Below are 72,089 nucleotides of genomic sequence, written 5' to 3'. Positions count from 1 at the left end.
AGCCCTAAGCAAATTTTAATCGGCAATGTCGAGTTTCTTTCCGACGAGCTTTCCGGCGAACTTCCAGCGGACTTCCGATACACCCTCGAATTTCTTCCGGCGGACTCCTAGTAGGCTCTCGGTCTTGTGGCGAGTTCAATGAGTCTTTGGCAATTATCCGAACCTTCTCGGTAATCTCCGTGAACCTCCGACGATCTTTCCGGTGGACTTCCGAAAACTTCGGCAAGTCCCCGATTCTTTCTCGGTTGGTTTCGGTAGCACTTCCGACGATTCTTCAGACTTTCGGCGGACTCTCGAACACCCATCAAACTTGACTCCGGTAAACTTGTTTTATGTCTTTATGCTATCATAGTTAATCCTGCACATGTAAAACACACTTTGATCTAGACAATTAATCTTAAGCATCTAATCAAGTTGTTTAGCATGCCATTGGTCCCTCGACGCTTCGTCCGATTATTCGGCGCATCGTCCTCTCCTACGGCCTATTGCCCAATCGGCCAGTTGACTCCATAACTCCGATATCCTTGGTGCAATGTCCGCTCTTCTTGGCCCGATGCCTGAAGCCACAGCTCGAAGCCTTTTGTCGATATGTCGACCGATCCACCAACCCGACGTTCAATCTTCTAACATGTTCCTCCGGCTCAACATGATTTTCCTGCTTTAATTATCTCATCCTGATCGAAGCATTCTGCGTCACTCAAAACGCAGATTAAAACATAAACACATATTGATTGGTTTCATCATCAAAATCTGTGTTTAACAATCTCCCCCTTTTTGATGATGACAACCAATCGACGACGGAGTTAATTTTAACTTCCGGAGTTTAAACAAACTCTCCCTATCAATATACCATATTGATAGAAACTCTTGAATTCAAAAATCCAAGCAACATGTCATGATAAAATCATGACATATAATCAACATACTTTTCCCCCTTTATCATCAACAAAAAGGAGAAGTACCACAATCAAGTGTTTGTGATATACAAGTTCAACTCATTGCATGAAAAACATAATATCCATTTTTATCATCATGTAAGTTTGCTATCATCATGGATATACATGGTAGTATGATAGCAAGTTTACAATATACAAGCTAGCAATTTTGAGATGTTCAAGAAAGTAACTCTTGCTTCTTAAAATATAAGTTTTGCTAGATGTGCAAGTTAACTTTTTACTTCTTGAGATAGGCAAGATAGCACTCCTTAGTGATGTTCAAGATAGCAATTTCTTCTCTTTTAAGAAGTGTAATTTTTGTTTTTTTTCTTGAATTGTGTGAGCTAGCAAATTAGCTTTCTAGTATGTTTTGCTCCCTCTTTGTCATTGTCAAAGAGAAGGGAAGACCCTTTACATTAATTTCTAAATTATGACAAAGGTAAATAACATTGATGAAAATTCAAGTCTTGAATGTCAAAACAATTATTTTCTCATGAATATTTCATCATTGTGTGCATCATTATCACACGTTAAAGTATTACATGCATAATACCAAATCATCATATATATTTTCAAAACATATAAACTCATCATTATATGCATGATTCAAAATCATCATTCATATTATTTCAATCATTGTTTCAATCATCACTATAACTCATCATGCACAAAATGTAAAATCATCTAACATGATACAAACATTTATTTTCAAAATATTTATCACTATTTTCATGTATGATAATAAAGTATTGAGATACCGAATATTAAATCAACATTTTTAAGTATTTATCACTTCATGATTGTTGGTACCAAACATTTATCATTCAAAGCATTCATGATATACATCATATGCAATACATCACATACATCATCATAATAAAAAGCATATGTATCATTCCAAATCATAAATATTTCAAATTATCATGGTATTAATCTGTCAAATTACATCCTGCCATGCATGATCATAACTTTTCCCCATTTTATCATTGTAAACAAGAAAGAATAAGGGAAGAACAAAATAGTGCAAAATATTTCAATTATTTCAAGGTATACAAGCCATAAATCCAATAGCATCATGTCATGAAAAGATAAGACCTCTTGAATTACAAAAGACATGATTCATTTTATCAAATCTCTTCTTTTTATAAATAACAAAAAATGTAGGTGTACAAAGAAGAGATCGTGATTAAAAAAATCTCAAGTAGTAAATCCAAGAAATCAAGATCATAATTTGAATACAAACTCATTCAAATTTAAATCGTCAAATTCATCAAAATCTCAATATTACTTTCAAGAGATTCAAAATGGTATACATAGATTTATCATAATAATCATCAAGATCAATAAGATAGAGAAAAATAATTATCAAGAAAAAAATATTTTTCTCTTTTTAGTTATTTCAATTCATATGATTTTATTTCATTTATGCCAAATAAAAACATGTATCATATTTAAAACCGAAAGTGTAAGATTTATTATGACAAAGATCAATAAGGCACTTTCATTATAGTAAAAATCAATAATCCATAAATTGCAAGATTCATCATGCATAATTTCAAATTATAAAACCATTAAACATGATTTTAAATTAATATGCTCAAGTTTTTTGTATGAAAACATACATCATACTTAAAACCGAAAATGTAACATTTCATCATGATAAAAATCGATAATCCATAAATTACTTAAAAATCACCATGCATAATTTTAAAATTTATTAAGCATGATCATTATACATGACATTAAAACATGGTTTCAAAATGTTTAATATTTTTATTACATAATTTCATCATTATGTATCATTATATTTTCAAATTCGAACATGCACAATTTCAAAACCATACATTTCGTTTTTCATGCATGATATAAATAAATCAATTATCATTATGAGCACATCATATATGATATTTAAGCATTCATGATATATCATTTTGGTAACATGATCATAGCTTTTCAATTGATGGTATTTAAATGTCAAAGTTCATTACATCCTATCATGCATGATCATTAACTTCGCATTTGTATTTCATGCATAATTTCATCTCATCACATTAGAAACATCAAGTAGAATTAATTGGGTGATGAGATAAATATTTCATAAATACACGGAATTGTATAAAAATCATATCATGAGTGTTTCATGCATTCATATCATCACATGAAGAATATCAAAAAGAATTTTGGTGATGAGATGCATAAATAGTGAACATAAATTTTGAATATCAAGAGACATATTATGATTCTTTTTTAATAACTCAAATAATGAAAAGAAAGAATCATAATAGACAATCTTGATTTATAAAATAAATTTTCAAATTATAATTTTTAAAAATCAAGATAAAAATCATGGTTAGATGAAACTCATTCAAATCATCAAAATCATCAAAATAACTTTTAAGATGATCAAATAGATTCATTAAAGTCAATAAGATAGAGAAAATTTTTTTTTAAGAAAAATACTTTTCTCTTTTTAGTTGTTTCATATTTGATTTTATATTAGCATGCTCAAATATTTGTTCTTATGTTAAAACCATACATCAACGTTTAAGATCGAAAAATAAATTTCGTCATGAAAACCACCAAGATCAATAAACCACAAAAATCATCATGTATAACTTTAAAATCTCATGCATAAAATCGTCAAATCATGGTATCAAAATTTTAATATTTTTATTACAACTTTATGCATCATTAAGTATACAATCGTCAAGCATGACACTTACACTATTTCATATAAGCATGCCTATTTCATTTATGTTAAATCAAAACATACATCATTTTTTAAACCGAAAAAGTCATTTTTATTATAATGAAAATCGATAATTCATAAATTACAAAAATCATTATGCATTATTTCAAATCAAACATGATTTCATTTATTTTCAAAATATTCATCATAATAGGACATTCAAGGCAAAGAAATCATTAAACATAAAGCATATTCATCAATTATGGTTTCATTGAGCATAACGTATTTTCAACTAAAATCATTTTATTATTTGTTGTATTCATGCATTTTTCTTTTTAGGTGAATCTATATTTTAATGCTTAGTTTTCCATACAAAAGCCATGCATCATCATTAAGCATGATATTAAACTTCTTAATATTTTCATTAATACATCAAGTATGGTTTCAATCAAAATCGAAAATCATCAAGATACATATTTTTTCTTCTTAAGAAAAACATACATATGATCATTAGATTTAAATCTAATATTTTATTCCATTAACATAAAATATATAATTTTCATTATTATTTTCAAAATTATGATCATGATCATATTTTTGCATTTTCAATTTTTCAAACATGTAATTTTCAAGAAAAATAATTATTCTAAAAAAAGAAAATACATCATGAAAAACATAAAGTAATTTCAAAATAAATTAAGGGGGTTTCGATTACCTCATCATTGAAAGCGGTTAAGGCGTAGTTTGCCACCTCGCCTTTTTTGATTTTCTCCTCGTCTTCGGAGGAGCTCGATTCATCCCAATTTTTATTCTTCTTCTTACATTCAAAGCAAGTAGTTAAATTCTTTTTGCTTTTTAATTTTTGTTTCATTTGTAGTTTAAGTTCACTATCACTTGAGCTTATGTTCAAGTGGTCTTCAAATGTTCTATGTCCCAAATCCTTCCTGTTCTTTGGAAGGTTGTTCTCGAGTTCCCTTTTTACCACATTGTTCATTTCGTAGGTCATTAGAGACCCAACAAGTTCTTCGAGAGGAAATGTTTTAAGGTCCTTGGTATCTTAAATGGCCGTAACTTTTGGATCCCAACTCTTTGGAAGGGATCTTAAAATTTTAATTACTAGTTCAAACTTAGAAAAACCTTTACCAAGAGCTTTGAGTCCATTGATGACATCCGTGAAACGGGTGTACATATCTCCGATGGACTCACTTGGTTTCATCCGAAAAAGTTCATAAGAATGCACAAGAATATTGATTTTGGACTCTTTCACTTGGTTAGTGCCTTCATGAGTGACCTCAAGAGTTCTCCAAATATCAAAAGCCGAATCACAAATCGAAACATGATTAAATTTATTTTTGTCAAGTGCACAAAACAAGGCATTTATAGCCTTTACGTTTAAAGCAAAAACCTTCTTCTCCGATTCATCCCATTCGCTCAACGGAAGAAAAGATTTTTGAAATCCATTTTCGACAATATTCCAAAGCTAAAAATCCATGGAAATAAGGAAGATCCTCATACGAGTCTTCCAATACGTGTAATCTGACCCATTAAACATAGGCCGATGTGTAATAGAGTGACCGTCTTGCATGTCGGAGTAAGCCATTTCTCTTGGGTATTAAACCAAATATGAGAGTAAGCCTCGCAATGATACCAATTGTTAGGATCGGAGTGCACTAAGAGGGGGGGGGGGTGAATTAGTGCAGCAGATTAAAACTCGTAAGTTTGAAATTGATTTCGCAAATGTGTAGAGATTTCGATTCGACGAAGGATGACTTAGCTAAAATAGATCGAGTAAATGTAGTCAAGAGTAGGGAGATGAAAACCGAACTATTTGCAGCTAAGTAAACAAATGGTTCAGAAAATTAAACACTCACACATTCAAGGAACACCACAATGTATAGTGGTTCGGTCAAATGATCTACATCCACTTTCGAAGCCTTCTTTGATGAGGCTCCCAACTTCCACTAGCAAATCACTTTGAAGGAGAAGAACTAAATACCCATCTTACAACCTTCTTACAAGTGGTTCACACTCTTACAGATTTTTCAAAGAGAAAGAGGGAGGTGAACACTTAAGCTATTGAAAATAAGACTTTGCTAGAGCTTTTTCTCACTTTCTAACTTGTCAAAAAGGTGTTATCTGTGCTGAGAATTAAGGGGTATTTATAGGCCCCAAGAGGATTCAAATTTGAGCTCCAAATTTAAATTGCTTTTGGGTTTCCCGATGCTGGCGGTGCCACCGCTTGTTAGTGGCGGTGCCACTGCCTATCAGTGTCTGATATTGACAGTGTACTGGCATGCCACCGCCAGACCTCTCAGGTTCTGGGCGGTGCCACCGCCCAGTCCGGCAGTGTACCGGCGGTGCCACCGCCCAGTCCGGCAGTGTACCGGCGGTGCCACCACTAGTCCTCTCGAGTTTTGGGCGGTGCCACCGCCGGTCCTCTCGAGTTCTGGGTGGTGCTACCGTCGATCCTCTCGAGTTTTGGGCGGTGCCACCATCGGTCCTCTCGAGTTCTGGGTGGTGCCACGGCCTAGTCCAATAGTGTACTAGCGGTGCCACCGCCTAGTCCAACAATGTACTGGTGGTGCCATCGTCGGATCTCTCTGGTTCTGGGCGGTGCCACTGCCCAGCCCAGCGATGCCACCGCTTGGACTATTCCAGCTCACTGGTTGGGCTCCAAACTTGGCCCAAACCAGTCCAAACTCGGCCCAATTGGCCCCTCACTGGGTTATAGGATTAACCCTTAATCTTAACCCAAATTATATGTAAACTACGAAATTAAGACATAGCCCTAAGCAAATTTTAACCGGCAACGTCGAGTTTCCTTCTGGCGAGCTTTTCGGTGAACTTCCAGCGGACTTCCGATACACCCTCAGATTTCTTCCGGCGGACTCCTAGTAGGCTCCCGGTCTTGTGGCGAGTTCAACGAGTCTTTGGAAAGTATCTGAACCTTCTTGGTGATCTCCACGAACCTCTGACGATCTTTCCGGCAGACTTCCGAAACTTCGGCAAGTCCCCGATTCTTTCTCAGTTGGTTCCGGCAGCACTTCCGACGATTCTTCGGACTTTTGGCGGACTCTCGAACACTCATCGAACTTGACTCCGATAAACTTGCTTTATGCCTTCATGCTATCGTAGTTAATCCTGCACATGTAAAACACACTTCGATCTAGACAATTAACCCTAAGCATCTAATCAAGTTGTCCGGCATGTCATTGGTCCCTCGACGCTTCGTCCGATTCTTCGACGCTTCGTCCGATTCTTCGGCGCATCGTCCTCTCCTACGGCCTATTGCCCAATCGGCTAGTTGACTCCATAACTCTGATATCCTTGGTGCAATGTCCGCTCTTCTTGGCCCGATGCCCGAAGTCACAGCTTGAAGCATTCTATTGATACGTCGACCGATCCACTGGCCCGACGTCCAATCTTCTAACATGTTCCTCCGACCCAACATGATTTTCCTGCTTTAATTGTCTCATCCTGATCGAAGCATCCTACGTCACTCAAAACACAGATTAAAACATAAAAACATATTGATTGATTTCATCATCAAAATTCGAGATTCAACAGTACCGCCTAGTCTAGCGGTACCACCACATAGTCTGGTGGTACCACCGTCCAGTCTGACGGTACCACCGCCCAGTCTGACGGTACCATCGCTTGGGAGGCTATGCTGGGCGGTACCACCGCCGAGACTAGCAGTACCACCGCTTGCAGCCTCGCCTCTCGGAGGTTATGTTTGGGCGATACCACTGCCCAGATCGACGGTACCACCGCCTGACACAGTCTCAGAGATTGTGCCACGACAGTGCCACTTCTTGGGTCACTGTTCAAGCCTTTCATTGGGCCCAACTGGTCCCTAATTGGGTTGGCCTAAATCCATTCCCAATTACGTGCTAACTACAAAATCTAAGGCATACTTAAGCTAAACAAGTCCCTAGGTCTTGGTTTCTTCCGGCAAGCTTTCGGTGATCTTCCGACGATCTCCCGGCAATGTTCCAATGAACTTCCGGCAAGCTCCTGGACTTCACGACGATCTTCTTGGCGAGTTCCAACGAGATTCTTCCGGCAAGCTCCTGGACTTCTCGACTGGTTCCTATAAAACTTTCGATGAACGTCTGGACTTTCGACGAACTCTCGAACTCCCAACAAAATCGCATCCTTGACTACTGGACTTCATTTTGTTTCATGCCTTGCTATCGTAGTTAATCCTGCACATGTAAAACACACTTCAATCTAGATAATTATTACTAAGCTTAAATTATGTTGTCCGACATGTCATTGATCCATCGATGTTTCGTCCGATTCTTCGGCGTATTGTCCTCTCTTGCGGCCTATTACCCAATCGGCTAGTTGACTTTGTAACTCCGATATCTTTAGCGTAATATCCGCTCTTCTTGGCCTGATGCCCGAATCCATAACCCAAAGCCTTCTATCGATACATCGACCGATCCTCCGGCCCGATATCCAATCTTCTGACATGTTTTCCTCTAGCCCAATATGATTCTTCCTATTTTAATTGTCTCTTGATCGAAGCATATTGCGTCACTCAAAACGTAAATCAAATCATAAATACTATCAATTGGTTTCATCATCAAAATACGAGATTCAACAACATTTGTTTACCCGACAAATTTATCGTACTAGACCGAAGGTGCATCACATAAAATTTTAAAAATATAATAAAATTTTAATTATTAATAATAAAAATATAATTTTTTAAAAATATATAAGTTAGTCTAATTTACAAATATCTTGATCGATTATTGATAACTGCTTATGCATTGAAAAAAAATGTAAAAAAGAAAAATCAGCAGTACTTATTTATTCTAGAATAGGTTGTTTCTTGGAAACACTTGAGGTAGGTTGTGTCGATGTCACTGCGAGGAAGGAAGTTGGCCTGATGAAGCCACCAAATGCCGTCATTCTTCTCCGAAGCTAGAACGTGACGATGCCACGTGGACGGAGTCACTAGAGGAAGGCACACTCTCGTAAAAAGCTCCGCGTCGGTAAGTGGACGACAGCTTTCTTCCGCTCCTTCCCTTCTCCTTTCGCTGCCGTGTTTAGTCAAACATAAAGCTAATAAAAAAGATGTTTTATGTGGTCTCTGAAACAGCCACGTGAGATGAGAAATTGTTGGGAGACGCAACGTTGGGACGGTAATAATTTTAAACAAAGGTGATTTACTGGATAATCTCTCAATTTTTATAGCTCCTCTATCAAATAAATAAATAAGATTAATTATATATTTTTTAATTAATTATCTTTAATATTTCGTATATTTAAAAGTTATATTGAGATTTCTATAAATTCGTTAATTCAGTCGATGAAAATATTATATATAGTGATAAATTGTAGTCAACATATATTTTAATGATAAATCCTATAATATTTTCATTAATAAGAAGAAACGAGATTAAATATTTTATTTTTATAAATATAAAAATTTTAATATAATTTTTAAAAATATAAAGATCAAAATATTAAAAAAACTAATTATAGAAGATAATATATAATTAGTTTGAATAAATGTGTCATATATCTTTTAGTTCTATTATCCTATTAATGGGTTTTAATTAAGAATCTGCCCAAACTAAAAAAAAAAAAGGATCGATTCCGTATAGTTGAAATTTCTTCCGCTTGGGCTGTTTCTCTCCCCCTTAACTCGTTATTCTTTTTTCTCTCATAATTTTTTTTTTCTCAATTTTCGACCCTCTCATCGAATTCGATCATCGATTATGCCAAGTTCTTTTTCTCCTTTTTCTTGCCGCTGCCCCTTCTCTAGAACACCACGATTCAGACTTGTGCCTACAATGCCCCTCACGGAGCTCCCTCCACTTGTTCGATGAAATGCTTCAAAGAAACCATTGTTGCTCCCTCCACTTACTCAACAAAATGCTTAACTAATTATATCATCTTTACCTTTGCCTTGCATGGTACAAAGTTAAAAGTGATTTCAACAAAATTTATCTTGTTATGAAACACACTTGATCGTAGAATCATTCTTAGAATGTATTAAATTCCATATAAAATTTCCTAATTCCTCCAAAAAAAAAACACTATGCACATCATAAGTGTCTCATGTGAGCAAAATTTCAGTTGCTTTTGAAAAACTATGTCATTGCACTAAAAAAAATTAAAACACACTTAATTACAGAATTCATTTGATGTATAAAACATAATCAAATTTTATAGTAAACATTGATAAATGATCTAAAAATAGCAAAGACGATGGAATGATGATTCCTATTCATTGCAGAATTCATTTGATACATAAAACATATCAAATTTTATGGTAAACATTGATAAATTATCTAAAAATAGCAAAGACGATGGAATGATGATTCCTATTCATTGCAGAATTCATTTGATACATAAAACATATCAAATTTTATAGTAAACATTGATAAATCATCTAAAAATAGCAAAGACAATGGAATAATGATTCATATTCATTGCAGAATTCATTTGATACATAAAACATATCAAATTTTATAGTAAACATTGATAAATCATCTAAAAATAGCAAAGATGATGGAATGATGATTCCTATTCATTGCATAATTCATTTGATACATAAAGCATATCAAATTTTATAGTAAACACTGATAAATCATCTAAAAATAGCAAAGACGATGGAATGATGATTCCTATTACAATTGACTATTAATGTGAAAATTTATATAGTTTGGAAGAAATTCATATTGTTATAAAATACACTTAATTGCATAATTCATTTGATGCATAAAACTTATCAACTTTTATAGTAAACACTAATAAATCATCTAAAAATAGTAAAGACGATGGAATTCCTATTCATTGCAGAATTCATTTGATACATAAAACATATCAAATTTTATAATAAACATTAATAAATCATCTAAAAATAGCAAAGACGATGGAATAATGATTCATATTCATTGCAGAATTTATTTGATACAAAAAACATATCAAATTTTATAGTAAACACTGATAAATCATCTAAAAATAGCAAAGATGATGGAATGATGATTCCTATTCATTGTAGAATTCATTTGATACATAAAACATATCAAATTTTATAGTAAATATTGATAAATCATCTAAAAATAGTAAAGACGATGGAATGATGATTCCTATTCATTGCAGAATTCATTTGATACATAAAACATATCAAATTTTATAGTTAACATTGATAAATCATCTAAAAATAGCAAAGACGATGGAATGATGATTCCTATTCATTGCAGAATTCATTTGATACATAAAACATATCAAATTTTATAGTTAATATTGATAAATCATCTAAAAATAGCAAAGACGATGGAATGATGATTCCTATTCATTGCAGAATTCATTTGATACATAAAGCATATCAAATTTTATAGTAAACACTGATAAATCATCTAAAAATAGCAAAGACGATGGAATGATGATTCCTATTACAATTGACTATTAATGTGAAAATTTATATAGTTTGGAAGCAATTCATATTGTTATAAAATACACTTAATTGCATAATTCATTTGATGCATAAAACTTATCAACTTTTATAGTAAACACTAATAAATCATCTAAAAATAGCAAAGATAATGGAATGATGATTCCTATTACAATTGACTATTAATGTAAAAATTTTATATGGTTTGGAAGAACTTCATATTGTTATAAAATGAACTAAAATATACTTATTACAAAATCCCTGTAAAAATATTTAAATTCCATTGAAAAACTCATAAAATCCTCAAAAAATATAAAAAAGATACTGAAGTGAATGTTACTTTCATATTTGACTGCTGATTTGAAAGTTTCAGTTGATTTAGAGGAACTTCATGTCATTACAGTAAAAAATGAATAAAGATACACTCTATTATAAATTTAACATGAAAATGTACCAAATTCAATAAAATCATCCTAAAATAAAAAAAAAACTATAGTATCATATATTTGAGTGCCATGGTGAAAGCCTATACTATTTACTTTTTATCCTATGATGCTTCTCTGTTAACGAACATTCTTTTTAAAATTTTTATTTTACCCTCTTATTCTAATCAAATAATTTTTAAAAACTTTGATTCTTTGATACGAATTTTACCACTCCACCTATGTCTCCCCTCATTCCTCCTCTCTTCGTATCTACCTCCTCTCTATTCATCCTATCTCCTCTTTCACCTCCTCCTTCCTTACCTCATCTCTTCTCTCCTCTCTCATCTCCTAGTTTTTTAGAGCACCATAAATTTAAGGTGAAGGAGGCAATAGAGAAAGCTAAGGAAGCACTAGGGAACCTCGAGGCACTACAAACGTATCTACTCCGTATCTATTCCAATGCATAGTTGAATTGGAGCTCTCCCTATGAATCCATTCCCTCTCTCTCTCTTTTATCATGTCACCACGATGAAGGCGATGAGACCATAAAGGCCCCCTTCTAAGCTAACCTACTTTAGAACTTGGTGCTCTCATCCTTACTGAAACACCCAATTGTCCCGTCCAGCATTCTATCTACTCTCTCCAAAAGACAAAAAAAAAAAAAAAAAGCTTCAAAGATACAAGGCACCCAAGACATCCACACAAAGCTACACGACATGATCATTGTGGTAGCAAACACTTACTGACGCACTGTAGCCTAAAATCCATGCTTTGCCACCTCAAGTTCGGTGTGTTATTTTTCTAGGTGGTGGGTTTTGCTCATGACTATGTTCATCATATTATTGTTGCCTGAGACAAAGAATATACCTATCTAGAAGCAGGATCAGATATGGAGAGGGTGTAACCGTTCCATTTAAGTTCCTCATCCATTATCATTAATTTTTAGAGAATATATCTATTCTCATTTAGTTCATCATTCATTATCATCAATTTTTTCATTTAGTATGATTTAAATATTTTAATTTTTTATTCATTATTAATGTAACCGTTATTATTAAATTTTTTTTATTTATTATCATTAAAATTTTTTATTATAGTCCAAACATTACAAACTTGAATTAATTTTTGAACATTATGAAGTTGATGGTAATAAAGGAGAACGTCTATATAAATAAGGTTTTTGGTCCCTAGGCTCTCTCTCTCTCAAGTCTTAGATTTCCTACACATGAAAGTTTTAAGTCAAAAAATATCAAAATACTAAAAGAAACCATTACTGCAATTCTCGACAATAATGGTTAAATGTATGCAATTTTTGTTTCCGAATTAATCTCCTTGTGTTTCTATTATACGATGGTTTAGAAACACATTTTGATCTTAAATTTTCTAACAAAGGGCACCCGGTTATGGAAAAGGTTGTAATTGATGAAGAGCAGAAAGACACTGAACTAATCAACATGCCAAATATACTGATGTAAGGGAATCATGGTACTTACTGTGTAGCAAACTCTATTGGCAGTGGAAACATCGTACCTTATCATACTCATCGTACCTCATCATCATTCAAACTCTTTCAACAGACCAATAAAAACAACAAAACCAGCCAACAGATCCAACCACTGGAAAAAGGTCAAATTATGATAAGTCAAATATCAGCAGGTAGATTATCAACTCATTATGAGAAGTCAGATTAATTTACATAAGAGAAAGAATGAATATAGATCAAATGACTCTCATTGTATCTACCGCAGCTTGTGATGATAAGTTGGTATGAGGTTGAGGTGGTACGTTGATAGACTCCAAAGCAATGTTTTCCACTGACGTTGATGATGTTCAATTGGAGGGGATCAGACAGTCTGATTTAGGTTGGGATGCCGGTTGAGGGATATTTCATGAAATTTGGGGAACAAGCAGCACAAGCAGCATAATTTGCTGGTAGTATTCACTGATATGGTGAGGGATCATGCTGGCAAACCTGGCCCTTCAGTTTGGCTGAAATCCCAACCTACTTATAAACTAAGCTCAAAGCATTAATTGCATGAAACAAATTCATATCATTAGCAGTATCGAAGAAAGGCAAGGATCACAGTAGCTAGTGCCTCCTTACAAAATCGAGTTTGAGGCAAAGGTGGAGAGGCTTCTGAACATTTTGATCGAAATAAATCAGGGCTCTGAACCTGCAAATTATAGAAAGGATGGGAATTGATGAGCTACTATTGGAGTATGATCCAAAAACCTCCACTTGCTAGAGTAATTTTAATCAATATTCACATAAGAAGGACATTGATGGATATGAATGATTACCATATTATCATCATCCCTCAAAGAATGTTTATTCTTCTACAACACTTCATGGTCTAAACGAAATTGGAGCTGCTGAGATTTATAGTGCTAACCATCTGTAAAATATAAATACATTGTTGTCAAAAATGATGGATGAGCAAGAACAAAGGCAATTGTTGAGCCCAATCTCCCTTGGAAATAAAGCTAACCTTACTAGGCCACTGATAAAGTAATTAAAAAGGCTTGATCAACGCTTTTTCTTACTAGGATTATTCTGTCAAAAGGATATATTACCAATACTTCCATCTTTGAACATGGGCATTCATCATCTGACTATTGACTACATGGACTAACAGAATTACCTTTTCTTAAACTCCTTTCTTTCATGGTTCAAGAAAAATTGTAAGACAATGATGCTTTCCTCTGGAGATACCAAGAAGTCAACTGTACTCCAATTGAAGATTACTCCCAAATCCAAATAATATCTGCGCAAGGGGAAAATTTTATCAATAGATAATTAATCCAAAACATGTATCAAGATTATCCAATTCTTCTGTTTAGAAAAGTGTTATAAAAAAGAAAATCAAAGTCTCAACTCCATCAAGGCAGTAACCTTAGTTGGTTTGATAAATAATTTCATTCATTTTGTTGAGCTTTCTCTAGAGTTGAGCTCAAGATATGGTACCCAACATCTCAACCAATCAAAGTTGACATTAGTAGTCAACCAAGGATAAATTATTTGGTTAGTTAACCGTTTATTTCAAGGTTCGTCGTGTCGACCTATACCGCCTGGGTATAGGCGGTATGTACTAATCCGATAGGGGATTGGAACGCGGATCGTCCTCTACAAGACAATACCATTATATGACCCCATATCGAGCGATATAAGGTCTGTACAGGTGCTAACGGTCGAAATCCGATCGTTACTGACCTCTATTGATCAATAATAGTCGGATTTCGATGTTACTGATCAAGGCTGAGATTTTCCTATTTCAAATGGTCAAATTTACCATTTGAACCCTAGGAAAGGGTTTTTAAACCCTTTCCTCTCCCCTCTTTCAACTCGTTTCACTCTCTCAAACTCTTTCTCACTCACATCTCTCTCTCATTCTCACATTTTCATTCTCTTAAACTCAATAAAGTTATGATTTATGGATTAGATCAGATTTGGGAAGCTAATTTGGAACGATTAAGAGGAAAAAACACTCTAATCAAGAGGAACTAGAGACACCCAACCGTTATAATCATCTGCTAGCATACAAAGGCAAAGGCAAAGGCAAAGGCAAAGGCAAAGGTAGTAACATCAGCTATACCATTGGAAAGAATCAAGTTGGGCGACGAGACACCTTCGCAATCACATTTGACAACCCACTCAGTCCAGAGACATGGTAGCGACGTGGATAGTAGTGCCTTGACCAATGATGGCAACGATGCTGGGGAGTCGATGGACCCGTCTATACAATTTGAGAGTAGTGTATAGACAGAGTAGTAGTATTTTACACATGACATCCAAGATTTAGATCATTTAACTCGACAAGGTACTAATCGAGTTTATACACGGATGGAAAAGGCAGTGGATGATTTTGAGCAGATGCAATAGAGCCTATACGACATATACACAGAGCAAAGTTCATCGTATTCACACCTGTCGTATAATGGACAATCTTATGACTAACAACAGTATGGTGATAGTTGGTCATACTTCTCCGAGCAATAGAACTGTCACGGACAAAACTGTAAATGAGGTGTTTGAAGTGATAGTCATGTATGTCCGTGTCTTTCGGTTTTGTTCATGCTTTGCACAACATGTAAAAGGCTCCATTTTCTTTGGTTTTAGTGGCCATCTTAGGTTTACAAACAAAGATTGTGTTATGTGGGCACTTGTGGGTATTTCGATCTGTAGTGAACCATTTTGGACCCTTTTTTATGCGACCGTTCAGAGCTTGTGAAGTCTGCTTGTAATTTGCATTGGCTATGAAGTGTTTGTTGAAATGATTGCTTGTGAATGCTAAGTGAGATGCTTTCTCTAACTCGTTTTCTTTTTTGTAGGTCCTATGAGACTATAGGAGATTTCGAGGAGGCTAACCTTTGCGGACGTACACACAATGGTGCTGCACGACTTACGCAAAACTAGCTAAGTACGTGACATATGGTATCAGAGCAGGACAAACACATATAAAAACACTTGGCATGCAAACGTGGGGGACCTAACGGGGCCACGTTGATGGCAGCCAGCACGCGTGACCGTTTGGGGGAAACATGCATAGAGATGTAAGGAAAAGAAGTCGCTCAAAGGAGCGGGCATCTGAGATTGGCATTCAGAGGAATGACCCACCCTTCGCGCAAAAGGCACCACAAGGACAAGCAAGCTAGGAAGAATACGTAGCGCACAAAGGTTGGGATGACTAAGTTCGAGTTACGGCTCGACGTTGGCAACCATACTTGATGGTGCTCAAGGAAAACGAGGCGCTTGGTAAAGGATGAGACCGTGCAAAGTGGAATGGGTTGTTCATCAATCAAAAGAGTTATGCAAAGCTTACAGAGGTGAGGGGAATTGCTAACTCGAAGAATTTGGTACTCATGCAAGGGCTTGTATACAGACTATGGAATGTTCGTGGCCATCCCAAGGCGACTGAAACTCGGTGTCATGGAGCATTGAGACTTTTTCTTTGACATGAGAAGGATACGTCCTGTCACGGACTTAGTTGGTTTTGCCTAAGTCGTGCGGCACCCTTGCGTGTCCGTCTGCAAAGGTCAGCCTCCCCGAAGCCTCCCATGGTCCCTTAAGACCCACAAAAAAGAAAACGGGTTAGAGAAAACGCCTTACTCGGGATCCACAAGCAAACATTTCCGAAAACACTTCATAGACAATGCAAATTACAAACAGACTTTATAAGCTCTGAACAGTTACACAACAAAGGGTCAAAATGGTCCACTATAGACCGAAAATCTCTCACAAGTGTCCACATGACATAACCTTTATTTACAAGCCTAAAGCGGCCACCAACCCAACTACAATTGGACTATTAAGCCTTCGGTCGTCCCTCTACATGCTATGCAAAGCATGAACATACCAAAAGACATGGACATACATAAGCATTACATCAAACATCCTGTTTAGAAGTTTGTCCGTGACATTCTCCCCCACTTATTCCTTTGACGTCCTCGTCGAAGCCTTTGCCGACACTGCAACTCCTTACCTTTGCTGAGTCTTCAATCTTCTGCTCCAGTTGCAATGCGCCTCCTGGCTCCCAACTACTCTCCGCTACTGTTTTTGAGTAGTCGAACCTTTGATCCGCCATGTTGCTTCAATTCGCCAATGACTCTGACTCTAGTGTGGGGTTGGCTGAGTTGTGTTGATCTTTGTTGGTTCCTGCTGATCCTCTAGATGAAGGAAAATACCATCCTTACTCTGCGCTAGTCTCTCAAATGCCCCTTGCTGCTTGAACTAGGTGGATGCTTGTTGGAGCTTTAACGAGCATCACCTTGTAAACTTCTAAAGTTTTGGGTCCTTCCTCCACAAAATTTGCCCATTGACTCTTCTTTCACTTAGTTGTCACTTCCAAGTAGATTCGCATCACTTTCGCTTTCGATTGGCATTTCGTTGGGAAATGAAGCGGACAATCTACTCTCAGTAGCACTGATCACCATTAGTGAGGATTTGATAACTATTGTCTTCTATTATCTTCGAAGGGTCTTTGAACCTGTGCAAAGCTCCTCTACTGGATAAATAAGAGAATTGAGGTACATGGTTTCGCACATTCTCTTAATGGTTGAGAAGGCAATGGTTACTTGACTTCGCTCGCCTCCTCAAGGTTGTCCTCCATGCATCGAGCTGGTTACTGGCCTTCGCCCGCTCTTTGCTCATACTTCTGAAGCACTTGAAGTGTTTGCACTCCTTGCATTGAGTTAGTTACTGTGATTCACCTTCTCAATGCCATCGAACTTCTAGAATGCAGGAAGTTTTCACCCCAACTTGGAGTAATTCTCTAATAGATTTGATCGCCTCTGGGATTGTACCATCTTCTCTATCAACCCTGCCATCTACTCCATTGAGTAACAAAGGTATAGTACCGCGTACTGCCTACTTTGTTCCTTGGTCGTGCACTCTTGCATCACCCGAAGCCCTTCACTTTCGACTATCTTGATGAGAAGCTCGTTGACACCGGTCTTACGAAGTTCCTTGGCCTCTGCCCTTCAGCCTTGTCTCGGTACCTGGAGTTTGCCTCTGCATGCTCCACCTTCTCGGTCCCTTTCACGACCAAGCGCTCTCCTTTCATGAGAGCAAGGGATCAATGACTTTCACAGAAGTCCCGCCTCTGCGGTACTATGGCGCTGCCATGCCCATGGCCCTACTATTCGTCGCCTCGCATCTGCATCCCTTTTCTTCACGATCAATAGATATGTCTCTGTGGCACTCCTCCAAGTCCATCTCCATTCTAACTGATACTTGATTTTGGGTAGCTAAGTCCCTCTGGACTCGTCGTCGCTTCCTTGCTCCTTTCGACCCCCTGCTTCAACACCTTTGTGTTATCCAAGCAGCTCCCTTTGGTCGATGGAAAGACAGACTGCAACTCCCATGCATGGCCTCTGCCATCACGTTGTAGGATTTGCACCGATTCTGTTCTCCTTAGCTTCCTTGGTAGCAACGTTCGCTTACTCGACCTTGTCCTCTGACTTGCCGAGCTCCCTTAAGCGAATATGGGCTCTGGAGCAGTCCAACTCTCCAGTTGCTTCGATTATACCTTTGCATGATCAAGTCCCTCCTATGGGACTCACTGGTACATGCATTCAAACTTTTTCCTTGGTGGAACACAGCCCCCATATGTTGATGACCAAGGCTTTCATCCGATGCAAAATTCGATGCACGCACGGAAGACCCGCCTCTGCGGTACCATGGCCTTCACTCCTTGAATCCATAGCCCTTCTTGCCGTTGTGTTGCTCACCGAAGTGGAGTTTCCAGTAGCTCCCGATCATACCTCCGTATGATCTAGTCTCTCATGAGATTATGTCGTGTGTATCGCATTGCCATGAACTATTCCACCACGATTCGCTGCACCATGTCACCTCCTGGTGACATCTCTATTGCATTCTGATCCTTGTGGGATGAACTCGAATTATGATCCCTCCATGTGTGGCCTTTCCAATACATCGCAGGGTCTCTTCCACCTTCGATTTTGTTCACTCCTTTGGCAATCGACCTTCATCCACCCACTCTTGGGTCACACCTAGATGAAGCACCGCTCTAGGACAATCCGTCGCCTAGTAGCTCCCGAAGTCCACCGACTTCGTTGAAAATGGTGCACCATTGTCTGGATCCTGGGCCTCTGCCCCTACCAACATAATCTTCGTTGCGCACCGCTTCTTGCCTGGAAACTTGACTGACAACACTATGGCATATTCTTCAAGAGTATCCGCCTCCGCGTCCTCTTGCCCTGTGCCAAGGCCTTTTAAACTCAACTTCACCTCCACAAGTTGAGTCGCCTTGGTTCCTCCATCAAATGCTTCTCCGAGAAAAGGTGCATGTGCCCAGAAGCTCCCTTCGTCTTTGACACCATACAAGATGAGTCCACTCCGTCAGAATGAAGGACCCATGGAACAACATGATCTTGCTCTTGCCTCTGCAAGAGTTCATGTCCTTGACCTCTATCCAAGGAAAGCACTGTGCCTCCGCTCTATGTTCCATCTTCTATGCTCGGCTTGGGTACTTTGCCAAGTTACACCCAAGTTGCTCCGCTCCTCGTTTTTGCATTGAGTTGATGGTGGCCCTCGCGTCCACCATTCCACGGGTCAGCCCTCCCTTGAGTCCGACCTCCATATCGACTCCAGGTGTGCCTTCATTTGTGTTGCTTTGGGTCGCTCCCCCACTTGATCTCGTAATGCATCCACCAATGCATTCTCTCAAGCGAGATCATGCGACGACTCCTCGTCGCTTGCTCGGTCCATTTAGCTTCGTGGAGTTGTTTGTTGAGGTACTCCTCCTCAACATGTACGATCTGTCCCACATGATTCTCCCTCTGGAGAGCCGGGACTTATCCCTCCTGGATAATTATCCCGTTGGAGTAACATCTCTCTTCGTTTCGGAGACCACCATCCCCTTGGACTACTCCGATTTGCTGAACAAACTGTGCATTATTCTGCCTCCTGCAAACGCACTTGCTAGATTGTGACTCCACGTCAATACAGCCCTCGCTGCACCACTCAAGGCCTAGCAACATGCTGAACTCGTTGCACACTTCAGCCTCCTATGGACGTATCCTTCACATGCCGAAGAGAAAGTTTCAATGCTCCATGGCGCCGAGTTTCGGTCGCCTTGGGATGGCCACGAACATTCAATAGTCCGCATACAAGCCCATGCATGAGTACCGAATTCTTCGAGTTAGCAATTCCCCTCACCTCTGTGAGCTTTGCACAACTCTTTCGGTCGCTGAGCAACGCATTGCACCTTGCATGGTCTCATCCTTTACCAAGCGCTTCGCTTGCCTTGAGCAACATCAAGTATAGTTGTTAACATTGAGCCGTAGCTCAAACTCAGCCATCCCAACCTTTGTGCGCTCCGCATTCTTCTAAGCTTGTATGTTCTCGTGGTGCCTCTTGCGCGAAGGGTTGGCCATTCCTCTGAATGCCAATCTCAGATGCCCGCTCCTCCGAGCGACTCCTTTTCTCTACATCTCCATGCTCGTTTACCCCCAAACGTGTCACGCCCCTCAAAATATCCATGATTTTTAAAATTTTCATCACAGATCAGGATCCAAACTAACGTTTGAGGACACTGAAAAACATTCAATCAAATTCACATCCATAAAACCTGTGCATTTTAAAATCATATATCACATCACTCGATAATTCACATTTATGGCAACCCAAGCCAACTTGACAAACATGAACAACATTTATAAATCCACAAGCTAAATAAATTATACAATCAGAACTCCAACTATTCACCACAAGTTCATATCGTCATAAATTAGACTTAACATTCCGAAATTCCAAATAAGAGAGATCTTCTAACACTTTTACACAGTATATCCATTTCGATCATCAGAACAATTCATTACATACAAAATATGCTTATACAACAATAGCATAACAACCAACAAGACTTGCCCATAATTCTGAATAGCTATCCACTGCCTCAGCCCAAATCAAACACCTCGAAGAGTGACAAGCTGACCTGAAAGGTTTATATAACAACGGAGTGAGCCAAAAACGGCTCAGCAAGTGACAAAGCATATTCAGAACAAAAGGAACAGTTTGAAACGAGTAAGGTATCATAATGCAAGGCAGAATACAAGAATTATCAAGGATACCATCTCAATAGATACCAAATCATACGTATCATGTCATTCATAACATATTTGATTCATAACGAATGGAGCATAGAGTAATTGGAACATATCAATGGCAGATAGGACATTTCAGAACAAATCAGCTCATAGTAAATGGAGAACAGAGTAATTTGGAGTATATCAATGGTAGATAGGACATTTCAGAACATATCAGTTCATAGCAAATGGAGCACAGAGTAATTTGGAGCATATCAATGGTAGATAGGACATTTCAGAACATATCAGTTCATAGCAAATGGAGCACAGAGTAATTTGGAGCATATCAATGGTAGATAGGACATTTCAGAACATATCAGTTCATAGCAAATGGAGCACAGAGTAATTGGAGCATATCAATGGCAGATAGGACATTTCAGAACATATCAGTTCATAGCAAATGGAGCACAAAGAAATTGGAGCATATCAATGGCGTATGAAATGTTCCGGAGCATATCAACGACATATGGAACATTTCGAAACATATCAACAGTGGAGGAAACATTTCAGAGCATATCAATAACAAATACCGTACAGAAGCTCAAACGTCGTCTTTGACGTTGCAAACATATCAATCTTATCCAAAGCATGTACAGAAACACATAACCAAAGCTCTGGATATCATATCAAACATACAGAAGGTGTAGTGGGATCTCAGTCATAATGTGATTCATCCATTTCTGAATGACCACCTGACAAAAGTCTCCCACGTCTAGGAGCTCCATCCACCCACGTCTAGGTGAAGTCAAAGGGGGCCGGCAGAGCATCGCAGGCTCTAATCACATACCCACGTAGCGGGCAACAAGCGCATACAGAATATCCCTCATAGCGGGACCCCACATAGCGGGCAAATAGCGCATACCCTTTACCATTTCTGGCAAAGGTCCAGACAATCCCACACACCAGAGTACAAAAGGGCAGTTTCAACAATAAGTAGCATATATCGGAAGCACACGCGGAACAACAAACGTACATGTGCCTTTACGAGTCAATCCGAAGTAAGCAATAATCTTTCACAAGTATATTCAGACTTGAAAGGAATTGAAAGCAAGGGCACATATCGAATCCAAGCAATCACTTATACCTCAATTCAATAAGAAGATTTGATGAATTCAATGTCCAAAGGAATGAAACTGGAATAGGCACATATCGAAAGCAAATGCGGAACAATAGGATATACATGTGCCTATATGAGTCAATACGATATAGCATAAACGTTACACAACAGTTTTCAAGAATGCAATAATTTTAAGGACAAGAGCATACAAGAATTCAAAGCAGTAATATAAAGCTCAATTGAATAAGAAAGCTAAAGGATATCAATCTCCAAAGGAATGAAACCAGAATATGAGAAATCGACCAAAGCTCGATTTCTGGCAGAATACAGAAGGCACATTGAACAAATGATTCAAACTATCAATCGTGCTCCAATTTACTCAGAAATAATCATTGGATAATACTTTCAGATAAGACAGGCTTCATATGAATTGAACTGTCCAACAGAGAGAGTTACAAATAATTTGGTAAGCAAGTGTCGTAGAACAAAATCTCTGTTGGCAGAATTCATAATGTCAGATTCAACAGACAACTGGTCAGGTGTTTGGATTCCAAATCTTTCAATCCATATATCAAAGAAAGGTCTACGAGTCTAGTTTCCAATGAAATCAGTTTTGAACAAATCAGAGTTTCCAACAAAGACTTATAGGCAGCTCGGTATCAAAAGGTCAGAATATCAAAAGTTGCACAGATTCGAATCGTTATGTCTAAACAGGAGATATATCAAATGCAAGGCTAGAACAATTCAAAGTTCCTCATATTCAAAGCAAATGTAGAGATAAAATGGCAGTGAGGAACGATCAAGATACTTGCAATAGGAAAGATTAGAGCAATTATAGGAGGAACGATCAGGGAACTTGCCTTTCAAGGATTTCGATCCGAAGATCCAAAGAAAGTGCTAGCCCAAATCCTTCTACTTTTCCTCCGTGTCCTCTCTCTGTTTCGTTTTGTGCTCCCGTTTTCTTCCTTTCTTCGCAACTACACCACGTGTTGAACATCGAGGCACAGTCACCTGCTCTCTCTTACTCTCATTCATTCTTTTTCTTTCCCAAATGCAGCTGCCACAGCCGCCGCCGCTGCCGCTGCCACAATCGCAGCCCCTTCCACCGCACTACCTTCCTTCCTCCCTTCTCTCGCAGACATAACTGCTGCATACGCAGTCGCTGCCGCTGCGGCCGCAATCCCGTCAGCAGCCCCTTTTTCCCCCTTTCCTTTCTTTTCTTTCCCATCTGCAACTGCCGCAGTCGCAGTCGCAGCCATGGCCGCAGCCACCACAACCGCAGCCTCTTCTTCCTCCCCTGCTCTATTTCCTCCCTTCTCTTCCAGCTGCAGCTGCCACTGCCACAGCTGCCTCTCCTTCTCCTCTTCCTCTCTTTTTCCCTTTTTCTTCTTCTTCCTTTCCTTCTCTTCTTTCCCAGCCACAGCTGCAGCTGCCATCGCCGCAGCCGCAGTCCCCTTCTCCTCTTCCTCTCTTCTTCCTCTCCTTCTTCTCTTCCAACTGCAGCTGCCACTACCGCAGCTGCCACCCCTTCTCCTCTTCCTCTCTTCTTCCTCTCCTTCCCTTTCTCTTCTTCTTCCTTTCCTTCTCTTCTTTCCCAGCCACAGCTGCAGCTGCCATCGCCGCAGCCGCAGCCCCCTTCTCATCTTCCTCTCTTCTTCCTCTCCTTCTTCTCTTCCAACTGCAGCTGCCACTGCCGCAGCTGCCACCCCTTCTCCTCTTCCTCTCTTTTTCCTCTCCTTCCCTTTCTCTTCTTCTTCCTTTCCTTCTCTTCTTTCCCAGCCACAGCTGCAGCTGCCATCGCCGCAACCGCAGCCCCTTCTCCTCTTCTACTTCCCTCCTCTGTTTCCTCTGCAGGAAACAGAGGTATCACAACCTCTTCTCCTGCTTCCTCTTCCTTTTCTTTTCCTCTTCTTCTTCTTCTCCTCTTCGAACGCCCCACACCTCTCCTCTGTTTCCACCTGTAGGAAACAGAGGTGCTGCAGCCCTAGCTGCTGCCACCACTCGCTCCTCTCCCTCGTCCCTCTCTTTTCCCTCTTCTTCTCCTTCTCTTCTTCTCCTCTTCCCTTTTCCTCCCCAACGCCACACACCTCCTCGCTGCAGCCTTGCCGCAGCCATCCTCCTCTCTTCTTCTTCTTCTTCTTCTTCTTCTTCTTCTCCCCACGCCCCACCGCTTCTCTCTATTTCTCGAAGAAACAGAGAGTGCGTGGGAGGCGGTGGGATAATACCGAAATTTTCGGTTTTCCCTTTTTTTTTCTTTTTTTGCAACTTAGCAGTTTAGTCCTTGTAATTTCTATATTTACATATAGGTCCTCCAATTTACATATAAATCCTTATTAATACATTTTTAAAAGTGGGGGATATTACACTCTCCCCCCCTTAAAAGAAAATTTAGTCCTTTAAATTGATCATAGCTCAATCGATGAAAAGGTGATGATTATGATTTCTTTATTTCCTCCTCCTGCTCTCAAATAATTTCATCAATACAATATAATGACACAATTATCTAAGAGTGACCGAAATATTCTCCTCCTTGATTCTCAATAGACAGTAACCCGACCTTCAATCAATTTCTAAAAATACTTGCGCACCCTGTAATTAATCAAGCAAGTCGTTACTTCAGAAAATACTCGTTTTTGATGATCACCTAATTCAACTGTCTATAATCATTACAAAGCCTCAATGTTCCATGCATCTTTTTAACTAACACCGGAGCACCCTGATGAAATATTTAGCCAAATAAAATCCTCATTTAATAATCCTTGTAGTTGCTTTTCCAATTCCACTTACTCAAATGATATTTTTTTGTAGAGAGGCTTAGATATTGGGATTGTCCCAAGGACCAAATCAAAAGCAAAATCACATTTGGAGGTAATCCAAACAAGTCATCTTGGGATACATTAGGCAAGGAGATAAATAATGTCCAATACTCTCAAAATAAAAGATCGACTGATCAAATATGCAAAAAGTGATTATTTGTTATATACCAATCCATACTGGTATGATAAGAAGATAGCCAATGCATACCAAGTATAATATCATAACTCCAAATCTCTAGGAGAACTAAATCAGCAAAAGTTCAAGTTCTCCAACAAAAATCAGACAAGAGGACCCGATTCAAGTTCGTTATCAAAGAATCTCCAGTGATTATACTTACATATATCACATAATACAATGGTCTAGGTTGAATACCCAAGTGATAAGCAAAATATTACGAATCAAATCGTAGATTGGACCCATGGTCGAACAAATATTTGCATTCTTTCATAAGCATGCATAATACCTTCGATCACTAATTCAGAAGTTTTAGAATCATATTCAGTGATAGCATACACTCTGACATGGGCTGATGATTTATGAGGCAGTGACTCTTTCTTCTTGTTCAAAGGGCAATCTTTTATTTTATGATCCAACTTTCTACAAGCAAAATAGACTCCAATCACTCGAAAACACAAATTTGTTTCATAATTTAACTTATAATTCACACATGATTGAGTCTTTTGTGGTGACTTCCCATTTCAAATCCAAATGTCTTGATCCTCTTGTTATTACTTTCTGATTCATTTCCAATCATATTTTTATTGGTAAACTTGTCCTTATCATTCTTGCCACTGATCTTCAAAAATTCTTTTCATTATTGCAATTAATTATCAGCCTCTACTTCCAATATAAGTTGGCAAAAGAAATCTTTTGATCATTAGAACAATTTTGTATATCAAATATCTTCTCCATTTGCATCATCCATTTTTCTACCACCAATGAAATTAGGTTCACCATGCTTCAGCTATGCCACTCTGATTCAATATCCCCAATCAATCCTTTCATTCCCCTTAATTAATCAGAAACAAATGATATAGGAGGACCAAATGTCCTCATCATCCCAGATTCTTAAAATGCAGCAAAGAAAATTTCCACCAATCACTATAGTTCATTAGACCTCAATATATTTTGCACGTCAACATATCAAATATTCCAGTGATCCTCAAACCATGCTCTGATACCACCTCTGTCACGCCCCTCAAAATATCCATGATTTTTAAAATTTTCATCACAGATCAATCCAGGATCCAAACTAACGTTTGAGGACACTGAAAAACATTCAATCAAATTCACATCCATAAAACCTGTGCATTTTAAAATCATATATCACATCACTCGATAATTCACATTTATGGCAACCCAAGCCAACTTGACAAACATGAACAACATTTATAAATCCACAAGCTAAATAAATTATACAATCAGAACTCCAACTATTCACCACAAGTTCATATCGTCATAAATTAGACTTAACATTCCGAAATTCCAAATAAGAGAGATCTTCTAACACTTTTACACAGTATATCCATTTCGATCATCAGAACAATTCATTACATACAAAATATGCTTATACAACAATAGCATAACAACCAACAAGACTTGCCCATAATTCTGAATAGCTATCCACTGCCTCAGCCCAAATCAAACATCTCGAAGAGTGACAAGCTGACCTGAAAGGTTTATATAACAACGGAGTGAGCCAAAAACGGCTCAGCAAGTGACAAAGCATATTCAGAACAAAAGGAACAGTTTGAAACGAGTAAGGTATCATAATGCAAGGCAGAATACCAGAATTCTCAAGGATACCATCTCAATAGATACCAAATCATACGTATCATGTCATTCATAACATATTTGATCAATAACGAATGGAGCATAGAGTAATTGGAACATATCAATGGCAGATAGGACATTTCAGAACAAATCAGCTCATAGCAAATGGAGCACAGAGTAATTTGGAGCATATCAATGGTAGATAGGACATTTCAGAACATATCAGTTCAAAGCAAATGGAGCACAGAGTAATTTGGAGCATATCAATGGTAGATAGGACATTTCAGAACATATCAGTTCATAGCAAATGGAGCACAGAGTAATTTGGAGCATATCAATGGTAGATAGGACATTTCAGAACATATCAGTTCATAGCAAATGGAGCACAGAGTAATTGGAGCATATCAATGGCAGATAGGACATTTCAGAACATATCAGTTCATAGCAAATGGAGCACAAAGTAATTGGAGCATATCAATGGCGTATGAAATGTTCCGGAGCATATCAACGACATATGGAACATTTCGAAACATATCAACAGTGGAGGAAACATTTCAGAGCATATCAATAACAAATACCGTACAGAAGCTCAAACGTCGTCTTTGACGTTGCAAACATATCAATCTTATCCAAAGCATGTACAGAAACACATAACCAAAGCTCTGGATGTCATATCAAACATACAGAAGGTGTAGTGGGATCTCAATCAGAATGTGATTCATCCATTTCTGAATGACCACCTGACAAAAGTCTCCCACGTCTAGGAGCTCCATCCACCCACGTCTAGGTGAAGTCAAAGGGGGCCGGCAGAGCATCGCAGGCTCTAATCACATACCCACGTAGCGGGCAACAAGCGCATACAGAATATCCCTCATAGCGGGACCCCACATAGCGGGCAAATAGCGCATACCCTTTACCATTTCTGGCAAAGGTCCAGACAATCCCACACACCAGAGTACAAAAGGGCAGTTTCAACAATAAGTAGCATATATCGGAAGCACACACGGAACAACAAACGTACATGTGCCTTTACGAGTCAATCCGAAGTAAGCAATAATCTTTCACAAGTATATTCAGACTTGAAAGGAATTGAAAGCAAGGGCACATATGGAATCCAAGCAATCACTTATACCTCAATTCAATAAGAAGATTTGATGAATTCAATGTGCAAAGGAATGAAACTGGAATAGGCACGTATCGAAAGCAAATGCGGAACAATAGGATATACATGTGCCTATATGAGTCAATACGATATAGCATAAACGTTACACAACAGTTTTCAAGAATGCAATAATTTTAAGGACAAGAGCATACAAGAATTCAAAGCAGTAATATAAAGCTCAATTGAATAAGAAAGCTAAAGGATATCAATCTCCAAAGGAATGAAACCAGAATATGAGAAATCGACCAAAGCTCGATTTCTGGCAGAATACAGAAGGCACATTGAACAAATGATTCAAACTATCAATCGTGCTCCAATTTACTCAGAAATAATCATTGGATAATACTTTCAGATAAGACAGGCTTCATATGAATTGAACTGTCCAACAGAGAGAGTTACAAATAATTTGGTAAGCAAGTGTCGTAGAACAAAATCTCTGTTGGCAGAATTCATAATGTCAGATTCAACAGACAACTGGACAGGTGTTTGGATTCCAAATCTTTCAATCCATATATCAAAGAAAGGTCTACGAGTCTAGTTTCCAATGAAATCAGTTTTGAACAAATCAGAGTTTCCAACAAAGACTTATAGGCAGCTCGGTATCAAAAGGTCAGAATATCAGAAGTTGCACAGATTCGAATCGTTACGTCTAAACAGGAGATATATCAAATGCAAGGCTAGAACAATTCAAAGTTCCTCATATTCAAAGCAAATGTAGAGATAAAATGGCAGTGAGGAACGTTCAAGATACTTGCAATAGGAAAGATTAGAGCAATTATAGGAGGAACGATCAGGGAACTTGCCTTTCAAGGATTTCGATCCGAAGATCCAAAGAAGGTGCTAGCCCAAATCCTTCTACTTTTCCTCCGTGTCCTCTCTCTGTTTCGTTTTGTGCTCCCGTTTTCTTCCTTTCTTCGCAACTACACCACGTGTCGAACATCGAGTCACAGTCACCTGCTCTCTCTTACTCTCATTCATTCTTTTTCTTTCCCAAACGCAGCTGCCACAGCTGCCGCCGCTGCCGCTGCCACAATCGCAGCCCCTTCCACCGCACTACCTTCCTTCCTCCCTTCTCTCGCAGACATAACTGCTGCATACGCAGTCGCTGCCGCTGCGGCCGCAATCCCGTCAGCAGCCCCTTTTTCCCCCTTTCCTTTCTTTTCTTTCCCAGCTGCAACTGCCGCAGTCGCAGTCGCAGCCATGGCCGCAGCCACCACAACCGCAGCCTCTTCTTCCTCCCCTGCTCTATTTCCTCCCTTCTCTTCTAGCTGCAGCTGCCACTACCACAGCTGCCTCTCCTTCTCCTCTTCCTCTCTTTTTCCCTTTTTCTTCTTCTTCCTTTCCTTCTCTTCTTTCCCAGCCACAGCTGCAGCTGCCATCGCCGCAGCCGCAGCCCCCTTCTCCTCTTCCTCTCTTCTTCCTCTCCTTCTTCTCTTCCAACTGCAGCTGCCACTGCCGCAGCTACCACCCCTTCTCCTCTTCCTCTCTTCTTCCTCTCCTTCCCTTTCTCTTCTTCTTCCTTTCCTTCTCTTCTTTCCCAGCCACAGCTGCAGCTGCCATCGCCGCAGCCGCAGCCCCCTTCTCCTCTTCCTCTCTTCTTCCTCTCCTTCTTCTCTTCCAACTGCAGCTGCCACTGCCGCAGCTGCCACCCCTTCTCCTCTTCCTCTCTTTTTCCTCTCCTTCCCTTTCTCTTCTTCTTCCTTTCCTTCTCTTCTTTCCCAGCCACAGCTGCAGCTGCCATCGCCGCAGCCGCAGCCCCTTCTCCTCTTCTACTTCCCTCCTCTGTTTCCTCTGCAGGAAACAGAGGTATCACAACCTCTTCTCCTGCTTCCTCTTCCTTTTCTTTTCCTCTTCTTCTTCTTCTCCTCTTCGAACGCCCCACACCTCTCCTCTGTTTCCACCTGCAGGAAACAGAGGTGCTGCAGCCCTAGCTGCTGCCACCACTCGCTCCTCTCCCTCGTCCCTCTCTTTTCCCTCTTCTTCTCCTTCTCTTCTTCTCCTCTTCCCTTTTCCTCCCCAACGCCACACACCTCCTCGCTGCAGCCTTGCCGCAGCCATCCTCCTCTCTTCTTCTTCTTCTTCTTCTCCCCACGCCCCACCGCTTCTCTCTGTTTCTCGAAGAAACAGAGAGTGCGTGGGAGGCGGTGGGATAATACCGAAATTTTCGGTTTTCCCTTTTTTGTTCTTTTTTTGCAACTTAGCAGTTTAGTCCTTGTAATTTCTATATTTACATATAGGTCCTCCAATTTACATATAAATCCTTATTAATACATTTTTAAAAGTGAGGGATATTGCAAAACGGTCGCGCGTGTGTTGACTGCCCTCAACGCAGCCCCGCTAGGTCCCCCACGTTTGCATGCTAAGTGTTTCTACGAGTGCTTGTCCCGCTTTGATACCATCTGTCACGGACTTAGCTGGTTTTGCCTAAGTCATGCGACACCCTTGCGTGTCCGTCCGCAAAGGTCAACCTCCCCGAAGCCTCCCATGGTCCCTTAAGACCCACAAAAGAGAAAACGGGTTAGAGAAAACGCCTCACTCGGGATCCACAAGCAAACATTTCCGAAAACACTTCATAGACAATGCAAATAACAAACAGACTTTATAAGCTCTGAACAGTTGCACAACAAAGGGTCAAAATGGTCCACTACAGACCGAAAATCTCTCACAAGTGTCCACATGACATAACCTTTATTTACAAGCCTAAAGCGGCCACCAACCCAACTACAATGAGACTATTAAGCCTTCGGCCATCCCTCTATATGCTGTGCAAAGTATGAACATACCAAAAGACACGGACATACATAAGCATTACATCAAATATCCTGTTTAGAAGTTTGTCCGTGATAGTTCGTAGGAGGCTGATATGTGCAGCGAGTTCAGCATGTTGCTAAGCCTTGAGGGGTGCAACAGGGGCTGTATTGGCGAGGAATCCCAATCTAGCAAGTGCATTTGCGGGGGCAGAACAATGCACAGTTTGTTCAGCAAGGCGGAGTAGTCCAAGGGGATGGTGGTCTTCGAAACTTCTAGAGGGAAAGATGCGAAGAGAGAAGTTGCTCCAACGGGACAGATACCTTAGAGGGATAAGTCTCGATTCTCCAAAGGGAAAATCATGTGCAACGGATTGCACATGTTGAGGAGTACCTCAAGACAACAACCCTACAAAGCTCAACGGACCGAGCGAGTGACGATGAGTCATCATATGATTTCGCATGAGATAATGCATTGGTGGATACATTGTTAGATCAAGTGAGGGAGCGACCCAACATAACACAAAATGAAGGTACACTTAGAGCCGATATGAAGATCAGACTCAACGAAGGGCTGACCTGTGGAATGGTGGGCGCGAGGGCCACCATCAACTCTATGCAAATCGAGGAAATGAGCAACTTGGGTGTAACTTGGTGAAGTACCCAAGCTGCATGAAGGGAGTCAGCATAAAAGATGGAATATAGAGCGAAGGCATGAAGCTTTCCTTGAATAGAGGTCAAGGACTTAAACTTTTGTAGAGGCAAGAGCAGGATCATGTCGTTCCATGGGTCCCTCATTCTGATGGAGCGGACTCATCCTGCATGGTGCCAAAGATGAAGGGAGCTTTGAGGCACATACACTTTATCTCAGAGAAGCATTTGACGAAGGAACCAAGGCGACTCAACTTGCGAAGATGAAGTTTGGTTTAGATGGCCTTGACACGGGGCAAGAGGACATGGAGACGGGTACTCTTGAAGAATATGCCATAGTGCTACCATTCGAGTTGCCATGAAGGAAGCGGTGTGCAGCGGAGATTGTGCCGGTGAGGGTAGAGGCCTAGGATCTAGATAATGGTGCACCAATTTAGCGAAGTTGGTGGACTTCAGGAGCTACTAAGTGATGGACTGTCTTAGAGCTATGCTTCGTCTGGGTGCGACCCGAGAGCGGTTGGACGAAGGTCGATTGCCAAAGGAGCAAACACAATCAAAGGTGGAAGAGGCCTTACGATGTGTTAACAGAGGTTACACATGGAGGGATTGCAATTCGAGTTCACACAATGATTAGAATGCAATTGAGATATCACCAGGAGGGGACATGGTATAGCAGATTGTAGTGGAATAGTTCGTGGTAATACGATACATACGAAACTAGTCTAGCGAGGGACTAGATCATACGGAGGTATAATTGGGAGCTATTGGGAGCTCCACTTCAGTGAACAACACGACAACAAGAAAGGCTATGGATTCAATGAGTGAATGTCATGGTATCGCAGAGGAGGGTCTTTCGTACATGAATTGAATTTTGCATCAGATAAAAGCCTTGGTCATCAGCATATGGGGGTTGTGTACCACCGAGGGAGAATTTCGAATATAAGTACTAGTGAGTCCCGACAAGTCAAAGGAAGCTAATATTCGCTTAAGGGAGCCCGACAAGTCAAAGGACAAGGTCGAGTAAACGAATGTTGCTACCAAGGAAGCTAAAGAGAACAGAATCGGTGTGAACCCTGCAACATGATGGCGGAGGCCATGCATGGGACTTGCAGTCTATCTTTCCATCAACCAAGGAGAACTGTTTGGAAAACACAAAGGTGTTGAAGCAGTGGGTTGAAAGGAGCGAGGAAGCGACGATAAGTTTAGAGGGATTTAGCTACCTAAAACCAAGCATCGGTTAGAATGGAGGTGGACTCGGAGGAGTGCCACAGAGGCAGATCTACCGATCATGAAGAAAAAGACGCAGATGCGAGGCGACGAATAGTAGGGCCATGGGCATGGTAGCGCCATGGTACCGCAAAGGCGGGACTTCTGTGAAGTCATCGATCCCTTATTATCATGGAGGGAGAGCGCTTGGTCGTGAAAGGGGCCGAGGAGGTGGAGAATGTAGAGGCAAACTTCAAGTACCAAGGCAAGGTTGAAGTGTAGAGGCCAGGGAACTTCGTAAGACCAATGTCAACGAGCTTCTCATCAAGATAACCAAAAGTAAAGGACTTTAGGCCAATGCAAGAGTGCTTGACCAAGGAACGAAGTAGGTAGTACATGGTGTTGTACCTTTGAAACTCAGAGGAGTAGGCAGCAAAGATGATGGAGAAGACAGTACAATCCCAAAGATGACCAAAACTATTAGAGACTTGCTCCAAGTTGGGGTGAAAACTTCTTGTATTCCAGAAGTTCGATGACATTAAGAAGGTGAATCACAGTAGCTAACTCAATGCAAGGAGTGCAAACACTTCGAGTTCTTCAGAAGTGTGAGCAAAAGAGCGAGCGAAGGTTGGAAACCAGCTCAATGCATGGAGGACAACCCTCAAGGAGGCGGGCGAAGTTATGTAACTTTTGCCTTCTCAACTTTTAAGAGAATGGGCGAAACCGAGTACCTTAATTCTCTTATATATCCAGCAGAGGAGCTTTACACAGGTTTAAAGATCCTTCGAAGAAACATAATGGAAGACAATAGTTGTCAAACCCTCACCATTGGTGATCAATGTTACTGAGAGTAGATTATCCGCTTCATTTTCAAATGGAATGCCAATCGAAAGTGGAAGTGATGCGAACCTACTTGGAAGTGACGACTATGTGGAAGAAGAATCAATAGGCAAATTTTATAGAGGATGGACCCAAAAACTTTAAAGTCTGCGAGGCGATGCTCATTAAAGCTTCAACAAGCATCTACCTAGTTCAAGCGGTATGAGTCATTTAAGAGACTGATGCATACTAAGGATGCTCTTTTCCTTCATCTGAGAGATCCGTAGGAAACAACATGGATCAGCACAACTCAGCCGACCCCACACCAAAGTCAAAGTCATTGACGAGTTGAAGCAGCACAGTAGATTAAAATTCAACTACTCAATAATAGTAGCGGAGGGCAGTTGGGAGCCAAGAGGCGTATTGCAACTAGAGCAGAAGATTGAAGACTCAGCAAAGGCGAGGAGATGCAATGTCTGCAAAGGCTTCGATGAGGGCATCGAAGGAATAAGTGAGAGAGAATGTCATGGACAAAACTGTAAACAAAGTGTTTGAAGTAATGCTCATGTATGTTAGTGTCTTTCGATTTTGTTTATGCTTTACATAACATGTAAAGGACTGATAGTAGGCTTAGCAACCCCATTTTCTTTGGTTTTGGTGGTCATCTTAGGCTTGCAAACAAATGTTGTGTCATGTGGGCACTTGTGGGTATTTCGGTCTGTAATGGACCATTTTGGACCCTTTGTTGTGCGACCGTTCAAAGTTTGTAAAGTTTATTTATAATTTGCATTGGCTATAAAGTGTTTGCTGACATGCTTGCTTGTAGATCCCAAATGAGACGCTTTCTCTAACTTGTTTTCTATTTTGTAGGTCCTAAGGGATCATAGGAGGTTTCAGGGAGACTAACTTTTGTGGACGGACACGTAAGGGTGCTGCACGACTTAAGCAAAACCAGCTAAGTATGTGATAGCATGTCGATCGATCTTATGATATAGAGCAGCAGATCGACAGCGAAAGTAAGAGTTTTAACATTTTCTATGCTCCACACCAATACATGTCACATTCATCCTAGCCTTAAGAGTCGTCTTAGACACATGTGGTTCACGACGATCAGACTACGACCATCACTACATTGTTGCACCAATGACATACGGTGTATCAATATATTATGTCGTTGGATCAATTTCAGGATTAAGTCCGACAAACATATCAAATTGATATACAGATACATAGGATCGAGGACCCCGATCCACTGGCTGTGGTGTCCCGTCGTTTTTTTTCTATGTTAGAACCAAGTATATCCATTGATTGATTACTTAATTCATTTGAATCTTAAAGTTTAAGTTGTTTAAAAAAATAATCTAACAATTCAAATCATTTCCTTATAGATAATTCATTATTAACGGAAAGATCTGAAACGTACCACAAAATTACTCCTCAAAGCCTAAAAAAGATATGTCATTGTTTTTTCCTAATTTAGATTATTTTTGCTAAAATTATACTAAATTTATATTTATTTTCAACTTAAAAATCCTAATATAACTTTTTTTTCTTTCTATTTTCAGGTATTTTTTGAGTTATTTTCAATTATTTTGGGCATATCGTCGATACACCCTGTTGTACCGACACATGGTACATCGATATGCCTTAATACATATCATACCAATGACTTGTCGGTACACTAATACAGACCGATAAGACGAACCTTGGTTTATTTAATATGAAATGTTAGATTTGTTATCATAACAAAGACCAGAGTAACCATAACTATTTGATTGCTTTGGCTTCAACATATACACAATTTAATAAAATAGAACATTTTCTTTTGAGAGGGCTATAAACTAATTTGTCAAACCATTTATATTCGTGAAGCTTCATAAGCACAAAACAAGGATATGCAAGGATGTTTGGCCACAGTAAGAAGAGAAAAAAGGCAACTTAAACCAAGACTTGCAAGGGTATTGCGATCAAGACATTATCCTAGTATATTCCAGTTAAGAATTGAGCAATAATAGCCCTATAAATAGGTCTTGTGGTACCTATAAGACCTTTTTTTTGCTATTTCTGCTTTTTTTTCTGCAATAAAAAGTTTTTTTTGAACTCTCTAGTTCCGATCTTGGTAGAATTTTCTCCTCGTTGAATTGGAAAAGCCCTAGTTTGAAGGGTTAATCCTAACATCTACTTGAGTGCCTAGAGAGGACTATATGCAGCATTTTCTTTTGTAGTCCTCCAAATAAAAAATCATCTAGCATCTTATAGGAATTTGAAATGCAATAAGAAAAGTAAATGTTTAATGCAGGATGATGAGGCATATTATTACTTACAATTTCAGGTTTTTTATTGCATCTTTTCATTCTTCCAATCACTTTGCATCAGTGGCCTTCTCAACAATTGAATCAAGAAGAAATCATTGCTGAAGTTCCTCACCAGTAATCTCCAGTTCCTCACCAGTAATCTCCACACGAGCAATTACCATTGCTGAAATGATGAAATCTAGTGGTGTCTCTGAGGATGATGTCACGCTTCTCAATCAAGGAAAGGAACTTAGCAGCATTGTGACAATCCCCACATACCCGAAGGTTCTTGAAGACTCGGAGTCTAGTCCCTTGCAAAGTGCTAATCAACCCAAAAGCAATAGCAAGTTTTTCACTATGCCTCATCAGCATTAGCTCCTTCTGATCCTCACCAACATCATGTAGATCAAAACTGAGGTCTGGCACATAGCCGACAGCCTTCATCCTCTTTTCCATCTCAGATAATTTCTGATGAATTAAGTCCAACTGTGGATGAATCCTGTCTCCAGATCTGAACTCATGGAAGATGCCCCTCACTTCGATCCAGCTGTACCCTGGCATTTTAACAATGTCATTCTGTTTCATGGACTTCCTCACTCTGGAAACATCCCCCCACTTGTTCATTGATGCATACACATTAGCAAGTTGAACATAAGCTCTTGCACTTTGTGGCTCTGACTCCACAAGTCTCTGTGCGGAAAACTCAGCGAATTCCAAACTTTTATGGATCCTACAAGCACCCAGCAAGTTTCCAAAGACAGCTGGATGTGGTTTGAATGGCATGGAGAGGATCAAGTCCACAGCTTTCCCAAGCGAACCAGCACGGCACAGGAGATCAACCATACATGAATAATGATCTGACTCAGGCTCCACACCATATTCTCTCTTCATTGACTCAAAGTATTGGATGCCGAGCTCCAGCAACCCTGCATGATTGCATGCAGTGAGTACTGCAACAAACGTGATGCAATTGGGTTCTACTCCCTCCCGTTTCATTGCATCAAATAACTCTATTGCTTTCACTCCATGCCCATGCTGTGCACACCCGGAAATCATAGCATTCCATGTAACTATATCCTTTGTCTGGATTCCATCGAAGAGTACACATGCATCGTCCAATTCTCCGCACTTGCAGTACATGCTCATCAACGAAGTGCCGACTGTAGAATTATGGATTAAAGACAATTTGTGAGCCAACTGATGGATCTGCTTGCCCAACGCAAGAGCTGACAGATTGCTGCACCCAAGAAGAGCGCTGCTGAGGGTCGACGGATTAGGTATGACTTGTGGGAACACTAGCATCTTCCGGAAGTGCTTCAACCCGTCCTCTGCTCGGTTGTTCTTAACGTACCCGGCGAGCATGGCATTCCAGGACACCAGATTTCTGGTAGGCATCGCGTCGAACAGCTCCTGGGCCTTCTCTATATTTCCAGCGTCCATGTATCCAGATATCATCGCCGTCCACAAGACCACATCGTTCTTATCGGGCGCTCTACGGAAGTGCTCCTCCGCCGAGTCCATGTCGCCGGCTCGTGCGAAACCCGACACGATTGCATTCCATGAGACGTGATTCTTCTGGGGCATCGCGGAGAAGAGCTGCCGGGCCTCATCCATGGCGCGGATCCGGGAGAAGCCCGATAGCATGGTGTTCCAGGAGGCGACGTCCTTGACGGTCATGGCGTCGAAGAGGCGCCGGGCGCCGCGGAGGTCGGCGTTGATGAGGTGGCAGGAGAGGAGGGTGTTGTAGGAGACGACATCAGGGCAAGGGATCCTAGCGAACAGGCGGAGCGCCTCGTCGAGGCGGCCGTGCTTCTTGGAATAGCCGGCGAGAAGGGAGTTCCAGGATACGGTGTTTCTGCGGGGCATGGCGTTGAACACCTTGAGGGCGGAGCGGAGGTCGCCGCTGCGGACGTAAGCGGCGACAGCCTTGTTGGAGGCATGGACGGTGAGTGGGAGTCCCATGGAGCAGAAACAGTGCCTAAACGTGGGGTTCAGTTCCGTACCTCTTCCATTAGCTTATGTTGGTCTGGGCCGGGCGAAGACCACTCCAACTCTACATTTTTGCTGGACCAAATCTCACATGCAAATCAAAATCAACAGATGCTCTGACGACGCCTACCGATCCAAATAAAAAGTGTATACTTAAACGCAGAACCAACCAAAAAAGAAATATCACAGTTTCCTATCACCAGGTTCGGAATGAGCACGATAAGCTGAGATGTGCGCACAAACATTCCACTCCTCAAGCACAATGATCTACATGAAGTGGCAAACACTATACACGTCACTGATAATTAATATACCAAATTTAAAGAGAGCAACTAAGTTAAGGGCCATGAAGTAGAAACACAACAGCCAGCTTCGGTACTCACTGGCATGTTTAGTACATAAATAAATAAATAAATAAATAAATAAATAAATAAATATATATATATATATATATATATATATATATAAAAGAAAAAATCTCGACCAAGATACTATGTCAAGTACCGGAAGAACCTCTTTGGTGGTTTGCCACAAGAGTCATTCCATGCCTAGGTTTTCCGAGAGACCAGAAATACCGCATCTTGAAGCGGCTGGTGGTTGCCCGGTAAGAGTTCATAAGAGGAGGCCAACACCAATGGCAATCCCAAGCCTTTTCCAACGTAACTCTGACATCAGCATTAAACCATGACAGTTGCCCATCCTAATCCGAGTTCCAACCTTGAGTGTCGTAGCTGTGTCTTACAATCAAATCTGGATCATGTTCTTGGGTTTGTTCATATGCAGAAGCCTGTAAACGTGTTTTTAGATCAATTAAGCACTAAAAGGTTTGGTTCTTCAAAAAAGAAAATGTGAATTAGGAAACTGGAAACATCCTTTGATGTATAGAAGAGAATTTTCTTGCATGTGATTCACTGATTTGCATCAACTACAATCAGACAGTTTGACAACCCACACGTTTTGCTTTATCAAGACTCAGTAAACAAGCACAATGCATGATGTGGAAATTTTTTAGGCGAGGCTTCTAAAAGAGATGCCGGCAAAAATGTTCAACCCAAGGCTTCCTAATCCTTTTTTTTTTTTTTTTTTTTTAGAATATTCTTACTTACTTTATTCTTCTAGACTGTTCTTAAATTCTATCCTTCTTCAGCTCAATCCAACTAAGATACCAATCTAATTAAAATAAATTAAATAATAATAAGAGAAAGTTTACTCTTAATTATAATATCGCCTAACCAATATGACAGTCATTCAAGTATAGCTATCCTAATAGATCTAAGGAAAAATATTTCATTCATATAATATAATATTATTCTAGACCCAACTTACTATAAAATTTATAAATTTATTATTATCAATAATAGTTACTATTCATCTATAATTCTACTTATCATCTTAATTCTAATTTGAACATTGGAGGGACTTAATTTTTATCTCCATCCGATATCGATCTTTGTATAGATTAGATCCTTGATGAACATTTGAACCATTTCTTCAATCATCTCAGATCTCTTGCATATGAGTTGGACTAACTAAGACATCACCCACGTTCATCCTATCACACAAAAAAATGAAAGAAGATTATGTAATCTTATGATTTTGATTTTGAAAGAAGACTATGTAACCTAGCAATAGCCTTCACAATACCAATGTTAAAATCCGTTGATGTAACACGCAACAGGTTCAACACATTGATTCTTCAATGATTTATAAAAACTTGGCTGATACTATGTCAGTAATGTGTAAAACAATAAATTCTAATAAGTAAAATAAAGATCAATTTACCTTTGACTATGCGCATTAATGTATGTCAATGATCACCCCATTACAATTATTCGTATCTGTTATCATTCAATATTTCACAAGCAACCCATGCTTCAGTTTTTGTGCTAAGCCCATGACATCCATTCATATCATCTAAATGTAATGGTTTCCTAAAATTGTGTTCTTTTTTCTCATACCTACAGGCATCATGATAACATCTATATACTCAAATCTTGTGCTCTGGTCTGGCAAATTTTAAGTAACATACCGCAGCCTTTGGAAGCACATGAGGATATATGCTAGGTGATAAGAAAAATCTGGGTGATGACTCATGGTTTACGGCAACATGATTAAACAAAGAGGGGATAGGATCTGTCTCATGGTTTACCCAAGTGGACACCAGTACAAAAAGAGTGATTCGAGGGTTGTCACCCCTCTCCGGTAATATTCTCTCATTTTCACCTATTATAAAAAAATTATCTTTTGTATGATAATCCAAGTCACTTATATTTTATTAATTTTATCATATCCACCAATTAGACTTTGGTCTTCGTGTAGACTATCCCTTTGAGCTTGTGAGCTAGTCCACCTCGACCCCTTGAGAAGCATCAACAACACCTCATTGGTCAACTCACCTTCTTATGTATATAGACTCAAATCACATTGGGCTAAGTCAGACCTTATCAATTTTTCTTAAATATTTTGGTGCTAGAACGGCTCATGTTGTAAGAATGTTAACTCATTGACTCACACAACGAAAGCTTTAACGAAGATGTCCCACCCTTGACATTTAGTATATTCATGTTGAATCTTGGATTTTGATGATGAAATCAATTGATGAAGTTAAGATCTAATATGCGCTTGAGTGACATAGGACTAAACTCAATCAAAGAAAGATAATTCGATTAAAGTATGAAGAATTAGACGACGGGCCGGAATAGAATATGTCAGAAGATTGAACGTCGGGCTAGAAGAATAGTACACATGCCGGAAGGACTTCGTGCCATGAGTTCGGGCATTGGGCCGAAGGGTTAGATATTGTGTTAAGGAGATCGAAAGTTGCAGGAGTCAACATGCCGATTAGGCAATACGCCAAAGGAGAGAACGATGGGTCGAAGGATCGGACAAAACGCTGGATTAACCAATGACATATCGAACAACATAGGATTCATACTTGTAATTACTAATCATATTTATCTTGCAAGCCAATCACGTGAATGATGGCACATGTGATATAATACACATTCTTTTTGTTGAATCTTGGATTTTGATGATGAAATCAATTGATGTGTTAGTCATCTAATGTACGTTTAAGTAACGTAGGACTAGTTTCGATCAAGGAGAGGCAAGTTGATTAAAGTAGGAGGAATCAAACATTGGGCCAGAGTGAACTGTTAGAATCAAGAGCGGCACTAAGAGGGAGGGTGAATTAGTGCAGCGGAAAACTTTCACGATTTCAGAAAAATGTTCGTTTCTTTTAAATCTGATTCCGACGAAAATAGTTTCGATTCAATCTGTTTCGGACAGAAGTTGAATTTGAAAGCTTTCGTAAAAGTGCAAGAGAAGATTAAGGAGGTTTGTAGTAAAGTAAATTGCATAAATGAAAAGCAAACCAAAATTTAGAGTGGTCCGTTCAAGATGGCCTACATTCACTTTCGGATTCCTCCTTCGACGAGATCACCGACGTCCACTAAAGGTCTTCCTTTAATAGGTAAAGACCAAACACCTCTTTACAGCACTTTCTCTTTTTCCTGGGTTTAGGAGACAACCCTTACAAGTCTCACTTCTCTTTCTTGGATGGTTACAAGGCTAAGAGATGAAGAAGGAGAACTCTAACTTTTACAATACTTTTATAACTTAAGAATTTAAGATTAAGTCAATACGTCCGTACCCTTTAATGTAGAAAATGGTGGGATTTTTATAGGCCCAAATAGCTTTAAAATTGGAGTCAAAAAGTATCACATCCCTAGAATCCGAGATATTAGCGGTACCACCATCGTTACTGGGTGGTACTACCACCGTTGATTTGACTCTGGGCAGTACCACCATCGAATAGGGGCGGTACCACCACCTAGAAATCTAGGGGCACTGCCTTCCAAGCGGTGCCACCGTCAGCCATATTTTTAGGGGCTGAAATGGGTGCTTAATTCGGCCCAATTCAGCCCTATTAAGGGTCCAATTAGCTCCTAATTAAGTTAGTAGGATTACCTCCCAATCTTAACTTAATTTATGCTCTAACTATGATAATTAAGACATAATTTATAGTTTTTCTTATTTCGATGTGTCAATTGCTCTTCCGGCGAGCTTCCGGCATACTTCTGGCAAATATCTGACGAACTCTCGGTAATGTTCCGATGGACTCCCGACAAGCTCCTAGACTTTACGACGATATTCTTGGCGAGTTTCGACGAGCTTCTTTGGCAAGCTCCTGGACTTTTTGATTGGTTCCAGTAGAACTTCTAACGAATGTTTGGACTTCCGTCGAACTCTCGAACTCCCAATGAGATCTCGATCTTGACTCCGGCACAACACCTGCTTTATGTCTTACTGCTATTGTAGTTAATCCTGCACACTTTTCTCAACATATAGATTAGATCAAACAAATTACAATTGACTTCATCATCAAAATCCGAGATTCAACAATCTCCCTCTTTTTGATGATGACAATCAATTGATGACGGAGTTAACCTTAACTCCCCCTATCTATATGCCATACTTGAGAAAAGACATTCTTGAATTCAAGGCCTTTGAATTCAAGAAACAAACTGATAAGATAAGTTTATTAAACTTATCAACATGCACATTATGATTCCTATCATGATCTAACATTCTCAAAATACGATGCCAAGTATTTCTCAAAATGATGTTAAGGCATGACATCCATTTTTAAGTATGATATTTCAAATATGAAAGATGACAAAGATAGCAATTCATCATTCTATGGCAAGATATCAATTATAAAATAACAAGTTAAGCTCTAGATATCTTATCATAATGAAAGAAATTTATCAAGCAAACATTTCAAGTATATATGATGAAATACATTGCATACATTTGTCATCAATTTACCATATTTTGGTATTATTTCTCCCCCATTTGTCATCAACAAAAAGGAGAACAATTCAACAATGCAAGTATGGTAAAAAAAATCAAGCAAGTTTCACACTCAAAAGTTTTCATCATTAAATGTTATCAACATTAAAATGATAGATTCCAACAACTTCTCCCCCTTTGTTATCACATTTTGTATGAAGAAGAGGAAAGAAGGTAAGGAGGGAATCCATTAAGAACTTAATTTGTGAAATGATTTGAATCAAGTCAAAAATAATAAATAAGTTTTTGTTAAAACATACTTTCATTGTGACAAAGAGAAGGGATTCATGTAAAGGATCGAGATATCTATATGAAATCAAATCTCTACGAAAATTATCACACAAACGCTTTCATTATCACACATGAGAATTCATCTTTCAAGGATTAATATATCCATTGGAATTCCTTCAATTTTCATGAGAAGAATTCATGGGAGAGGAGTATCACATGAAGGAGAAATTCACAAATAAAACTTTTTAGTGAGAAGAGCATTACATCAAATCCATTTCTCATTAAAAATTCATAAGAGTGAAATCCATAAGAGATGCATTTGTCAATGACTTCCATGAATCAAACATCAAGATATGTATAAACACTTCATACATTTATAAAATGTTTTGTCATAGTCTTTTATCACTACTTACATAAGGTAATATCATTAGTGCTTGTAGTACTCAAAAGTTAAGAATCTGATGTATGATTAAAACTTCTTAATATTCAATAGAAATCATAATCATCAAAGTAAATATGATATTGCATCATTGTATGATAATATGCTCATCATTTAAAGAGATTACAACATCATATAAACTTTCAGCATCAAAGCACAAAATTCCAACATCAAAGTAAACATTTTATTGAAGCACACAACCTTATCATCATGTAAAATTTGCATCACAAAATTATTAGCACAGAACTTAAGTGAGTGATCCAAAGAATCAAAAAAGTTTGAAAATAAAATTTAACAAATTCATGCATTCGGATAAATTAACATTCCTAATTCTCTTATAATAAAATCAAATTATTTTTCACTTAAGGGCTTTGTAAAAATATTGGCTAACTGATGTTTCATATCAATAAACTCTAAGATTACATCATGATTATTAACATAATCTCATATAAAGTGATACCTAATATCAATATGTTTAGTTCTAGAGTGTTGAATGAGATTTTTTGTTAAATATATTGCACTTGTGTTATCACATTTTATGTGAATGTTTTTAAGATGAATCTTATAATCATCTAAAGTGTTTTTCATCCACACAACTTGTGCACAATATGCACTAGTTGTAATGTACTCGGCTTCGGTTGTAGATAGTGCAACCGAATTTTATTTCTTGGAAGACCAAGAAACAAGTGCGTGTCCTAAAATTTGACATGTTCCGGATGTGCTTTTTCTATCTAATCTACATCCAACAAAATCTGTATCAGCATAAGTAATTAGCTCAAAGTTCTCGAATTTTGGATACCATAATCCTATATTTGTAGTTCCTTTAAGATATCTAAGTATTCTCTTAACTGCTTTAAGATGAGATATCTTAGGATTAGATTAAAATCTAACACAAAGTCCTATACTAAACATGATATCCAGTCTAGTTGCGGTGAGGTATAATAAACTTCCTATCATACCCCTATAAGCTTTTTGATCAAAGCTTTCTCCACTTTCATCAATGTCTAACTTAGTGGAGGTGCTCATAGGAGTATTGATAGCCTTTGAGCTATCTATATTAAAACTTTTTAGTAAATCTAAAGTATATTTTGTTTGACTAAGAAAAATACCATTGCTAAGTTATTTAATTTGTAAACCTAAAAAGAAGGTTAGTTCCCTCATTAGGCTCATTTCAAACTCTAGATTCATACTTTTGGCAAATGACTCGTATAAAGATTCATTCGTGGAACCGAAAATAATATCATCAACATAAATTTGAACAATAAAAAAATTATTTTTAAAATTTTTGATAAATAATGTAGTATCGACCTTACCTTTAGAGAAATTATTTTCGATAAGAATTGAGCTAAGTCTCTCATACCAAGCCCTTAGAACTTGTTTTAATCCATAGAGAGCTTTAGTCAATTTAAATACATGATTAGGGAGATTATCATTCTCAAATCCGGGAGGTTGTTCAACATAAACTTCTTTAAAAATAAAGCCATTAAGAAAAGCACTTTTAACATCCATTTGAAATAACTTAAAATTATTACTACTCTCATAGGCAAGGAGCATTCTTATGGTTTCTAATCGTGCCATAGGAGCAAAGGTCTCTTCATAATCGATCCCTTCTTCTTAGTTGAAATCTTTGGCTACTAATCTAGCCTTGTTTCTAACCATGATAACAAATTCATCTTGCTTGTTTCTAAAGACCCATTTAGTACCAATAACTAAATGGTTATTTGGCTTAGGAACAAGCTTCCACATCTCATTTCTCTTAAATTGATTTAACTCATCTTGCATTGCGATACCATTGAATCATCTTTCAAGGCCTCGTCAATGCATTTAGGTTCAATTTGGGAGTGAAAAGCTGTGTTTGCACAAAAATTCTTAAGAGAGGAACGAGTTTGAAAACCTTTAGATGTGTCTCCTATGATTAGCTCCTTAGGATGAGCATCTACATACTTCCAATTCTTGGGTAAGGATGTTTCGAAAGTAGATGTATCTAAGTTGCTAGATGGAGAAAGGGTTTCATTCAAATTCAAAGCATCAAAGTTAACATCAACATCAAAATCATTTTTCTTAACTTCGAAAACTTCATTAAAAACAACATGAATAAATTCTTCTATAATAAATTTTTTTTTATTAAAGATACGAAATACTTTAGAAATAAAAGAATAGCCAAGAAAAATTCCTTCATCGGATTTAGCATCAAATTTTCCTAAGGCATCTTTTTCATTCAACATAAAACACTTACACCCAAAAACTTTAAAATATGAAACATTGGGTTTTTTGTTGTTCTACAACTCATAAGGAGTTTTGGTGAGTAAGGGTTTTACTAGAACTCTATTCATGACATAGCATGCCATGTTTATAGCTTCGGCCCAAAAATATTTGGGTAGGCTATGTTTATTCAACATGGTTCTTGCTATTTCTTGTAAGTTTCTATTCTTTCTTTCTACTACTCTATTTTGTTGAGGATTTCTTGGAGTAGAGAAGTTATGGTTGTATCCATTAGATTCACAAAATTCTTGGAAATCACGGTTTTGAAATTCACCACCGTGATCACTTTGAATTGACGAAATCATAAAACCCTTTTCATTTTGAACAAGTTTATAAAACTTAGAGAAATACATAAAGTATTCACTTTTGTGTATCAAAAATTAAGTCCATATGTATCTACTATAATGATCCACGATGATAAATGCATATTTGCTACCTCCTAGGCTTGATGTAGCAATTGATCCGAATAAGTCCATATAGATCAATTGCAAAGGTCTAGAGGTGCCTTATTTGGTTCTTAGGTTTGAAGCTACCTTTTATTTATTTTCTTAGTTAACATGCATCACACATATTATCTTTGACAAACTTGATATGAGGAATTTCTGTTACAAGTTCTTTAGATGAAATTTGAGTGATTAGTTTCATGCTAGCATGACCTAATCTCCTATGCTAAAGCCAAGCATCGTCATCCAAAACCGAAAAACACATTTTATTGCAAAGATCATTAATGTCAATAATGTATATGTCATTTTATTTTAGTGCAATCATAGATGTATTTTTGTATGGTTTTCAATAATGCAAGCATTAGATTCAAATTTAATGATGTATCCTTTATCACATAATTGACTAATGCTCAAAATGTTATGCTTTAAGTCATCAACTAACAATACATCTTCAATAGAAAAAGTGGATTTGTTACCTATGGTTCCTTTGCCAATGATTTTACCCTTATTATTGTCTCCGAAGGTGACATATCCTTCATCTATGCTAGTGAGCTTAGAGAATTGAGATGGATCTCCGGTCATATACCTTGAGCATCCATTATCAAGGTACCATCTGTTGCTCCTAACTTGTGATGGTAAACGTTTATATAAAAAAGGATGATTTTTAGGTACTCATTTGACCTTGGGTGCCTCAAAAATCGATCTACATAACTTATCATGTTGTATTGAGTCATTTGAGGTTCTTTTAGAAACCCAAATCAATTTGTGTAGGCTACATTTCTTAAATGGACAATGATAAGCTACATGCCCAAATTTGTAATAAAAGTTGCATTTCTTTCGGGATGAAACATATAAAGTAGGGCCTTTAACAAAGGTGGTTGGATTTTGGTGAGAGCTACTTACAAATCCGATTTCGCCTTTTCTATGAACGTGACCCTTATTGGCAAGGATCATATTCAAGAATTTGCTACCAACCTCAAACTTTTCTAAGGTTTTCTTAAGTAGCAAGTTTTCCTTTTGAAGTAATTTTAGTTCATCACATTTCGTACATGAAGCTAAACTATCATTATGCTCAACTTTTAATCTATCATAATCACTAACAAGAGAATCATGTTCCTTTTTAAATAATTTATATCTTTTACTCAAGATTCTACATTCATCACACAATTCATGAAAAGTATTTGAAAGCTCATCGAAAGTTAAATTTATATCTAATGAACTTGTTACCTCATCTCCAATAGCCATTAGCACATAGTGAGCTACTTGCTTGGTGTTGGTTGGCTTCTCTTCATCGGAAGCACTTGAGTCCTCCCATGTCGTTTTGAGAGCCTTCTTCTTTGGTTGCCAAGTCTTCATTGTTAATAGTGCTAAGTCTTCATCAAGGTCCTCATCCCTTGAGTTTTCTTTCAAGTGGTCTTCTTCTGTTCTCAGTGTCTTCAAGCTCTTCATGAGCTTTACATGTCATTTCATAGATTATTAGTGACCCAATTAGTTCTTCAAGAGGAAAATTATTTAGATCTTTGGCCTCTTAAATGACCATTACTTTAGGGTCTCAACTTTTTGAAAGGGATCTTAAAATCTTATTAATAAGTTCAAAATCTGAGAAACTTTTACCAAGTCCTTTTAGACTATTGACGACATCCATAATCAGGTGTACATGTCTCCAATGGTCTCACTCGATTTCATTCGCAACAACTCATAAGAATACACTAAAAGATTAATTTTTGACTCTTTTACTCTACTAGTGCCTTCGTGAGTCACTTCGAGTGTGTGCCCAATGTCAAAAGCTGTTTCACAAATCGATACTCGATTAAATTTGTTTTTATCTAATGCATAAAATAAGGCATTAATAGCCTTTGTGTTTAAAGCGAAAGTCTTCTTCCCTAACTCATTCCAATCGTTCATTGGAAGAGAAGACTTTTGAAAGCCATTTTCTACAATATTTCATAGTTTGAAATCCATTAAAATTAGGAAGATCCTTATTCTAATCTTCCAATATGTGTAATCTGTCCCATTGAACATGGGCGGATGTGTAATTGAATGACCCTCTAGGTTGCCGACAAATGTCATCTCTCTTAGGTTTAAATCCAAATGAGAGTGAATCTTGCTCTGATATCAATTGTTAGGATCAAGAGCGGCACTAAGAGGGGGGGTGAATTAGTGCAGCAGCAAACATTCACAATTTCAGAAAAATGTTTGTTTCATTTAAAATCGATTCTGACAAAAATGGTTTCGATTCAATCTATTTCGAAGAGAAGTTGAACTTAAAAGCTTTCATAAAACTGAAGAGAAGATTAAGGAGGTTTGTAGTAAAGTAAATTATATAAATGAAAAGCAAACCAAAATTTAGAGTGGTTCGGTCAAGATGACCTACATCCACTTTCGGATTCCTCCTCCGACGAGGTCACCGATGTCCACTAAAGGCTTTCCTTCAATAGGTGAAGACCGAACACTTCTTTGCAGCACTTTCTCTTTTTTCCGAGTTTAGGAGACAACTCTTATAAGTCTCACTCCTCCTTCTTGGATGGTTACAAGGCTAAGAGATGAAGGAGGAGAACTCTTAACTTTTACAACACTTTTATGACTCAAGAATTTAAGATTAAGCCAATACTTTTATGCCCTTTCATGTAGAAAAGGGTGAGATTTTTATAGGCCTCAATGGCTTCAAAATTGGAGCAAAAAAGTGTCACATCCCTGGAATATAGGATACTCGCGGTACCACCGCCATTATTGGGCGGTACTACCATCACTAGTTTGACTCTGGACGGTACCACTACTGGCAGCATTGCTGCTAGTGGTACCGTCGCCCAATCTGGGCGGTACCACTACCCAAAAATCTAGGGGCACTTCCTTCCAATCGATGCCACTAGCTATGTTTTCAGGGGCTGAATTGGGTGCTCAATTCGGCCCAATTCAGCCCTGTTAAGGGCCTAGTTGGGCCCCTAATTAAGTTAGTGAGATTACCACCCAATCTTAACTTCATTTATGCTCTAACTATTATAGTTAAGACATAATTTATAGTGCTTCTTGTTTCGGTGTGTCAATTGCCCTTCCGATGAGCTTCCAAGATACTTACGGCAAACATTCGACGAACTCTCGGCAATGTTCCGGCAGACTCCCAGCAAGCTCCTAGACTTTACGATGATCTTCTTGGCGAGTTCTGATGAGCTTCTTTAGTATGCTCCTGGACTTCTTGGTTGGTTCCGGCAGAACTTCCGACAAACATCCGGATATTCATCGAACTCTCGAACTCCTAATGAGATCTCGATCTTGACTCCGGCACAACACCTGCTTTATGTCTTACTACTATCATAGTTAAACCTGCACACTTTTCTTAATAAATAGATTAGATCAAACAAATTATAATTGACTTCATCATCAAAATCTGAGATTCAACATAAACATGTCAGAAAATTGGACGTCAGGCCAGAGGATCGGTCGACGTATCGGTAGAAGGCTTCGTGCCATAAGTTTAGGCATCGGGCCAAGAAGATCAGATATTATGCCAAGGAGATCGGATGTTGCGGGAAGACAACATGCCGATTAGGTAATATGCCGAAGGAGAGGACGATGCGCTGAAGGATCGGATGAAGCGCCGAATGAACCAATGACATGCTGGACAACATAGGATTCATACTTGTAATAATTTGTTTAGATCGAGTAAGTTTTGGTCTAATTGAGTCGGTATTGGGGTAAAACAATGCTAACTCAATTAGGGGCCAATTGGGCCTAAACCAGGGCTGAATTGGGCCTATTGTTTGGCTCATTCATATTGAATATCGGATTTTGATGATGAAACCAATTGATAGTGTTTATGATTTGATTTGTGTTTTGAGTGACATAAGAAGAATCATGTTGGGCTGGAGTGGAACATGTTAGAAGATTGGACGTCGAGCCGGAGGATCGGTCGACGTATCGGTAGAAGGCTTCGAGCCATGGGTTCAAGCATCGGGCTAAGAAGAACAGAAATTGCGCCAAGGATATTGGAGTTGCAGAGGTTAATTAGCTGATTAGGTAATAGGCCAGAAGAGAGGACGATACACTAAAGATTCGAAGGAACCATCGATGAACCAAGGACATGCCGGATAATATTTGATTAGCTTTATAATAATTATCTAGATCAAAATAGGCTTTAAGTATGTAGGATTAACTACAAGAGCAATCAAGGCATAAAGCAAAATGAAGTCCTAGAGTCGAGAATGAGACTTCGTTGAGAGTTTGTCGGAAGTCCTGACATTCGTTGAAAGTTCTATGGGAATTGATCGAGAAGTCCAAGAGCTTATCAAAGAAGCTTGTTGGAACTCACCAAGAAGATCGTCGTGAAGTCCAAGAGCTTGCTAGGAGTCTGTTGGAACATTGCTAAGAGATCGTTGGAAGTTCGCTGGAAGATCGCTGAAAGCTCACCGGAAGAAACCTAGACTTACAAACTTATTTAGCTTAGTGTATGCCTTCAAATTCTTAGTTAACACATAATTGAGTTGGAATTTGGCCAACTCAATTAGGGGCCAATTGGGCTCAAGTTTGGGCTATGTTGAGCTGAATGAAAAGACCCAAACAATGATCCAACAGGTGAAACCATCGTGGTATAGTCTTCAAGAGAGTGTCAGGCGGTGGTACCACCCAGTGGCAGGGTGTCAGGTGATGGTACCATCAGACTGGACAGTGGTACCGCCCAATATCAATGCTGTAAGCAATGGTACCGTTAGGACCCAAAAAACTTGGGATGAGATACTTTTAGGCTTCAAGTTTGAATCCACTTGAGGCTTATAAATACCCCTCTCATCCCTAGTTAATGCACATAAAATTGAGATAAAAAAAGGAAGAAAATGCTATTGTAATCTTGTGTGAACTTCTCTAAAAGCTCTAAGTATTAGTGTAGTTTAAGAGAGGAGTAAGTGGGGGTGTAAAGGTTGTCTCCTAAACTTGTGAAATGAGAAGAAGGGTGTAAAAGGGTAGTTGATCTTCGCCCATTGAAGAAAAATCATTAGTGGATGCCGGTGGCCTCGACGGAAGAGGAATCGGGAGTGGATGTAGGTCACGACGATTGAACCACTACAAAACTTAGTTTGCATTTCTGTTCTTGCTATTTTCCCTTACTGCAAACTGTCTTACTTGCTTACTACTCTCACTACCTTACGAAAACGCTTTCAAGTTAACATCTCTCCAAAATGGTTTTCATCAAAATCGATTTTAATTGAATGAAAGATTTTCAAAATTGATGTTTTTATTTGCTGCATTAATTCACCCCCCCGCTCTTAGTGCCGACTCGATCCTAACAGTTGGTATTAGAGCTACGGTTTTTCTTATTTGGTTTAACAACCAAGAGAAATGACTCTTTTTGGATTTCAAGAGGGATTTTCTATCATTCGTCCTCCTATGTTTAATGGAATGGACTACATATATTGAAAAACTCGAATGAGAGTTTTCTTGCTTTCTATTGATTTAAATTTATGGAATATTATTGAAAATAGATTTCAAAAGTCTTCTCTTCTAATGAACGATTGGAATGATTTGGAGAAGAAGACTTTCTCTTTGAATGTCAAAGCTATGAATGTTTTGTTTTGTGCATTGGACAAAAATGAATTTAATCATGTTTCTATTTATAAAACTGGGCACGATATTTGGCACATACTTGAAATCACAAATGAATGCACTAGTAGAGTTAAAGACTCTAAAATAAATATTTTGATGCATGATTTTGAATTATTTCGTATGAAACCAAGGGAAACTATTGTTGACAAGTGCACCCGTTTTATGGATGTCATCAATAGTTAAAAATTATTTGGTAAATTTTTTTCTAATCCTGAACTTGTAAACAAGATTCTACGTTCTCTTTCTAAAAATTGGGATATGAAAGTAACCGTAATATAAGAAGCGAATGATTTGAACTATTTTTCACTTAGTGAATTTATTGAGTCTTTGATGACTTATGAAATGACTTGTATTGAACATGATGGATATGAGAACTACCTTCAAAATAACAAGAAGGATTTGACACTTCGAACAATAGAATACCACTTGAGTGATAACTCAAGTGATGATGATGATAACCTTGAACTTCTCATAATAAAACTTAAAAAGTTCTTAAAACACAAATCAAAAAGTAAAAATAAACTTAAAAAGAAGAAGTTGCCAAAGAACAAGAAAGCACTTAATGTGACTTAGAATGAAACGAGTGCATCCGAAGACGAGGAGCAAACCGATGAAGACGAAGTGACGAACTTCGCTTTGGTGACTCTTGATAATGTGGTAAACAACTCAAACGAAACTCCTTTACTTTATTTTGAAATTACTTGATGCTTTTTTATGAGTTATTTTTAAATTAGTTAGTGAATAAAAAATAAAAAAATAATAAAAAAATATATCATGTTTATTTTTCTAGCTATCTTAGAAAAATGATCATGACAATTGCATGCTTTATGATAACGGAACAAAATATTAGATTTAAATCAAATGCTTGTATACCTAATAAGATTAATCTTATATATGTTCTTAAGAAGCAATAATGTGTATTTTGATGATTTCCATATAGTTTTTTGATTTTGATTGAAGATACCTTATATTCAATGAAATCATGCTTAATGAGTTTATATTTCGAAATTATACATGATGAATTTTGTGATTTATGGCTTATTGATCTTTGCCATAATGAAAGTTCTTTTCTGTTTTAAATGTTCATGCATGTTTTGATTTGGTGTAAAAAACTTGGGCATGCTTGTAAGAAATCAAACCACATAAATTGAAACAAATAAAAAGGGAATGCATTTTGAAAATTTCTTTTTCTCTATCTTATCAAATTTTCACTACAAGATTGATAAAGTTATTTACGCCATTTTGAATCTCTTGAAAGTAATTTTGATGATTTGATAATTTGAATTTGATTGAGTTTTATCCAAATCATGATCTTGATTTCTTGGAATTATTTGAGAAATTTTTTATCAAGATCTCTTCTTTGTACTCCTATGATTTTTTCTTGGTATTTTATTTAAAGAGGAGATTTACTATATGATTCATTTCTTTTGGTTTTCACATGATCTTATCTTTCATGATATGATTTTTTTTTAATTCGTTGAATTAATGAAGTATATCTCATCATCAATTTTTTCTTGATATCTTCCATGTGATTACTTGAATATTTACACATTTGTGCTATTCCCCTCTTTTTTCCGATGACAAAAGGGGAGAAAATAAAATGATAAATGTTTGGTACCAACAATTATGAAGTGATAAATGCTTAAAAGTTTTAATGTCTTAGCATCATGAATGTTATGCTCAAAATGATGTATCATGAATGCTTGAATATCATGTATGATATGCCCATAGTGATGATTGATATATTTTTGGTATCATGCATTAAGTAAGGATAAAATATAAGGTTTTGAAATTATGCATATTTTAATTTGAAACTATAATGATGCACAAACATATTGAAATAAGATTGATACTTTACCTTTGTCATGATTTGAAAATTATTGTAAAGGAAAAAAGAATTACAAAATTATATTCTTCCCTTCTTTTTGACAATGACAAAGGGGGAGATAAATTTGCTAGCTTATGTTAGGATCAAGAGCACTAAGAGGGGTGGGGGGGTGAATTAGTGCAGCGGAAATTTTTCAACTATAAAACACGTTCGATCGATAAAAACGATTTCGGTGTGAAAGCCGATTCTAAGATTACTTTAACTTAAGATCAAGCGAGATGACGTTAAAATCAATCTATGAAGGCAGTTTGCAGTTATGATGAAAACCAGAATATAAGCGCAAACTGAAATACGACGTTCGTACGAAGAAGCTGATTTACGTCTAAATGCTGATTCGTAAATCACTTGATTAGGCGAGATGCAGTTTAAGTAAGGACATAAAGGCAGTTTGCAGTTATGATTGAAATCAAAATGTAAACGCAAACTGAAATATGATGATCGTACGAAAAAACAGATTTACGTCTAAACGCTGATTCGGAAAGTGCAAAGCTTGAAACTCGATCGTATATGCGCAGAAAGCAGTAAGCTTTAGAGGAGGTTTGCAGTAAAGATAATATGCTCAAAGTAAATGCAAACCGAGATTTAGAGTGGTTCGGTCAATCTTGACCTACTCCACTTTTGGCTTCCTCCACCGACGAGGTCACCGACGTCAACTAGAGGCCTTCCTTCAATAGGCGAAGGCCAACCACCCTTTTACAGTTTCACTCCTTTTGACGGGCTTAGGAGACAACCCTTACATAATTTTCTCTCATCTCTTTACAACTCAGAACTTGGAAGAAAAGAGGGAGAAGAACTTTTGGCCTTTACAACAATTTTGAGCTCTAAAAATCACTGAACAAGATCAAGATTTCGGTGTTAGTTCATACCCTTTCAGTGCTGAATGGGTGGGGTATTTATAGGCCTCAACCCAGTTCAAATTTGGAGCTCAAAATTGTTAATTCCCGGAATTCCGGGATCAGGCGGTTGCACCTCCTGACTCGAGCGGTTGCACCGCCTGGCAGAGCTCGAAGACTGAGCCTCTCGGCGGTGCTACCTCCTGTCAGGGGTGGTTGCACCTCCTGACAGAGCTCGAAGACCGAGCTCAGGCGGTTGCACCTCCTGACTAAGGCAGTTGCACCGCCTGGCAGAGCTCGAAGACTGAGCTCAAGCGGTGCTACCTCCTGTCAGGGGAGGTTGCACCGCCCAGTCTCGCTTGGAGACTGAGCCCCAAGCGGTGCCACCGCCTGGCTGGGGCGGTTGCACCTCCCAGTCTCGCTCGGTGACTGAGCCCAGGCGGTGCAACCTCCTGCCTTGGGCGGTTCAACCGCCTGGCAGAAATCAGGGTCCGAATGGGTTGATCTATTCGGCCCAATTTGGGTTTATCAGGGGCCTAATTGCCCCAAGATTAAGTTAATGGGATCACCTCCCATTTCCAACTTAATCAATGTGCTAACTACGATTTTTCCTAAGACATTTACTGCAACTTGCTCTAGTGCATCAATCGCTTCTTCCAGTGAGCTTCCGGCGAACTTCCGTCGATCATCCGATGAACCCTTGGTGATGCTCCTGCGGACTTCCGGCAAACTCCTGGACTTGCGACGATTCACTTGGCGAGTTCCGACGAGCTTCTTTGGCAAGCTTATGGACTTCTCGGATTTGTTCCCGCAGAACCTCCGACGACTGTCCGAACTTCCGTCGAACTCTCGAACTCCCAACGTGATCATTGTCTTGACTCCGGCGCAACTCCTGCTGCATGTCTTTCTTCCATCGTAGTTAATCCTGCACACTTAAAACAAAACTTCAATCGAGACAATTAATTCTAAGCAATTAACCAAGTTGTCCGGCATGTCATTGGTCCCTCGACGCTTCGTCCGATTCTTCGGCGCATCGTCCTCTCCTGCAGCCTATTGCCCAATCGGCCAGTTGACTCCGCAACTCCGATATCCTTGGCACAATATCTGCTCTTCTTGGCCCGATGCCCGAGTCCACGGCCCGAAGCCTTCTGTCGATACGTCGACCGATCCACCGGCCTGACGTCCAATCTTCTGACATGTTCCTCCGGCACAACATGATTTTCCTGCTTTAATTGTCTTATCCTGATCGAAGCATCCTGCGTCACTCAAAACACAGATTAAATCATAAACATATATCAAGTTGTTTCATCATCAAAATACGAGATTCAACAATCTCCCCCTTTTTGATGATGACAACTACTTGATGACGGAGTTAACCTTAACTCCCGGAGTTTAAACAAACTCCCCATATCAATATGCCATATTGATAGAATCTTGAATTCAAACCGAATTCAAGTCATTGCAATATTCATCATGAATACTTGCAACACGTCATCATGAACTTATGCATAAACTTATGCATAACATGTCATGTCATCAACATACTTCTCCCCCTTTGTCATCAACAAAAAGGAGAAGTACCACAATCAAGTGTTTGTGATATTGGTTCAACTCATTGCATGAAAAACATAATATCAAGTTTTATCATCATGTAAGTTTGCTATTATCAAATATCAACATGTAAAATTACGATGTAAGCTTTTGATATCATAACGCAAACATTTCAAGTGTTTATCAATTGTAGCATTTCATCACATGGTAAGATATCAACGCGTAAAATTACGATACAAGTTCTTGACATCTTAACACATGATGCAGACATGGCATAATGCAAATTTGGCAATCATAGCATCAGTGTTCATAGCATTAATTCATATATTTCTCCCCCTTTGTCGTCAAAAAAAGGAGAACGATATAAGCAAATTTTAAATATAAGTGCGATGCCATAAGCAGGTTCATGTCATTTTTCAACAAAAAGTGATAAGATACCAAATATTTAAACATTTCAAGGAAAACATGACATGGAGATAGCTTTGAAAACTTCTTCCATTTTATTTGTTATTTTCTTTTTGCATGACGGAGGAAAGCTATTTCTGAGCTTACTCGAATGAAGTTAAAATCGATAAGATATTAAAGCACGCTTCATTTTTACAAGTATCAAGATATGTATCAAATCCTTGTACGTAAAAATGACTTCCTTTTTCAAGAAGGAATTTATAAGCAGGAATCATTTCATCAAATCCATTTCTCAAAACAAAATATTGTTCACATTATAAGTGTATAAGAGATGTATTTGCTGATTGATTCCATATGTCAAAAATTAATGATATGAATTAAACTTGATATGATATATGCTTATTAAGTCTGGAAGAGGATAATTTGAAAAATCCAATTGTTAGGATGCCAATAGTTAAGAGAATCCGAAAATGAAATTAACACTTTCATGCATTCGGATAAGACTGTGCTATTGATTTTCAAATACAATCATGAGGACAAAACATGCTTATTATCATGGAAATTTTTGTATCCAAAGCACATAATTTCCAACCTATTATTAGGGCATGTAATTGTGTAAAATCATCATGGCAGTCGAGTGATTTGATCATTCAATCAAGAAAGTCCGAAAATTAATTTTAACAAGTTCAATCATTCGGACATATTTTTGCCATAGTTTTTCAAATACAATTATGAAGATAAGACATGCTCATTATCATGATAGTACGATAGCAAGTTTACAATATACAAGTTAGCAAAAAATTTTCAACATTTTAAGACATGAAAGCTAGCAATTTTCTCTTTGAGATATGCACATTAGCAACTCTTTCTCCCCCTATGTTATTGGGAAAGAGAAGGGAAGACCCTTTACATTAATTTCTAAATCATGACAAGGGAAGGTTTCAATCTTATTTGTGCATCATTATATTTTCAAATTCGAACATGCACAATTTCAAAAACCTTATATTTCATTCATGCATGATACTGAATAAATCAATCAATATTATGAGCATATCATACATGATACTTAAATTTTTAACTATTTATCAACATTTTGATCATGATACTATACATTCATCATTTAGAGTATTCATGACATTAAATCAACATACATCATTTTAGTAACAACTCATAGCATTTTAAATCATGATTTACATCATATGCAATACATCACATCATAATTAAAAAACTCAAGTATTGCATGCATCATTGCAAATCATAAATGCTTCATATCATGATGGTATCAATTTTGTCAAATTATATCTTACCATGCATGATCATAACTTTTCATTTGTATACATCAAAATAAATTAATGAATATTTCATGTATTCATATCATCACATAAGGAATATCAGGAAGAGTTGGTAATGAGATTTACGAATCATGTAGACAAATTATGAATATTAAGAGACATATTATGATTCTTTTTAGATAACTTAAATAGCAAAAAGAAAGAATCACAGTAAGTTATTTTGATTTATAAAAAGAATTCTCAAGTTATAATTCCAAGAAATCACGATTCATTTCAATAAATTTCAATAAATTTCAATAAGAACACATCATCAAAATCTCAACATTACTTTCAAGAGATTCAAAATGGCATAGATAATTTTATTGATCTCTTACTGAAAAAGTCAATACGGTAGAGAAAAATAAATTTTCAAGAAAAATACTTTTCTCTTTTTAGTTGTTTTAGTTCATATGATTTTATTTCATCTATGCCAAACATGTAGCATGTTTTAAAATCGAAAGTGCAAGTTTTATTACGACAAAGATCAATAAGGCACTTTCATTACCGTGAAAATCGAAAATCGCAAGATTCATCATCCATAATTATAGAACCAATAAACACGATTTTTAAAATCTCATGCATAGAATAAAATCATGGAATCAAAACATCATTATATCATCAAGCATGATTTCATATTTTCAATCAAAATCATTTTATTTGTTTATCATAAAATATGTATTTTTCATGATTATTTTCAAAACTACTAGCATGATCATAAATTTTGCATTTTCATCATATATATATATATTTTTTTAACATGTAATTTTTAAGAAAATTAATTCTATATTAAACAGAAAATGTATTATGAAGAGCATCATGTAATTTCGAAATAATTCAAGAGAGTTGAGTTACTTACCTTATAGTCGAAGCCCGTCAAAGCCCAATTCGCCGTTTCACCTTTGGAAGTTCTTGATTCATCCTTGGTTGCCTTCCTCTTCTTTGGCCTCTTCCTTCGTTCAAGTTCATTGTCTATTTTAGATTTTTGTTTAATAAACTTATTAAGATTTAGTGTTCAAAGTTCAAGGTTATCATTGTCCTCATCACTTGAGTCATCGCTCAAGTAGCATTCATTTGTCCGGAGTTCCAAATCATTCTTGTTCTTTGGAAGGTGATTGTGTTCAACATGTTCATCATGTGCATTGTGCACCATTTCATATGTCATCAACGAACCAATTAGTTCTTCAAGTGGTAAGTTGTTTAGGTTTTTAGCTTCTTGTATTGCAGTTACTTTTGAATCTCACTTCTTAGAAAGAGAACACAAAATCTTGTTTACGAGTTCAAAATCCGAAAAATATTTTCCAAGGGCTCTTAAACTATTGACGACATCCGTGAAACGGGTGTACATGTTGCCTATAGTCTCGCTTGGTTGCATTCGAAAAAGCTCAAAATCATGCAATAAAAAGTTAACTTTCGAGTCTTTGACTCTACTAGTTCCCTCATGCGTGATTTGTGTTCACCAAATGTCAAAAGCCGTTTCGCACGTAGAAATCCGATTGAACTCATTTTTGTCCAAAGCGCAAAATAAGGTATTCATAGCCTTTGCGTTTAAAGAAAAATACTTCTTCTCCAAATCCGACCATTTGTTCATCGATTTAAAGGGAAGTTGAAAACCATTTTCAATGATATTCCATAAATCCAGATTCATAGAAATCAAGAAAACTCTCATTCGAGTTTTCCAATAAGTGTAGTCCAATCCATTAAACAACGGTGGACGAACAACCGATAAGCCCTCTTAAAGAGCCATTTCTCTCGGGTGTAAATCCGAAATGAGAAATACTGGGCTCTGATACCAACGGTGAATTATTGCAGCGGAAATCTTTCAACTATAAAACACGTTCGATCGATAAAAATGATTTCGGTGTGAAAACCGATTCTAAGATTACTTTAACTTAAGATCAAGCGAGATGACGTTAAAATCAATCTATGAAGGCAGTTTGCAGTTATGATAAAAACCAGAATATAAGTGCAAACTGAAATACGACGTTCGTACGAAGAAGCTGATTTACGTCTAAATACTGATTCGTAAATCACTTGATTAGGCGAGATACAGTTTAAGCAAGGATATAAAGGCAGTTTGTAGTTATGATTGAAATCAAAACGTAAACACAAACTGAAATATGATGATCGTACGAAAAAACAGATTTACGTCTAAATGTTGATTCGGAAAGTGCAAAGCTTGAAACCCGATCGTATATGCGTAGAAAGCAGTAAGCTTTAGAGGAGGTTTGCAGTAAAGATAATATGCTCAAAGTAAATGCAAACCGAGATTTAGAGTGGTTCGGTCAATCTTGACCTACTCCACTTTTGGCTTCCTCCTCCGACGAGGTCTCAACTAGAGGCCTTCCTTCAATAGGCGAAGGCCAACCACCCTTTTACAGTTTCACTCCTTTTGATGGGCTTAGGAGACAACCCTTACAGAATTTTCTCTCCTCTCTTTACAACACAGAACTTGGAAGAAAAGAGGGAGAAGAACTTTTGGCCTTTACAACAATTTTGAGCTCTAAAAATCACTGAACAAGATCAAGATTTCGGTGTTAATTCATACCCTTTCAGTGCTGAATGGGTGGGGTATTTATAGGCTCCAACCCAGTTCAAATTTGGAGCTCAAAACTGTCAATTCCCGAAATTTCGGGATCAAGCGGTTGCACCTCCTGACTGGAGCGGTTGCACCGCCTAGCAGAGCTCGAAGACTGAGCCTCTGGGCGGTGCTACCTCCTATCAGGGGCGGTTGCACCTCCTGACAGAGCTCGAAGACCGAGCTCAGGCGGTTGCACCTCCTGACTGAGGCGGTTGCACCGCCTGGCAGAGCTCGAAGACTGAGCTCAGGCGGTGCTACCTCCTGTCAGGGGAGGTTGCACCGCCCAGTCTCGCTCGGAGACTGAGCCCCAGGACGTGCCACTGCCTGGCTGGGGCGGTTGCACCTCCCAGTCTCGCTCGGAGACTGAGCCCAGGCGGTGCAACCTCCTGCCTTGGGCGGTTCAATCGCCTGGCAGAAATCAGGGTCCGAATGGGTTGATCCATTCGACCCAATTTGGGTTTATCAGGGGCCCAATTGCCCCAAGATTAAGTTAATGGGATCACCTCCCATTTCCAACTTAATCAATGTGCTAACTACGATTTTTCCTAAGACATTTACTGCAACTTGCTCTGGTGCGTTAATCGCTTCTTCCGGCGAGCTTCCGACGAACTTTCGTCGATCATCCAATGAACCCTCGGTGATGCTCCTACGGACTTCCAGCAAACTCCTGGACTTGCGACGATTCACTTGGCGAGTTCCGACGAGCTTCTTTGGCAAGCTTATGGACTTCTCGGATTTGTTCCCGCAGAACCTCCGACGACTGTTCGAACTTCCGTCGAACTCTCGAACTCCCAACGTGATCATTGTCTTGACTCCGGCGCAACTCCTGCTGCATGTCTTTCTTCCATCGTAGTTAATCCTGCACACTTAAAACAGAACTTCGATCGAGACAATTAATCCTAAGTAATTAACCAAGTTGTCCGGCATGTCATTGGTCCCTCGATGCTTCGTCTGATTCTTCGGCGCATCGTCCTCTCCTGCAGCCTATTGCCCAATCGGCCAGTTGACTCCGCAACTCTGATATCCTTGGCACAATACCCGCTCTTCTTGGCCCGATGCCCGAGTCCACGGCCCGAAGCCTTCTGTCGATACGTCGACCGATCCACCGGCCCGACGTCCAATCTTCTGACATGTTCCTCCGGCACAACATGATTTTCCTGCTTTAATTGTCTCATCCTGATCAAAGCATCCTACGTCACTCAAAACGCAGATTAAATCATAAACATATATCAAGTGGTTTCATCATCAAAATACGAGATTCAACTGCTTACAAATTGCCAGGAAAAAAACTTGCTAGGACGCAAAATTGCTAGCTTACACTTCTCAAAAGAGAAGAAAGAACTTGATATCTTGAACATCACTAAGAACTGCTAGCTTGCAATCTCAAGAGAAGCAAAAGTGCTATCTCAAGAAGCATAACTTGCTAACTTGCAAAGGAAGCAAAAAATTGAACTTCTCAAAAGAGAAGAAAGAAAATTACTCGCTTGCATGATGATAAAACTTGAGATTATGTTTATAATGCAATGATTTGAAAGTATATATCAAAAACTTGATAGTTGCACTTCTCCTTTTTGTTAATAACAAAGGTGGAGAAGACATGATGATTTGGTGATTACTCATGTTGTAAAGTAATGAAAAAATTTGCTAGCTTGTATGTTGTAAAACTTGCATATCTCAAAAACTAGCTAGATGCACTGGAATGATATATTAAAAATGGGGAGAAGTTATAATGAAGATCATGCATGGAATGATATATTAAAAATTTGATTATGCTTGATTTTATGATGAAATGTTGCTTGGATTTATGATTAAATTTACCTTGACTTGAATTCAATTTGAATTCAAGGTTTCTATCAATATGGCATATTGATTGGGGGAGTTAAGGTTAACTCCATCATCAATTGGTTGTTATCATAAAAAAAGGGGGAGATTATTGAATCTCAGATTTTGATGATGAAACTAATTGATAGTGTTTATAATTTGATCTACATTTTGAGTGATACAGGAAGCTTTGATTAGGGAGAGACAATTAAAGTAGGAAGAATCATATTGGGTCGGAGTAGAACATGTCAGAAGATTAGACATTGAGCCGGAGGATCGATCGCCGTATCAGTAGAAGGCTTCGGGCCATGGGTTCGGGCATTGGGCCAAGAAGAACAAAAATTGTGCCAAGGATATTGGAGTTACGGAGGTCAACTAGTATATTGGGCAATAGGCTGCAAGAGAGGACGATGCACCGAAGATTCGGACGAAGTGCCGATGAACTAAGGACTTGCCGGATGACATTTGATTAGCTTTATAATAATTATCTAGATCGAAGTAGGTTTTAAGTGTGTAGGATTAACTATGATAACGATCGAGGCAAAAAGCAAAATGAAGTCCCGGAGTCAGGAACGAGACTTTGTTGAGAGTTCGAGAGTTCATTGGAAGTCTGGACATTTATCGAAAGTTCTACTGGAATTGACCTAAAAGTCTAGGAGCTTGCCAAAGAAGCTTATCAGAACTCACCAAGAAGATCATCGTGAAGTCTAGGAGCTTGTTGGGAGTCTGTTGGAACATTGCCGAGAGATCGTCGGAAGTTCGCCGGAAAATCGTCGGAAGTTCGTCGGAAGAAACCTAGACTAACCAGACCTATTTAGCTTAGTGTATGCCTTAAAATTCGTAGTTAGCACATAATTGGGTTAGAATTGGGCCAACTCAATTAAGGGCCAATTGGGCCCAAGTTCGGGCTTTGTTGGGCTAAGTGAAAAAGCCCAAACAATGACACGACAAGTAGAACCGTCGTGGCACAGTCTCCGAGAATGTGTCAGGAAGTGGTATCACCCAAACACAATCTCCGAGAGACTGTCAATGTCACACCCCCCCATATTTTCACATTCAGGAAGTGTGACCCTGTCTAAAATCAATAATATTATAATTCATCATCAATTCAATCCAGGATCCAATCTAACAATTTGAGGATACTAAGAATCATTCAAAATTCAATATTCACAATTCATAAACATGTATGTTACATAAATCATAATCCACTTCACTCAGAGATTCACAAAATCCAAAGACAACTCAACTAAACATCAACCACAACACAAATCCATAAACATAGAAGTATATACAATCACAAAAAGATAATTATTTACCATGAGTTCTTATCCTTATACAACTTAAACTTATCATTCCATACACATGAGCGGTCCTTTAAACTTTTACAACACATCAGTATCAACAGATCCTTAACATTACATCAGAAGTAAAGTTTACTATACAACAAAAACCATCATCCAACAAAATTAGCTCAAAAATCTTCTAGCCTTTCACTGCTTTAACCCAATTCTAGCTTTTCAGTGCGTGACAAGCTACCCTGAAAAAATTTATATAGCAACGGGGTGAGCATAAAGAGCTCAGCAAGTGTCTAACATATCCATGGCGATAGGAGAAGTTCAAGCAGGCTTAGTATCAAGTTACAAAAGTAGAAATACAAGTGTTCATTTGAAGTCATCTCATTTGATATAAAATCACAAAGGTTTACCTCGTTCAAAAATAGGCATTAGACATAACAATAGGAGAAAGGAAATTGGAGCATTTCATTGGCAAAAGAAGCATTTAGGCATGTATCAAATGGCACATGAAGCATTTAGGCGCACATCAAAGGCATAAGAGTGTTTGGGGGCATAATAATGACAAACGAAACACTTCAAAGTATAACAAGTGAACCGAATAATAAACACAAGCTGTATGTCATATTTGATGTAGCATGCATTCCATTTTTATCCAAAGCATAATATGAACTCATAAACAAAGCTTTGGATATCATATCAATAAACATAGAGGGCACTGTGGGACCACATACATAATGTGATTCATCCATTTCTGGATGACCACCAAGCATAAGTCTCCCACATCTGGGAGCTCCATCCACCCACGTCTGAGTGAAGTCAATGGGGCCGGTAGAGCAATCGCGGGCTCTAAGCATAACTCTCTTTACCATTTCTGCAAAGGTTCACAATATCCCACAAGACACCAGAGTACAAAAGGGTAGTATGAACAATAACATTGACACATATCAGAAGCACATGCGGAACAACGAAGATATGCATGTGCCTTTATCAAACAAGGAAATGCAAACAAAGCATTACATAATAAATTTCAGTTATACAATAATTTCAGGATGAACAATACAAGAACTTCAAAGGACTAATATAAAGCTCAATTGAAGAAGAATTTAGCAGAAATCATATTTCCAATAGGATGAAAATTGAATAGGCAAAACCCAACAAAGTTTTCAATTATGATAGAATTTGAATGGTACATTTCCTGAATTGTTTGAGTGACCAAGCATACTCTAAATCACTAAAAATATCTGTCATTGGAAAGCTGTATCAATCTATTTTCGGATGAACTCAGATTTATAATTTTTTGAGTTCTTAATAGGAAGTTACAACAAATAGAGTAAAGGAAGGTCAGAATTGATCATCTCTGTTTTGTAGAATTGATAGAGTCAATTTAAACAGATGTTTCAGAAGGCAAACCCACTTCAAAATTACTAATTTATATGTCAAAAGAAAGATATGCGAATCTAGTTTCAAAAGAACCAAGCTTTGTATAATTCAGAATTTTCTCTAGAGAGTTATGAGCAATTTAGTAATAGAAGGTCAGATATTTCAGTCCCTATTTTGCAGAATCTGTAGGGTTAATTGAAACAGAAGTCTTAGTAGGCATTTAAACTCCAAATCATTCAATCTTAGTCTCAAAATGAAGATATTTGAGTCTACTTTTCAAATGGATTAGGTTTTGCCTAAATCAGAGTTTATTGCTAAAAGTTAGATCCAAAACAATGTATAGAAGTCAGATTACCGAAAAAATTTCAGATTCATGGCTTTGTATCAAAAGGAAAGAACGGTTTGGTACTAAGCTGAAATCTTTTGAATTATGAAGAATTAAAAGGAAAACAGAGATTAGGAATTCTGTAGGAAGAGGTTAGGACACTTGCCTTAAACAAATTTGATTCCCAAATGGGGGGAGTTGATGCAAAACCTCAATCAAATCTTCTTCTTCAATTCCTCTTCTTCTTCTTCTTCTTCCCTTCTCTTCTCTTCTTAGACTCACGTTGGATGCAGCATCTGAAGGTTACATTTAGTTTCTCCTTTAATCTCTTATTTAATTACTTTTGATTAACACAAGAGTTGCAAAGTTTCAAGGTGGCAAGCATGCATGAAAAGTGCTAGATGTCATTCCTTAGAGCAAACTTAGGTGGCACCATTAGGTTAGCTAATGACACATGTCCACTAATTTTTTTTTTTTAACTTAAATCTAAAACTTTCATAAATCATATCAAACTTCTATTATAATATTATTTAATATAAAAAAATTATTAAATAATCCTCATATTTACAAATAAGCATTTACTAAATTTTTAAAAATAGGGGATATTACAGTCAGGCGGTGGTACCACCAGATTGGGCAGTGGAACAACCTAGTGGCAGGGTGTTAGGTGGTAGTACCGCCTAGTGTTAGTGCTGTAGGCAGTGGTACTGTCCAACACAGGCGGTGGTACTATTAGGACCCAAAAAACATGGGATGAGACACTTTTAGGCTCCAAGTTTGAATCCACTTGTGGCTTATAAATACCCCTCTCATCCCTGGTTAACATACATTATAATTGAGAGCTAAAAAAGGAAGAAAACGCTATTGTAATCTTGTGTGAACTCCTAAAATATCTAAGTGTTAGTGCAGTTTAAGAGAGGAGTAAGTGGGGGTACAAAGGTTGTCCCCCTAAACCTATGAAAAGGAGAAGAAGGGTGTAAAAGGGTAGTTGATCTTAACCTATTGAAGGATGATTGTTAGTGGATATCGATAGCCTCGACGGAAGAGGAATCAGGAGTGGATGTAGGTCACGATGACCAAACCACTATAAAACTTGGTTTGCATTTCTGTTCTTACTATTTTCCCTTACTACAAACTGCCTTACTTGCTTACTGCTCTCACTACCTTATGAAAACGCTTTTAAGTTAACATCTCTCCGAAATGGTTTTCATCGAAATCGGTTTTAATCGAACGAAAGATTTTTAAAATTAATATTTTTATCTACTGCACTAATTCACTGTTAGAACCCTTGCAGATTCTAAACTTGGGGTTGATCTCTTTAGGGGATCGGCCTCCTTGGAACTCTATAGGGGTTCCTCCCTCCAAGGTGCTGCTCAAAGGCTGCAGAAAAGATTCATCTATTGCTTAAGAAAAGAGAAGGAATACATGGCTATTTATAGGGCTTCTAAACCCTAACTCCTAATAGGACTCATACTTAAGACTCTTACTTCTAACCAACTCCTAATAGGACTCCTACTCAAGACTCCTATTCTCTTACAACTCCTAATTCTTCTCTAAGAAAAAACCTCCTACATGAATGCCCCTCACAATTAGGACTCTCCTAGCTAGAGTCCTAACAGAATGTCCCTCTCAATTAGGACTCTCCAAGCTAGAGTCCTAACAGACTCGCCCTCTTCAAATCAGCCTTGTCCTCGAGGCTGATGATTCATGAATTCTGGGAATTTGATCTTCAAGTCGTTATAGTTCTCCCAAGTGGCATCTTCTTTTGGTAGGTTCGCCCACTGTATTAGCACTTCATTAGTGGGTCGTCGTCGTCGAGTCATGATCCGTCGATCAATAATGGCACTTGGCTGGGTCTGGAGTTCTCTTTGGGTAGTCATATTTGGTGGGTGGCTTTGGGCTGTCTCCAAGCACCTGTTTAAAACTTCCGATTGGCTGTTGGTTTGTGGGTGATATGTCGTACTCCTTTTCAATTTAGTACCCTGCATATAGAATAACTTTGTCCAAAATCTGCTATTGAAGATGCAAGTAGAATTTGTCACAAGCACAATGCGTCCCTTATAGTGTAATTCTTTTGGGTCCCAATTGTAATGAGCCATGGGGCATGGTGCTTCCTCCAATTTTTTTATAATCTTACTAGTATCTGAATCTTCCTGCCATTCCATCTTAATATCCTCAAGGAAGTCGCTGGTCGGAAGTGAAACAGTCGAAACTTCAACTTGCTCGGGTAGCTGCGAAAGCGCATCTGCAAGAACATTCTCTTTCCCCTTTTCGTAAGTTATTTCAAAATCAAATCCAAGAAGTTTTGTTACCCATTTTTCCTGCTCGGGGGAAGATATCTTCTGCTCCAAGAGATATTTTAGGCTTTTATGGTCGGTCTTGATTTGAAAGTATCGCCTGATCAAGTACAATCTCCACCTCGTTGCTGCGCGCACAATGGCAAGCATCTCCTTATCATATGTTGACATATTTTGATCGGAGGGAGATAATGCCTTGCTAGTGTATGCGAGTGGTCGACCATCTTGCATGAGAATGGCTCCAATTCTGACTCCAGATGTGTCGGCCTCAATAATGAAGGGTCGGTTGAAATTTGGTAGTGTTAGCACCGGCGTCGTCGTCATGGCTGCCTTAAGTTTGTCGAAGGTAGCGGAGGCTCTGTCCAACCATTGGAAGACATCTTTTTCTAGTAAGGAAGTAAGTGGTGCACTGATCTTTCCATAGTTTTTCACGAACTTGCGGTAGTAGCCTGTTAAACCCAGAAAGCCATGTAGCAATTTTATGTTTCTCGAGGTCGGCCAGTTTTGCATTGCTCCAATTTTGAAGGGGTCTACTGCCACACCTTCCTCTGATATGATATGCCCAAGATATTCCACCTTTTGTTGAAGAAAGCAAAAATTCGTGGTTGTTGTGTGTTCAAAAGGTGGTTTTCCGTATGTCTTCTTCGCATGCTCGTATTTGATGATACCCAGATCAAAGGTCCAGCTTTGTAAAGATTTGTGCTCCCTTTCATCTAGCAATTCATCTACTATTGGAATAAAGTATTTGTCCTTGATGATTATGCCATTGAGAGCTCGGTAATCAACACATATTCGCCTTGTTCCGTCCTTCTTGCGTACAAGTAGCACCGGTGAAGAGTAGAGGTTGCAACTTGGCCGAATAACTCCTGTTTCTAGCATCTCTTTTTTAATCCTTTCTATTTCATCCTTCTGGAGATGTGGATACTGATATGGCTGAGCATTTGCTGAAGGTTTGCTTGGAAGAATCATTATACAATGATCATGTCGACAGGTAAGAGGTAGGTTGCGCGGTTCGTCAAATATATTTGAAAATTCAGCAAGCAAAGGAAGTAGATTTGGATCTTCAAATTCTGTTGGCTCTCCCTTAGTTTGCTGCTCAAGTTGTACCAAAAAGCCGCTGCATGCTTTATGCAAAACATTCTCTATTTGTTGTGTGCAAATCGTTGTTATGTCGCCCCCACGTTTCCCGTGCAATGTCACCTGTTTCTCCTTACTGTAAAATTTCATAATTAGTTTCATAAAATTCCAAGAATTATCACCTAATGTCGTCAACCATTTAATTCTGAGCATGGCCTCATGATTGTTAAGAGGGAGAAGGAAGAAATCTGCAATTATCTCTTGGTCCTGCAGCAATAGTTTCTCCTGCAAGCGCCTATGATCACAATTCAAAATCCGTCCGTCGGTGACCTTAACATCAAACCTGCAGCGATTCTCGATAGGTAATGATATCCAAACAGCAAGCTTACTATTTAGGAAGTTAGTAGTACTGCCCGTGTCGATGAGAACAGTGATTGGTTGTTGTTTGAGAAGGCCTCCAATTTTCATCGTTTGCGGGTTTGAGTAGCTAGCTAGTGTATGTACCGTAACTTCGGTCGGTTGTGGCTCTTCTTCTGCATCTTCTTCTTCATGTTCAAGGCTCTCTTTTGGATGTTCAATGACCTCTTCTTCTATCGGTTCAATCATAAGAAGTCCCCCTTTACTATAGCGATGCTCACGGCTCCACGGCTCGTCACAATGCCAACATAACCCCTTCGCATATCGCTCCCGAAGCTCTTCTCTTGTTAACCTCTTTAGTGTAGGGACTTGGTCGACAGTAGGGGGGGCTAAGGGCTTCAATATTATTGGTTGAGGAGAGACCCTAGTCCTCCGAGGTTCATGGTTCAATTGCTCCTCTTGATGTCGTGCGAAAGAGATGGCTGCCATAAGCATATACGGTTGTCGCGCTTTAACTTCTCCTCGGATCTCCGGCTTCAAGCCCTCAATGAAGGTCCACAATAGCTGTTTTTGAGACCAATCATGAGTTTGATTAGATAACCTTTCAAACCTGGTTTGGTACTCCTGAATGGTGGAGGTTTGTTGGATCTTTGCTAGTTGTTCGTCAATATTCTCGTAATCGGTTGGTCTGAAGCGAATCAGCAGTCCTTCTTTGAATTGTCGCCATGAAAGGACTCCATAAGTATGTTCAAACCAGTCAAACCACTGTATAGCATCCCCTTCAAGATGTATAGCTGCAATTTTCACCATAGATACATCCGCGGTTTTGTGGTACCGAAAATATCGCTCCACGCGCGAGATCCAACCAATCGGGTCTCCTTCTTCCCATCTAGGGAAGTCCACTCTCATGCATGGATAGTTGGGGTTGGTCATAGAGCTTTCCCTCTCTTGGAAGTCATATCTTTGGGGTTGGTGTGATTGGGCAAAGCTCTCTCCTTGATGTGATTTCTTCGGGCTTAGTGGTCGGCCCAATCTGAGTTCGGTAAAGAGCATCCGAATCTTATCCTCCATTCGCGCCTCCAAGGCTTCGAATTTAGCATTGATTACCTCTTTAGATGCCATAATATATGCCTCCAAATCTATGATGTTAAGATCTCTCTTTTGTTGTTAGGTTAAAGGCATGTATAGGTTGAGAGAAGTGATGGTCAAAAGGGTTGGTGGATTGGTGGATGTAGGCTACGATTTAGGCTTGTTTTGTGGCAGTTTTGTGTGCAGTTTGAGGGTGTGGTTTAGTAGAGTTTTAGGGCTGTGGTTGAAAGTTTTGAATCTGTGGTAGATGGTAGCAAAGGTTTGAAAGAAATCCATGGAAGTCGCAGCAAGTATGTGCTGTCTTGTAAGAGTAGAATTGTCGTCGAAGAAACAACGATTTCTCGACGTAATTTCCACCAAAAACTTGAGAGAATTGAGGAGGGAATTGATAGCAAAATCACAGTTTATATGACAGCAAGGATATCTTATTTAATTAAGAAAATTTCGGCAGTATAACAGCAACGAAATTGGTGCAAGTTGCAATTGCAGAATTATCGTCGAAAAATTTCAACGGGTTACGATGAAAATTTGAAGCAACATAAAATCATTTTTAGAGATGAATTTCTTAATAGATCAATCTTAGATGGAAGCCAAGATGATCTATGACGTGTATAAGAAATTTCATTCAAAAAAGATTGCAAATAGATGGGTTAAGGCAACGATATGCAGCTGAAATTTTCTGCAGCATAGATTTTCAAGTGCAGCAGATTGGACATAAAAGATCAGTAGTTTATATTGAGAATTTTTCGATGAAACCAAAGAGAAATCTACTGTTAGGAAGTGTCAAAGATGTCATAAAAATTTCGTAGAAATTTGGATAGAAAAAGCACAGTAGCAAGATCAAAGAGATGGTGCTATGCGGCTGGAATTCTGCAATGTATCTTTCGTCGTAGAGATGAAAACTTTGTGACGAAAAGTTTATGCAGCAATATAGGAACGATTTTTTTTTTTTTTTTGGATTTTCGAATAAGGATAACTAAATTGCAGCAGTAGTAAGGTAGGAAACCAGAACCTGTTGCAATTCATGGGGAGATCAAAGGATGATCCGTGGTGGTGGAGATGATGACGGAATTCGGTGACGATCTTTTAAGCAATTGTGGGAATTGCTTTGGATGGTTGTAGAGGGTTGATGGATGGCTATGGAAGGGCAGCGAGATGCCAAGAACGCTGCTCTGATACCAGGTGTTAGAACCCTTGCAGATTCTAAACTTGGGGTTGATCTCTTTAGGGGATCGGCCTCCTTGGAACTCTATAGAGGTTCCTCCCTCCAAGTTGCTGCTCAAAGGCTGCAGAAAAGATTCATCTATTGCTTAAGAAAAGAGAAGGAATACATGGCTATTTATAGGGCTTCTAAACCCTAACTCCTAATAGGACTCCTACTTAAGACTCTTACTTCTAACCAACTCCTAATAGGACTCCTACTCAAGACTCCTATTCCCTTACAACTCCTAATTCTTCTCTAAGAAAAAACCTCCTACATGAGTGCCCCTCACAATTAGGACTCTCCTAGCTAGAGTCCTAACAGAATGTCCCTCTCAATTAGGACTCTCCAAGCTAGAGTCCTAACATTCACCCCCCTTCTTAGTGCCGATTTGATCCTAACAATTTAGGATCTTGTAGCAGGGTCTGGCGGTGCTACCGCCCAGACTTGGCGGTTGTACCACCCAATGTCAGTGCTACAGGCAGTGGTACCGCCCACTATAGGCATGCTATGCTAGTCATAGGTGCCCAGCAAGCCAATCACGTGAGTGATGACACGTGTGACTTCATACAGAATCTTTTTTGCTTATTTTATTTTGGCGTATATCACTTTATAACTATTGCATAAATGTATATATATATATATATATATATATTGTGATGTCCTTGGATTTGTGCAATGGGAATCGGATCGTGATGAGATCACGATAATGAGATCGATTCACCTTTAAACACATATCCTAAATAATCCCGGTCATTGGTTACTCGAGAGGGACATCGTGATAACCGGACAGACTGGTGTGCTGTATACCCATCCATATGATGGATGCAGCTGGTCTCATAACTGCACGTGTAGGGACACTAGGGATACAATACAGGTGCTCATTGGAGAATGAGTTCACTGATTGATCCGCTTACGGAATACTGGATAGTTGATGATGCCTTATTGTCAGACAGCGATTCCGTAGTCCTAGTGGTATATCTGGTCCTTAGACTTGAGACACCAAGGATGTCCTGTATGAGTGCTCCACTCTTTGATACCAGACTTATAGGTTTGGCTGTCATAGATCTAGTACAACTGGTCATTGGGAGTGTTAGTCGACCTTACGAGGGCTATTGAGTGTCGATAGAGGATCATCCACTCTCGGCGTCATGAGAGGAATATCCCATGTGTCCTTGCTCAGACAAATCCCTGGCCAGGGTCATTCGGGTTGAGAGAGAAAGAGTTCTCCGGGAGAATCCGATTAGAGCGAG

At 38.6% G+C, this 72,089-nt stretch overlaps 1 protein-coding gene across 5 annotated transcripts; it reads right to left on the bottom strand.

Moving 5' to 3' along the window:
* Positions 1–12,621: 12,621 nt before the first annotated feature.
* LOC135624139 (pentatricopeptide repeat-containing protein At4g16835, mitochondrial-like) lies at positions 12,622–37,834 on the bottom strand. Of its 5 annotated transcripts, none has more exons than XM_065127550.1 (5): positions 35,629–37,593; positions 14,109–14,231; positions 13,768–13,862; positions 13,210–13,640; positions 12,622–13,082 (listed from the first exon to the last, which is right to left on the bottom strand). In XM_065127550.1, the coding sequence occupies exon 1, from the start codon at positions 37,558–37,560 to the stop codon at positions 35,749–35,751; it is 1,812 nt and encodes a 603-aa protein (XP_064983622.1). In that variant the 5' UTR covers positions 37,561–37,593; the 3' UTR covers positions 12,622–13,082; positions 13,210–13,640; positions 13,768–13,862; positions 14,109–14,231; positions 35,629–35,748. The 5 variants fall into 5 exon arrangements, with proteins under 5 accessions (XP_064983622.1, XP_064983638.1, XP_064983618.1 ...); XM_065127566.1 differs by lacking the exon at positions 12,622–13,082 and adding an exon at positions 37,602–37,834 and having other exon boundaries at positions 13,084–13,640; positions 35,629–37,524; XM_065127546.1 differs by lacking the exon at positions 12,622–13,082 and having other exon boundaries at positions 13,084–13,640.
* Between the last annotated feature and the right edge of the window lie 34,255 nt (positions 37,835–72,089).

This window comes from Musa acuminata, chromosome BXJ1-3 (assembly GCF_036884655.1).
Source record: "Musa acuminata AAA Group cultivar baxijiao chromosome BXJ1-3, Cavendish_Baxijiao_AAA, whole genome shotgun sequence".
In the NCBI taxonomy this organism is placed as follows: domain Eukaryota; kingdom Viridiplantae; phylum Streptophyta; class Magnoliopsida; order Zingiberales; family Musaceae; genus Musa; species Musa acuminata.
The sequence above is the reverse complement of the archived record's forward strand: the minus strand, read 5'-3'. Positions and strand labels throughout refer to the sequence as shown.

Bases quoted from the DNA above. Each gene is read 5' to 3' on its own strand.
- LOC135624139 (XM_065127550.1), bottom strand. From the start codon at position 37,560: ATGGGACTCCCACTCACCGTCCATGCCTCCAACAAGGCTGTCGCCGCT.